Source organism: Gopherus evgoodei, chromosome 23, assembly GCF_007399415.2.
Source record: "Gopherus evgoodei ecotype Sinaloan lineage chromosome 23, rGopEvg1_v1.p, whole genome shotgun sequence".
Classification (NCBI taxonomy): domain Eukaryota; kingdom Metazoa; phylum Chordata; order Testudines; family Testudinidae; genus Gopherus; species Gopherus evgoodei.
The window spans coordinates 7,363,760-7,432,872 of record NC_044344.1 but is presented as its reverse complement, the minus strand read 5'-3'; the positions used below and the strand labels follow the sequence as shown (position 1 = coordinate 7,432,872).

The following is a 69,113-nucleotide window of genomic DNA, read 5'->3' as shown; positions in this document are numbered from 1 at the left end:
GATGGAGGGAGAGAGAGGGGGATGGAGTGGGGATGAAGAAGAAGCCTGGAGTTTGGCTGGCCAAAGAGGAAGGGTAGCAGGTGTCCCACCGCCCTGTGTACCTCCTGGGCATGCCAGCCCTGGCCTGGGGGTGTCTCCCCCCACTGCCTTGCCCCAATCTCCAGGGCATGAGTCTCTGAGAAGCCTGGCCACCCCTCCCCCGGCTTGCAGACGTGGAGCTGCAGAGAGGTGCTGGGCTCGAGCCCCGGCTACGTGTCAGCTCCCGGCTGGAAACTTCAGAAGCCTCTTGCGTTTTTGGGGTGGGCGCCAGCTGGGCCTTGGCACGAGTGAGGCTGGAGCGGGAGAGGCTGAGGCTGGAGGAGAGAGGGAGACATCTCAGCAATGGGAGGAAGGAGGAGACAGAAGGAATGAAACAGCCCAGAAAAAGTGCCGGGTACAGAAGCTGACGGCAAATTCCTTGCTGCTACCTCAGCGACTGGGGGGTGGAGATGATCTTCTTTCAATTACTGCACCCAGCAGGCCTAGATCCCTCTCAATAGTCAACACCGGCTGGGGGTCTGCTGCTTGGGGAGGGAACCCCATCGTGCACACATCCCCGCCACCCGCCTCAGGCAGCCTCCACAATTGAAAGACCCCTTCAAGAACTTCCGAGTCCCCCAAGAGTTTGGATTCACCTTCCTCGGCCCGATCACCCTTTCCAAAGCCCCGAAGACACGATTCCCCATCTCTCATGCAGAGCCGCCCTCCCTGGCGCTGGAAGCCATGTGCTCCAGCAGAGACGGGGGATGGCTCTGCCCAGAGAGGTGCTCTGGATCGAAAATGATTCAAAATTTACGCTGCGGTAAGAACGCTGAAGCCCCTGATCGGAGATCAGGGTCCTCTTATGCTCTGTGCTGTATATGCACATCGCGAGGGATAGGCCCGGCCTGGAAGATCTTATCACCTAATAGACCAGACGATGTGGGAGGAGAAGAAACTGGCCCAAGGTCAGGCAACAGGGAAGAGACCCCAGTTCTCCGGAGTCCCAATCCAGTGCCTTACCCCTTGGGCAACGCTGGCCGTTGCGTCTGAGGCAGTGCCAACCTCTAGTGGGCTGATCTCAGAAGGAGGCGCCAGGAACTCCCGGGTTGGGTCCCCGGCTCCCTGTGTGTCCTAAGGCCGGGCCCTGCCTCTGCTTCTCCTTCCACAAAGCTGGCCGTTTCTCTACCTCCCCTATGTGTGGCGCAGTTCGGTGTGTTGATATGCTGCAGTGTGCTGAGAATGCACGGCCGTGGCATGCGACTCTGGGTAAATGCACAACAGGGTGACTCGTTTCTCGTCTCCTTAAGGCCTTGCGAGGTTGACATCCTCACGCGCCCGGAGCATCACGTGCTAGGCAAGCAGCTCCCCGTGCTAATGCGAGGGCAGGGGCAGGGGTGAGGAGTGAGCCGCGAGCGAATGAGAGACGTGAGAGGATCATTGCTTGGCAGCAGGCCCCATGCCATGGCTTATGGTTAATTAGATTGTTCTGGGGAGGCAGAGCTGGCCAGGCGTCCTTAGCCCCAGCCTGACACATGGCAACCCCCTCGATCTGGACCCTGGGCCGGACGCTTACGGCCTTTGGTTGGTCCTGACACCCATGGCTTTGCTGACCCATAATAACACAAGTTTAAAATAAAGGCGTGTTCTTCACATGAAGTGAAGCCCTAGTGAAGCCAAGGCAGGGGGGTAGCCATCCCAGGGGTTAGCAGGGGAGAATTAGACCCTAGCCTTTCACTCGGCAACGGACTTGTCCGAAACCCGCCCGCTGCTTTGGCTCCACTAGGATTTACCCCAAGTCAAGAACACACCTTCGTACTCGTCATGACACCAGGACTTCCCTGTGCAGGGCTGGTGGGAGGATCCGGCCGGCTGATGCCAGCACCAAGTTGGTAGATCTGACGGCAGCAGCTTTGGCCAGAGCGCTGGACCAGGTGAGGGAGCAGGGTCCTCGGCTCTGCTGTTTGACCTGGCACCAGTCTCATCCCCCTTACGGAGCCTGTTTCCCCTCCTGCTTGTTCTCGGTCTTGTCCATTCAGCCTGGACGCTCTTGGGGCCTGGACTGTCTCTCACATCGGGCGTCTGTACCAGCGCCTGGCACAGCAGGGCTCTGATCTCCGTTGGAAACCTCTGCACTGAGCCCGTTGCTAACACAGGCTTTTTGATTGGGGACATCCTTGCCCGACAGCTCCACCCAATTCCCAGCTAACCCGGCCCCGCTTGTCATCCCGAGGGGGCCCCCACTCCTTTCCACAGGACCGCCCCACCCCCAGCAGACCCGACGCCCTGTGCTGGGTGGCACTGAAGATGCCCGGAGTGATGCTGGCAGGACAGGGCCACTTAGCTCTGCCCTGCCTTGGGCCCATACAGAAAATAGGCCAAATACTTCTCTGTATGACTCAGACTCTGTGAAAGCTGAGCATGGAGGGCAGATTTTGGCAGATCAGGCTGCAGCTCATTCTGTGGCAGCGACTCCTGCCAGTCCACAGTGGCGAGAGAAAGGCTGGAGGCAGGATCAGAGAGGGGATGGGGGATGATCCGAGTTTGGGAGGTGCGGGGCGGGGGGGGAGTGAGATGCTGATGTGGGCCTGGGAGATGTGAAAAGACCCAAGAGAGAAGGCGGGGTTGGCACATGGCTGGGCTCTGATTTCGGCTGCCCAGGTGTGAATCCGTCCTCTCCTCCATGGACCTCACTCCGGAGTCACCCTGGCTGAGATCAGCACCTGGAGCTAGGGTGACCAGACAGCAAATGTGAAAAATCAGGAGAAGGGTGTGGGGTCATAGGAGTCTATAGAAGAAAAAGATCCAAAAATCAGGACTGTCCCTATAAAATCAGGACATCTGGTCACTAGACCGAGCGAAGAGATGCCGAGGGCGGAGAGCTCCGATTACACCCGGTATTAAAATAAGCGAGGGGGCAGGGCACAGCTCTCCCCAGCTTCACCTGGTTCTTCCCGTTCACCGCTGCAGTCCTCTCTCCACAGCAGAACCAGACCCAGGACCCCAGTTCCGTGGCCCCACCCCCTGTGCCGGGAGTCACTGACTGTGGGGCAAGAGGGACAAATGTTCCCCCCACGAACTTTTCATAGGTCTCTATGCACCATTATGTTCCACTTCTTCCCTGAGCCTGGGCAGGAGATAATCCAATCCCACATCATGTCCCATGTCTTGACACAACTCTGCCCTCCCCCCCCAAATGTTTTTAAGATGATGCCCCTCCCCCAAGCTTGAGGCCACGTGGATCCTCACCCAGATCGAAAATGCTTGGCCCTTGGAGCCTGTCTCTCCGGCATGACTGCAGGCACTGTGTGAACGGGACAGGCTGAGCACTCCGGTCTGGAAACAAACAGCTCACACTTGCAGGGTGGTGGTGGGGGTCTGCAGAGGGGGGCAGCATGCTGGGTGTGAAATGAAGGCCTGTCTATCACACATACCCCAATAAATCGGGCCAGATCCCCAGCCGGCCTAAATCAGCACAGGTCTCCACTGATTTCCTAAACTGACACCACTTCACGCCAGCGAGGTCTGGCCCCCAGCTGATTCACCCCTCACCATTTGGGCTGTCTGCAATGTTCGGTTCCCCCCAAGGGGCTATGTCTTTTCCACCAGTTGCTGTTGCGATGGAACTAGTTCAGCAAAATCTTTCTATTCTCCAAACTTGTTTGGTTTTTTTAAAAGGAATCCTAATGAATCTGACAGTCTCCTTTAAATGACTATTCAGCCAGCCCCTGGAACACAGCCAGAGACCTAGGAAAACCGATTCTCCCTTCCCTTACGGTGGGTAAATCAGTGAAGGAGGCACTCCGGGGTTGAAGCTGGGTCTAGAGTCAAGCCCAGGGAAATCAATGGGAGGATTTTTTGTGGTGGGTGGGGGCATGGGATCAGGGCCCTGGAAGTGGAGGATCAGGCTCTATTCGCACAAGCCTCATACTTCATTGGAAGCTATCGGTGACTAACGGCCAAGGATGAATACTGCAGCGCACCCAAGTCGTTTGCTCTGCAACAGTGGAATGTAAAATGTTAGAATCATTCCCAGCTTTGCGGTGGCAATAGCTCAAATTCATCTGTGGTTTAACCACCTGCCTGCGTCTTCACTAGAGTTACCCTGGAGATACTTTTGGGGCCCCCAGTGTCAGAAATCCAAACGGAATCTATTAAAAAAAAGAGAGGGGGATCGAGAAAGTCCTGGAGGCGCACCCCATAAGGAATGTGGGTTAAATCCATCGAATTGCAGCCACGAGGTTCCTCTGAACTTATATCGGTTTCGATGGGATGTTTAAAGAGGGTACCTTTAAAAAACAGTCACGTGGCATTAAGAAAGTGGATCTTTTTGAAATTCTCAGTGTGGAGTCAGTGTTGTGTTGACAGCCCCAGCGAGAAAATTTAGCCACAGAACAGGGACGCAAAGCGAAGGCAGCGTTATCTTTCTCCCTTTCATGGTGCTGAAGTGCCTCTGCTCCATGCTGGAAGGCAAAGGCTGGGTGCTCCTTAGCTAGGGCCCTGTTTTTGCAAGAGCTCGGGCAAGATTCCCAAGCCCTTCACATGCCCAGTGCTGAGTTTTGGTGAAATCTGCCCACTTCTTTTGGTGCCTAAATGGGCATTGAGCTCTTTGAAAAAATTATTTCACTAGCAATTTTCCGGCCTGTGGAACATCTGTGCATTAGCACCTGGCCTGAGATTCCTCAAACTCGTTTCAGATCACGCCCACAGGCCAAAAGCCATCAAAACACTAACTTCTAAATTAGCACTGACCTGGACCCAGCGATCCAGATGCGAGAGGCCCCAAACTCATTATTGGTACCCTGAATCAAGCTACCGCTGAATGACCTCTTATCCTTTGGAGAGGCAATTTGGATTAAGGAACTGGGTAACTAATTTTTTTTTGGCCTCTTAAGAGCAGGCCACCTCTTACATAGCCAGCTGACAGAAAAGATTTGTAAAGGCAGAGAGAAGATTTAGACACCCAGCCCCCCAAAAAGTTAATTAACCAGGGGTATGGTCCAAGTGATAACGGCACTCGCCTCAGTAGTGCCCGTGCTGACCTGCCATAAGGGGACAAGCCGAGAAGTGGGAGGCTCGGGCTGAAAGGGAGACGCTGCTCCCATTTAAGCCAGCGACGAAGGTGGGGGACGGGGAAGGCAAGTGTGATTTTGGAGACTCCAGCGCCTCCCACGCTCCACAGCAGCCCTCACACGTGGCACTGGCCACTTGATTCCGCCGGGAACCGGGGGAAGACAGCAGCCGTTTGAAATGAGGTCACTTGGAAGGGCCAGGCCTGCTGCATAAATTCACGCGCCGCCTTTGATGCATTTTGGAAGAGGAGCTTCTTCCCTGCCCCCCCTCTCCTCCCCCAGCCCTGCCCCTCCAGCCTGCTGCAAGATCTCTGCGTTTTCCATCCGCTAGCTGGACGGACGGGCTCCTTCCAGCCCAGCCCAGCTGCAATGAATCAAAGAGGCGCTCGGTGCCAAAGCGTTTTTCTGATGTGGCTGTTTCTCCTCCCCGCAGCTACTCCTCTTCCCCACCCTGCCCGCCCCCCTTCTGAAACCAGGCCCCATCCATCCTCCCCCCCCGCCCCATGGCTCTCCAATGTGGTAGTGATTAAAACAATGGGAAGGATCTGACAGGCTCCCTGGGCGCTGCCAGTCACCCCCGGGGAGGGCAAAGCTCAGCAGCCTCAGCTGCTCACCTCAGCAGAGGCAAACAAGGCTCAGTATGAAGCTGGAAGAGAGCGGTGCTGATCTGGCCGATCCACCTGGAAGGATGGCGAGCCTCCGTGGCCCCATCAGGCTGTGGGTGGTTTCAGAGGGTGAGCCAGCTGTGATACAGATCCCTGCCTTCTAAGGCCGTCTGACCTCCCTCCCCTGCCCCCCACTTGCTCCTTGTGGCTCCCCCCACCACCAAATCTGTGCATAGCCATGGAGCTGCTCAGATAGCAGGCTGGCAATTTACCAGTCTTTAGTTCCGTTACATCCAGGCCTCACAAAGCTGCCGAGTTCTGGGGTCCCGATCCGAAGCCTGTAATCCCAAGGAAGAGTCCCACTGGCTTTGGATCAGGCCTGGTCGGTCAGCCTCACCCCGACTCCCCAGCTCCCTTCCACTCTCGTTAGTGAGGGAAGCTGGCTTGAATAGGTCCCAAGACTTTGCTCCCACACCCCAAAAGAGGGAGGGGCAAAAGGTGTTAGATCCAGGGGCCAGTTCTCTTACCTCTTCCGCAAGATCTTTGACACCCCTGGGGTGCCATGAGCATAGGCTCGTGGCAGGATCTCTGTGGCTGGTTATGTGGGTCCCAGCAAGAAGGAACCACCGTTCGTTGGGCTGGACACAGAACTCTCTGGGGTGGGGGTCTCTGGCCTGGGCTAGGCAGGAGAGCAGAGTAGATGATCCAAATGCCCCCCACCCTGGCCTCAGAGACCTGGTGGCTTGTTCCTCTCTGACAATAACTGAGAGGGTCCCTTTAGCCCATCTCCTCCTCCAGACCTTTTAGTGCCTGTTAAGTTGTTGGCAGCAGCTTTGTACTTTGGAGAAAGAAAGAAAGACAGATGCCGATATGGAAAATGTTCCCCGTGCATGTGTCTGCCCTTCGCATTTCCCAGTTGAGTGAGCAGGGGTGCAGCTGATGATCAAACAGCCCCTTGGGGAGCAAGAGCATGGGAGTTGCACCCTGCCACTGAAAGTATCTCCCTTGATCTCCAAGTGAGTCAGGCCCACCCCAAACCCTCCCCCGCCTTCCCCAGGGGTTGGATGCCCTGGACTTGATATTGCACCTGGCCTGTACCTCCATCGTGGCTGATGTGGAATCCTGGAGTCCAACGCTGCAGCTTGCGTCCTGGAGAGCAGTTGTCCCCTCTGGTGGCCTTTCTTGGGCAAGGGAGAACACGCTCTGGAGCTCAGAAGAACCCTTCCTGTCTCAGTGATCTGAGTGCCCCATGGAGCTCTCCGGACCCCCAGCAGCAGCTCCTCTCGGTCCTTGCTGGTTTGGGAGGTCAAGGGAATCCAACTCAGACCTCTCGCGAGACCACGGTTTTCTGGAGGCCCAAGAAACAGGACCACCGGATGTCTCTGAGCCCAGCGGCAGTGTGTACTGGTCAGATTTCTCAGGACGGCTACCCCTCCGAAAAGGGACAATCCTGGGGAAAGCCTGGACAGGTGGCAACGAGACCTATGAAAAGCTAGCCTGAGAGGCCACCAGCTGCCCTGCGGGCCGTTCCTGCTAACCTAAGAACTACGGCTGTCTCCTCGGGGCACCATTGAATGGAAGGCCCGTCACATGAACTCTGTTGTGTTCCCCAATAGGGGAAGGAGAAGACAGCAGATATGTATTAGCCTAGTCTCCGTCCACCATCTGACCAAAGCCTACTTACGGAACTAAGCCTAAACACCTGCTATACCTCACCTGACTCCATCCACTGTGCAGTTTCTTAAGCCCACCTGCTGCGTCTGTTCCCCCATAAGCACCAGACCACATCCCTCCCTGCCAGAACAGCTCTTCACCTCACCTGCTGTATCGGCTTCTCAGCCATTCACCTACCTCCACCTCATCTACTTTAGCAGTGCCTAACCGCACGGGGCACACCTGCCCCCAGCCGCATCTCCTCCACCAGCCGCTAACTTCAGCTGCATCAGGAACAAATGAAATCCTGGCAATGGAAAAGGTCCGACACTAGGTAAGGATGGAGGAATTGTCAACCGTGACCTAGCAAAGGCAGGTGCTCAAGACATATTCTACTCTTGTATTTGGACGGAAGGGATGTATTGGGATCTTACAGAGATAATGAAATGCGCTGTATTCCATCAGTAAAAGCAGCAACCTATCAACATTTTAAAATCTTCCAGCCTGGATAGCTTGCACTCGGAGCGTTAAAAGAATGGCCGAGGAGTTCTTTGAACCCTTAATGTTGATTTTTAACAAATCTTGGGTCATCAGGGAAGTCCCAGAGGACTAGAGAAAAGCAAATGTCTGTCTGATGTTTAAATGGCAAAGGGGATGACCTGGGTACCTATAGGTCAATACCAGGCAAAATCATGCAAAGGCTGATATGGGATATAGAGAGGCCAGAAATAAAGGATGGTAGCAGCATGGTTAGTATGGAAATAGTTACACAGACTTGTGATTGTCTTTCAATGAGATCTCAAATTTGGTGGAGCTGATTGTGACGAACTGGGAATATTCTTGATGTTTCCTCTGAATACTGTGTTGGTGCCTCAGTGCCCCCTATGCAGTTCTTAAGTATCTAGGTGGTGGGATAAGGGCATGTGATTGCTGAAGAGCAAAGGGACAGTGCACCTAAATGCCTGGCACTCTGTCTCCTGGAAACTGATGGCCTGGGCCCCTTCTCTGCAAAGATGCCAGCTGAAGGTGTTGGAGACAAAGAGATCAGGTGACCTCCTGGGCCGGGAAAGGAGCTGAGCAGAGAGGAGGGGGGGGGGGTTGTCTGGAGCTGGGGGGGGTAGTGGAGCTGGCTGGGTCGAGGGTGGAGGGCAGATGTGGGGGGTCTGGCTCACTGCCCCCCAGAATGGACCCGGCTGAGGGGTCCGGTTAGCTGTATCTACAAGCTCTGTTTTAGACCCTGTTCCTGTCATCGAATAAACCTCTGTTTTACTGGCTGGCTGAGTCACGTCTGACTGCAAAGTGGGTGCAGGACCCTGTGGCTTCCCCAGGACCCCGCTGGGGGTGGACTCGCTGTGGGAAGTGCACGGAGGGGCAGAGGATGCTGAATGCTCCAAGGAGAGACCCAGGAGGTGAAGACATGTGAGCTTCTGCCCTGAACAAGTGCTCCAAGGGAGAGGAGGCTCCCCAAGTCCTGCCTGGCTTGGTGGGGAGCAGTTCCAGAGCATCACCCGGTGACTCCGTGACACTGATATAATGACTTCAACTTCTCTAAGATATTTGACTTAGTCCTACATGACATTCTGAGGGAAAAAATTAGCATATACAAAATCCATATTAAATTGATTCAAACTGGTTAACTGATAGATCTTCAAAAGTACTTCTAAATGGAGAATCATCATCCAAGGGAGGTTTTCTAGTGGGGTCTCTTCTTGGCCCAATGTTACTCAACATCTTTAGCAGTGGTCTGGAGGATCATTGCTGGTAACATTTGCAGATGACTCCAGAACTGGTGGAGTGGTAAGTAATGATGGGACAGGTCAGTTATTCAGGCTAATTTGGATCGCTTGGAACAGGGGACACATTTGATCATATGTTTTGTGACAAAGTTCCTCCTCTACTTTGGTGGGTCCTGCACTTGACAGATTTGCTCGCCTCACAGATTCACCCTGTGGGTTGGGAAACAGCTCAGAGACCTTCCCCTCTGGTAGAAGCCACAGTCCAGGTCAATTCCTCCTGTGTCTGATCAGGAGTTGGGAAGTTTGGGGGGAACCCAAGCCCACCCTCTACTCCGGGTTCCAGCCCAGGGCCCTGTGGACTGCAGCTGTCTAGAGTGCTTCTGGTACAGCTGTGCAACAGCGACAACTCCCTGGGCTACTTCCTCATGGCCTCCTCCTAACACCTCCTTTATCCTCACCACAGGACCTTTCTCCTGGTGCCTGATAATGCTTGTACACCTCAGTCTTCCAGCAATAGTTCTCTCGCATCTCATACCTCTTGCTCCCAGCTCTTCACATGCATACCACAAACAGACGTGAGCTCCTTTTTAAACCCAGGTGCCCTGATTAGCCTGCCTTGATTGGCTGCAGGTGTTCTAATCACCTTAATTGGTTCAAGCAGGTTCCTGATTACTCTAGTGCAGCCCCTGCTCTGGTCACTCAGGGAACAGAAAACTACTCATCCAGTGACCAGATATTTGCCCTCTACAGACTCCTGTACCCCACTGCTCTGGGTCTGTCACAGGTTTCATCCAACTAGACACAAGGTGAGATCTCTAGGAACAAAGTTGTAGGTGATGCTCACAAGATGGAGGACTGCAGCCCAGACGCTCTGACTCTGAAACAGACTTAAGGATGATGGTAGAACGTGAGTGCCCAGTGCAATGTACTCTGATCCTGGGCTTTGACTCAGGTTTGAGTCCAAGTCTCCTTTCCGTCCACACACAAATCAGTTTGACTCGAGTCAACAAACACTCAGGATCTGGGTCCTAGGACCCTGGTGTGGGTGGCTCAGAGCCCGAGTCCTCTGGAGACTCAGGTCCAAGTCCTGCCATTTGCAGTGTGGACGCAGCTCAAGCTGCAGACACGAGTCAGAAGGTCTGCGTAGTGCAGCATGGACACATTGGCATGGCTATGAGATCCAGGTCCAGCAATGGCAAACCTGCCCTTAGCGTGCTGTGATCTTTGTATATATAAGCAGGAGAATCTCAGCTAAGACTAGGAAGTGGTACCACCTCTGTCTACAGCATTAGCTAGGCTGTTACTGGAATTCTGTGTTTAGTTCTAGTGTCTACACCACCAAAAGAACTAGCCAAAATTGGAAAGGGCTCAGAAAAGAGCTACAGTCCTAACACAGGATTCCCCAAATCTGCTTTTCCTCAGAATGTTTCACAGTCTCTGATGTATTTATCTTCCCAGCATCCTTGTGAGGTGGAGCAGGGCTGAGATCCTAACTTTACAGTGGGGAAACTGAGGCACAGAGACGCTGCCCCACACCGCACAGGATATCAGTGATGGGGCAAGGAAAACTTGGGTTTCTCAAGGCCTAAGCTACTGCAACAACTGGGCCATGAGACACTTCAGATGCTGAGGTAGTTTACCCAGGAGAAGGAGAAGGTTACGGGGTGACTTGATCACTGTCCGGAAGCAGGTCCGCGCTGAAGAGGTTTCAAAGAGCAGGTGGAAAACAGAAACGAGGCCAACTGGGATGAAAAGCGAGGCCCAGGTCATCAGCCGCCAGGGGAATTAAGCACCGCGACACCGTTCCTCAGGGCATGGCAGAGTCTCCAGCCCCCGAAGTCTCTGTCGCAGGACTGGACGTCTGTCCTGACTGTGATGTAGCCCAAAGAGAAATCCGGCTTTGAGCAGGGATTAGTGGCGGAGGCTCATGAGAACGGCCCCCATTTGGCCGTGGACTCCGAACTGATGCATTCCTGCTGATACACCTGCCCCACCCGTTGCTACTTTAGCAGGTCTGAACCTCCCTCCTTGCACCTCTCTCTAATTCCACCTGCCCTTGCCACTCCCACCCCTGACTCCTTCTGGGCAGCCCCCCGCTGACCACTGAGCGCGGCCCCACAGTAACCCCCAGAGACATCATCCCCAGACACCACCCCGCAGACCCCCCATTGCGGCTGCTTCAAATAGCCTTTGAAATTCAGGCGGGTGAAGCCAGAGAGCCTGGGAGTTTCCCAAACCCTTTTCGGGGCTCCCCGGGCTCCTTCCGGTGGCTGCTCCTCTTCCTGGGTTGATTTACAACCCCTCCGCCAGCGCCTCCTTCCTTACATTCGCCGTCAGGAATTCCAGCCCAGGGCGAGGGGCTGTATTCCCCATGAGCTGGGAGATACCACACCAGCATGAATTCGCCTCCGGCTCAGCGTTTGTTTTAACTTGCCAGCTTTTCCTCCTCATCCTCTTGCTCATCTGGTCCTTCCCCTGCTCTCACTTCTCTTGCAGAGGGTCCAGCTCCTACCCCCACCAGTTCAGGCCCACCGCTTGGGGGACCCTGGAGGGGACTGCTGAAGAAGAGAGGGGCGCAGTGCAGCCCATTGGAGTGGGGATGGTTTCTTTGGGCTCACGGAAGCACAGCTTTCCCATGCTTCCCAGGGAGACACCCGGAGAAGGGTTTGATAGTAGGATTTCCAGGATCCTGCCTCACCGTCCCAACCAGAACCTGCGGCCACAGCAGAGGAGCCCTGGCCACCCCTCCGGTCATCCTGCTCCTATCTTAGCACAAGGGCCGGCTCTGCGCCCCGGGAAGCAGAGGCAGGATCCTTATGCCCAGCCCCACCTCCACATCTGCACACAGACAGGCAGATTCTGCCACTCTGCTGAGGTCTCTGCATCCCTGGGAGGCAGCTTAGCCCTGCAAAGCCCTGTGCCAAAGGGGCCGTTGGTGCTGGGAGATGTGCTGTTACCCCCCCCCCCGAGAATAAATCCTGGTGCAGCTGTGCATGTCCTGGGTGCAGAGTACTAGCAAAGGGCTATGCCCATTCCATGGGGGACAAGATGATGAGACCAAGGAGATCTGCTCTTGGGCCTGTCTGCACCAGGGATATTTTTATCCCTGGGGTGGCGCGTCTCCAGCAGGGTTTGCACACCGTTATATTGGTACCAAGATCCCCAGTTTCGACAGCTCTTCACGAATCCCCCGGGGAGGAAACTTTGCAGCCTCCAAACTCAGGCAGCTCCACGAATGGCTGGCGATCTCCTCCACACCCTCACGACCTGTTTTCTTGCAGATTCTGTCAGTGAGGCTGGAGGTCCAAACTGTGTGGCTCAGCAGTGCCTGGTCAGGTGATGCCGCTCCTTGCCTCCCCCGGGATGGGCCTAACCCTTGGCCAGCGCGTCCCATCCTGTGATCTCAAAGCATGCTATAGAGGTGGGTCAGTATCATCACCCTCTTACGAGAAGGAAACTCAGGCACGATAAGGGAAGGGACTTCCCCAAGGTTACACCATGGATGGGAAAAGAACCCAGATCTCCTGAGTCTCAGCTCCATCCCTTAGCCTGGCCGGCGTGTGGTTGAACCCCGGCCCTTTGACTCACCCACTAGCCACTGGCCCACACTGCCTCCTTAGCAATGCAATCTCCTGTAGCGGGTAAGTTCTCTGGGACCTTTTGTACAGGACCTAGTCCAGTGGGGTCCTGGCCCTTGGCTGCCCCCAGAGAATTGATGGCCACGGGGACTTGGACTCATGGCCACGTGGTCACCCAAGGCAACATACTCCAACTAGAGCCTTTATTCTAAGAGGACTATCCATGGGCGAGAGCGTAACGGTCTCTCTCCAGGACACGGGTGCCAGGAAGATCTCAGATGCACGCTCCCCTGGGAAGCAAAGGCGAAGGCCTAAGTCCAGCTAACGGGAATCCATCTCCACTCCCAAATGGAAACTGCCTGCACTGGGCACTTTCACAGAGTCCCCGGGTGATGCTTTGGACCTGCTCCCCACAAAGCCAGTCAGGACTTTGGGAGCCTCCTCTCCCTCGGAGCAGACTGTCTTCAGGACAAGAAGCTCACACGGCTTCACCTTCCTGGGTCTGACCTTGGAACGTTCAGCATATGCCCCTCCGTGCGCTTCTGCCCAGGTGGGGTCCTGGGGAAGTCAGAGGGTCCTGCCTCCCCACTTCGCAGTCCGTGACTCTTAGCCAGCCAGTAAAACAGAGGTTTATTAGATGATGGGAACACGGTCTAAAACAGAGCTTGTAGGTACAGAGAACCAGACCTCTCAGCCGGGTCCATCCTGGGGGGCAGCGAGCCAGACAACCCCATCTGTACTCACTCCCCCTCCCCAGCCAGCTCCCAACTGAAACCCCCTCCAGCCCCCTCCTTTCTGGCTGTCCCAGGATGAGCGCAGGCTCTCCCACTGTTGTGCCTGCACCCTGTGTTTAGGCTGGTTTAACAAAGACTGTTTGCTCCCTCTTTGTTGGATGACCCCAGTGTCTTATTTACAGTGCTCGTGCAGTGCCCAGATCCCCAACAGCTAGTGCCCCACAGACCCTCCCCAGGGTCTCCTGGCCCTGAGGCTTCCTTCTTGGCACTGAGACAGAGATACTGCCCTCCTGGCTCCGTCCAGGCTAGCCTCCCCACTGAGGTTTGCCTAGGGCTTTTACAGCCCTCTCTGGCCCCAGCCCAGCTGTCACTACGTAGCCCAGCGTGTTCGTCTGAGCCAGCCCTCATTAGGGCTTGCAGATGGGCTCCTGCTGAGTACCAGCATCTCTACACCTGGCCTACTTGCCTACGGAGAGCAGGCTGTAGCTAGCATTCTGGCAGGGCTTTAAAGGGGTTTTACCCCTGCCCTGCCACACTGGCCTTTGTCTCTTCCCCAGGCCAGGAGGTCACCTGATCTCTTTTGTTGCTAGGAGACAGATTGTCAGCCATTTATGCGCACTGGAGCCTTTTAATGCATAGGGGAAACTGAGGCACCCACACAGTTTTCAGAGGAAACATTAAGAACAGCCCCACCTCGTCACAGGCACCTAGTCCCAAGGCCATTGACGTCAAACGAAAGGCCATCACTGGTATCTCCCATCACAGCTGGGTTGTGCTCTGGGAATCGGGCAGAACAGAGGACCAGGCCTTCCCCCCTATCAGGGAAGGAAGGGTTTCTGAGCTATTGAATTCATCCCCGCTCAGCTCCGGCGGGGAACAGGGGCTGGCTTGCCGTCCAGCTTTCCGAGCACAGAAGAGAAGCTTTCCACCAGCTGAACCAGCCACGGTCTAAAAGCAGAGCAAAGCTGGTGAAAAGCACCCCATGGGGAAGGTTCTCTACTGGAGCTCGAAGGATCAGCTCTAAACGCAGCTCGGAAGGGCCGTCGGACACGCGTGGGACCATCTGGGAGTGAACAGAAACACCGACGAGAGGGTAAAGATGGAGATACTCTTAAGGGATGGGAGGGGAATCTTCTCAAAGCTCCCTGGGACTGTTCGAACTTTCACCAGCCCCCAGACATCCAGGGTCAAAGGCGTAGAATACAGCTCCCACTTCTCCTGTCCTGTCGCAGAGACTCGGGCCATGAGGAGTCGTTTGAGCGTTCCCTTGAAGCTATGCTGGTAGGGGTGTCCTGAAATAGCTGATATCCTGCCCCCACGCCCCCGGAGATATCCCCACTGATAACAGCTTCCCCCTGGAGTGGCTGTCCCAGGGTGCCCCCTGGCTATCACCAGGGCCAGCTCCAGGCACCAGCGCAACAAGCAGGTGCTTGGGGTGGCACGTCCAGCTCTTCGGCGGCGAGTCCCTCTCGGAGGGAAGGACCCGCCGCTGAATTGCCACCGAAGAACGAAGCACTCGTGGTAGTAGCGCCGATCGTGGCTTCTTTTTTTTTCCTGCCGCTTGGGGTGGCAAAAATGCTGGAGCTGGCCCTGGCTACCACAAGGGCTTTGAGCCACCAGACACAGATCAGGGAGCTCCTGAAGGGCATAAGTCAACCCCCAGAAGCCTAGAATGGGCACCCCCTCTCTTCCCCCTGCACCAGCACACTGCCCACCTCCATGGGGAATCAAACCCAGGTCTGCTGGGCTCATAGGGGCATGCACTGACCCAATGAGCTAGAGGGGTAACTCCATTAGCGTGCTTAGGTAGCAGGCTGTTATCCTTTGGGGACCAGGCGCCAGGCTCTCAGACACTAACTAGCAGGTCACTAAGGGACCGATGCAGATTTTAAGGGCCTTGCAAAGAGCTTTATGGAAGCAGCCTGGGGACCCAAGAGGGCTTTGGCGTCTCTCTCCTCCTTCTCCTCCCTCTGAGGGAGTCTCCTCACCCCTACCCGCTGCAACGTGACTCGAGCAGAGCTACGATTTCCCAGCCCTCTGCAAGCGCATTCCCTCCCGGCTTGGCTTCCCAAGGCCCTGCTTACAGTCCCGTCTAATGGGCCTCGCGTCTTCTTGGCAAGCAAGAGTTCAATTACAAAATCGCCCCGGCCCTTTGAACAGCCCCTGGAAATAGCCCCCGAGCTCGCTGCGAGCGATGGCTGGGCGGCGCCCCGCCCACCACAATTGAGGGTGAAGAGGGAAAAGCTTCCCCAGCGCCCTGGCAGCCCGGCCCGAAATAGATGGGTGTTGGCTGGCCTGTGGCCTGTGGCTGAGCCTGCTGCGGAGGCAGAGGCTCAGGGGTGGACAAGGAAGGAGCTCCACTGCCTGGTTGTGGAGCATAGGCTAGGGGGTGCAAAGGAAGCCACCCCACAATGCAGAGATGAAACCCAAAGTCCCGAGCGAGGGAGCAGAGCTGTCAGGGCGGAGACGCAGCTGCTCCGGAAGGGCAGGTGGCAGCCATGTTCGTGCCCGGGCAGGAGATTAACGTGACCCTGCCCAGTTGTTAGTGTGGGTATTACAGCGAAGCTGTGGACCGATTGGGCGCATGGGTGAGGCCAGCACAGCTAGAAAGCAGCTCAAGAACCTTGAGCCAGTCAATCGCCTCTGAGTCAGCAGCGTTCAGCTGGACAAAGGCCCCAGGGAGCCCGCCATGAAAACAGCAACCATCTGGCATGCCTGCAGCACCCTCCCCAGCACTGTCGCTGCGGCGGGCTGGCCCGGCTGGCCCAGGCATGCGGGACCGGACCACCCTGACCTCCTGAAGCTGGCCACGTGGGAGCCTAAAGCCAGCTAGCTGGTCATCCGGCCGGATGCTGTCTCGGAAAGCCGGGGGGCGGCAAAGGATCTCTCCCCGTCAGCAAGCGGCTGATTATCTGCTAGGTAGAGGGCGCTGGCTGGACAGCTCTACGCTATGCAGGCAGTGGCGGGGTGCATCCCGCCTCTCTCTGAGCAGGGGCAAACGTGGCATTTGCTGGATCGGCTGCGTTCAGCCACCGGTGGGGAGGTGGACGAATATGGGCTAGGACTGATACCAGGACAATTCCCATTGGCTTCAGCCTGGCTGGCTAGTCCTTTCTTACAGCAGCACACTAACTGGGGTGAGGGTGGAGGTGGGGGAGGGGAAAGGGGGACACTGTGCAGATAAGACAGGGTCCCAAAGAGACTAAAATCCAAATGAAGGGCAGGAGGGGAAACTGAGGCACCAGGCAGGGAAGTACTTGCCCTAGTCCATGCTGCAGGCCTCCGTGGCCCTGGGCACTGAACAAACACTCAGTGAGGGACAGCTGCAGCCCCCAATTAACACAGAAGCGACAGAGAGGAAGCAGCGTCTGGGCCAGGCCAGGTCCCTCCCCCCTGCAGAGCAGCCTGGAGAAGCTGGGACAGGCCTTGGATTCTCCACCAACTTACAAACCAGAAGAGTGGCTTTGGGCCCCTTCCTAAGTCTGTTTTTACCGAACTCCTAGATTCTGCCAGTGACTCCTCTAGTGGCAACTGCCAGCCCTACTTGGTACCGGGTCGCTACCATGCTCATGCTAAATAACCGTGCTAGTGGGGTTCCCTATTAACCCCTTTCCCTCTGAATCACAGGCTCACCCTGTGCAAACACTGATGTTGCGCTGTAAGGGATTAAGGTACATTGGAGAATAAAGCAGGGTCTGGTGGTCTCTCTGGTACGACTGGCAGTCAGGACTCTGGGGTTCTATCCCTGACTCTGCCATGGGCTGTGACCCTGGGCAAGTCATTTCCCTGTCTGCCTCAGTTTCCTCTTCTGCAAAGCGGAATGGATGGTGTTAACAGAGAGGTTCTGGGGCTCATGAAATTACTCTCATGGGCCTGCAGGTGGAAGGTGACGCGGAAGGATAATGAACTGATACTTTGCTCCACTGGGCAGGCAACAAGAGCCTCTTGCTTTCTTGGGAAGCACCAGATAAAGTGGGGCCTCAAAAGGAGCTCCAACTCCCAGTCCCTGGTTCCAAACCCACTCCTAGACGCCACCGCCACACCTGACTTTATTATCACAGCCGTGTCTAGCGTCCCTCAGCGGAGCTCAAGGTGCTAGGTGCTGTACAGACGCTCAGAGAGAGACAGACCCTGTCCTTAGGGGCTGCCCCGGCTTCGGTTCTTCCAAAGAGCTGGTCAGGACTCTGGAGGGACTGTCTTCCGGACATTATACCTATTGATACCATGGCCTTACACCCCTGGAGTAGGGATACAGATAGAGCCTCTATCTAAGCCCATAGCCCTCCCGGCACTATGCACACCCCAACCACGCTCCCCTCCCAAACCTCAGCCCATTTGGACGGGATTGTTATTCCGCCTCTGGAGGTGAAGCCCAGAATGGTTCGGGTTCAGACCCCACCCCCTTGCTGGTCATTGATTTAGCTCAGCCAGTCCACTTTCTTGCTCTGCTTCTCAGCTCAGCAGAGCCCTGGCGTGGCAGGGCGTTCCAGCCATGCTGTTCCAGTGGAGAGGAGCGCTCTTGTATTTGTGTGGGAGTGTGGGAAGGGGTCGGTTCGTTCACTATCGAAGCCCGTGGCAAACCACTCGTCCACTTTGACCGGAGCAGATCGGGCCCTTGGGGCTGGCCTGGTGTAGGATGGAGGCTTGCAGCAGAGGCCATGTGGGGCTGCTCTCCTCCAGCGCCTCTCGGGTGTGCCAGTCTGGCATCCTACCCGCTGGGGCCCGCATGCTGGGCACCAGAGGAAAGGTGCTGCAGCAGAGGGGGTGGGCAGCAACCAATGGGTGCAAGTGGGGCAGTCTTCCCTCAACCCCTCACGAGTAATCAACCCTGACCCTTTTCTAATGGGGGAAGCCTGGCTCAGTGGTTAGGTGCTGACTGGGTGCTCCCGAGCTCAGCTCCCTGCTTTGCTGGGTGAGTCACTCCAGCTTGCTGTGTTACCAATTCCCTGTCTGACAGGCAAGAATAGCCCTGTCCTGCTTGGGAGCGCAAAAATGCCACCTCTGACTGCTATGGCACCACCCCCTGCCACGCCGCACATGGCAACTGTTGGCCAAGCCTCTCCTCTTTCCGTAGCCCAGCGGAGTGCTGCTGGTGGGACCTGCTGAAGACAGTGGCAGTGGAAGGACGGCAGGAGCAGGGCCGTGACTACCATCTGACGAATGATGGTTGAAGCGGCTGAGATTTCCCAAGTAGCCTAAGGGGATGAGGTACCTACTCCCTGAGCCCGCCAGCCTTAGTATCTTAACGGCACTTGGTTGGCAACACAGGATGCTCCAGTCCTGCTGATGGTCTCCAAATGTGTGATGATATCAGGGAGCACATGTAGGGTGACCCGATGTCCTGATTTTAGAGAGTCCTGATTTTGGGTCTTCTTCTTATAAGGCTCCTATTACCCTTCTCCACCATCTTGATTTTTCACATTTGCTGTCTGGTCACCTTAAGCATGTGTGTGTGTGGGGGGGGGGGGTTTAAATGTCCAGGTGGGACCCAAGAGGTGAAGGAACAGTGGGCTAGTGGCAGAACTGGGAATAGGACCCAGGAGTCCTGACTCCCTGCCCACGATCTAGTCCTTAGATTACACTTTCACCCAGACACCCACCCCAAGGCAGCGTCCTCTCTGCCTGGCTTCCCAGTCTTCCTCCAGCTCCTCAGAAATCCCCATTCCTCCCTAACTTTTCCTCCAAGTGGAGGGTACATTCAACCCTGCAGCTCGGGAGCCCGGGTGAGTCTGGCTGAGTGCACACAGACACACACGCCAAGGCAGGGATAGGACTCGACCTGCAGACGTCAGCTGTCTGCACCTGGTTGCAGGCCGGAGCACACACGTGAAAGGAAACCCAAAAGAATATGCCTATCTGAATTCACAGGAGGGGAAATGGCGGGAGGGGGGAGAAAGAAAGAAAGAAAGAAAGAAAGAAGAAAGAAAGAAAGAAAGAAAGAAAGAGAAAGAAAGAAAATGTGCACAGTGCAATCTTGCAAAGATAGCAGGCCTGGGCAAATAGAGTTCTTGCTGGCAGGATCACTTAAAGGAAAGCAGAAGAAAATTTGCACATACATGGAGGCTTCCCAGTGCCAGCAGCATGAGCACTGGAGACATTCAGCGTTCAGATTAACTGGAGGGAAAAAAAGAGAATTTAATGCAACCCATGTGTCTGTTCTGTTGATGCAAGTTACTTATCCCAGATGCCTTGTGTCTGCTCCAGTTATCCCAGCAGAGAGCAAACAAAACCCAGGTTCTCCTTCCCCAAGATCAATTCCTGTTCAGCTTTGTTTTTTCTGTAGGTCCTACTTTTAGTTCACCTGGTGGGAGTCAGCTCTTGGGCTATGTTGTAAAACACCAGGTGTATGAGGGGGAGGTTGGAGTTGAAATCTTGCAGTGGGTCTCCTGGGATTCCAGCCAGTGTGGAGAGACTGGATCCTTGAGTCTCACTTTCCTTCCCCTAAAAACATCTCAGCCCAAGCTCACAGTGTCCCGTACACTTGTCAATTCCATTCGAAAGCCATGAGTCACCCTTGGAATTCCATACAGGTGATGAATCTCACCCATCTTCCATGGTGTTTCTTCCTGCACGTAGCTTTTAGCAGGAGCCTGAAACTTTTTCATGCATTGCAGGACTCAGAGTGGATTTGCAACCCTTCTGCCCTGCACCAGCATGAGTCAGGAGATATCGCTCCTGGAATCAGTGGTCAGACCGGCATGAGGACCAGGGTTATTTCACAGCTGCAGGGAAAGGAGCTGGGCATCTTTAAGCTAAGCCACCTCTTGAGCACTGTAATTTCTCAGCTGTCAGGGCATCATGGGGCCAGATCCCCAGCTGGTGTAAGTTGACTTCAGTGGAGGGACACCAGTTGACACGAGCTGGGGACTGGGTCCTGTTGCCCTTTTACCTTGTGTTTTCCTGGTTCCTAGAAGCCAGCAGAGAGAAAGGGCTTCTCTGGGATGGGAATCCACCAGGCTATTTCACCTCGCTGTGTTTCCATCCTCTCAGCCCCCTGGGGAATCCCTGAAAGGGGGCGCGTTCCTTGTCCTCAGGAGAATTCGGGACTGCAGCAGCCCATGACCTGCTTACACTCCATGAGGAAATATGGGGAGTGGGAGGAGGGTGCCGGGAAGTGGACTCCTGCAGCTACCAGCCACAAGGCATCTCTTCGGCTGTGTCCAACGCTGTGCCCCAGGCAGGTCCCACGTCTCTGCTTTGCTCCATGGGGCTCGGTTGTGGCACGTGTGTGGAGGTGGGTTGGGGAGGGCAGCGCATTTCAAGGGGGGGTCTGTCTAATGAGATACCCCAACTGGCGATGTTGCAGGGCTCCACGATCTACCCCCTCCCCCGACAGGATCCCTTCTAGATTTGGTGGAGCTCCAAGGGGCCGAAAAGGGCCAAGCACCCGGGCTAACTCCTGGATATGGACAACAGTGATGGATTTGGCACCAGCGGAGACATTTTGCAAAGAGCTGGGAGCCAGATCTCCCAGCGCTCAGCACCCACCATGGGGGCCAGGTCTCCCAGTACTACAGTTAGGGTTGTTTGTCCAATGAACCTGGCTTCCTTTAGGCACCTAAGTAAGGGCCAGATTCTCAAGAGACTCAGCACTGGCAGCTCCCATAGGGTGGCAGATTTTCCAAGGGCTCAGCTCTCCCCGTGCAGACCCCGTTGGAAAATCTGGACCCTGAGTTTCCTTATTAAAAGGAATGGCATCAATGTAAGGATTCCACCGGGCTTGGGTTCAGAGCTTTGGACATGGTGGGGTGACACCACGAAAAAGTCGGCTTCCCATCAGAGCCCCTCGCACAGAGAGCTCCACATGCAGAAATCAGCATATAGTTCCTGCTTCGCCTCTGTTTATTCTTTCTGCGTATTCTTTTCCTAAGCTCCTGATGGCTTTACCAGTTTTGGGGGGGTATTTTTCTTTCCTCGCTCGTGTCGATTCCCTCCCAGCTCTCTCTTTGCAAAACCATTGCATTCCTGAAACAGCCACGATCGTTGATTCCAAATGATGAGGTGGCGTCTTTCTTCCCCACCCCCTGTTCTCTCCCTCTCTCTTACATACATATCTATATAAAAAAGATGACATTCTTTTCTTTTCTGTCATGCTGCAAAAATAAAGACACATCTTCACCCTGGCAGGCCGCCAGGTTTTCCAAGTTCCGAAAGGCACGATTGGAGGAGATTTCGCCTGCAACGTGTCTTGGGTGCATAGATACAGGGTTGAAAGCTGGCCAGAGAGTGTGTGTGTGTGTATGTCTTTGAAACCACCCCTTCCACAGATCTGCTTTTGGTGGAGCTCTGTTTGCATTTAATGGCAGCCTATAAAAAAACTGTAGCATTCACCATATGATCCCCTCTCTGTCCCAATTTCCACGTGTCTTTTTTATTGTTGTTTGCACAGAGAGAACACACACAGGCATTAAAAAATACTTAACAAAAAAAATAGAAATGCAAAATTTCTTAAGCCACCTGGGCAGTGAGTGTGCGAGTCCTCACCCCAGACTCGCTGGAAGGCTCATGAAGAACGGGGGATTAGGATGCTGCAAATGTTCTTATCTTATTTAGCATTGCCTAGCCTAGGGCTTGGTTCTCTGCTGGGAGGCATCAGGGGCAGTTGTTTGCAACAGTGTGAATGTGTTTAAAGCCTACAGCCCCCTCACCGTGCCCTGGGAGCAATCCAACCCCCCTTTGCACCAGCGTCAAGGGTTGTGTCAGATTGGAGCCCCACAACAAAATGGAGCTGATGTGTGTTGGGTGACATGGCAGTCATGGGCTAGATCCTCAGAAGGTGGGAAGGGTTGTAGCTTCAATGGAGTCATGCTGCTTTACTCCCGCTGGGGGTCAGGCCCATTGATGCCAATGGAGCCATGCTGATTTACCCCTGCTGGAGGTGGGCCCATTGACGCCAATGGGCCACGCTGCTTTACTCCCGCTGGGGGTCAGGCCCATTGACGCCAATGGAGCCATGATTTACCCTGCTGGAGGTCTGGCCCATTGACGCCAATGGAGCCACGCTGCTTTACTCCCGCTGGGGGTCAGGCCCATTGACGCCAATGGAGCCATGCTGATTTACCCCCGCTGGTAGGTCTGGCCCATGACGCCAATGGAGCCATGCTGATTTACCCCCCCAGGGGTGGGCCCATTAACTCCAATGGAGCAATGCTGATTTACCCCCCGGGGTCAGGCCCATTGACTCCAATGGGCGATGCTGACGCTGGGGATCTGGCCCATTGACTCCATGGAGCGATGCTGAGTTACACCAGCTGGGGGTCTGGCCCATTGGCTCCAATGGAGCGATGCTGATTTACCCCCCGCTGGGGGCGGGCCCATTGACGCCAATGGAGCAATGATTTACCCCGGGTCGGGCCCATTGACTCCAATGGAGCGATGCGTTTACCCCCGCTGGGGGTCGGGCCCATTGACTCCAATGGAGCGATGATGATTACCCCCGCTGGGGGTCGGGCCCATTGACGCCAAAGGAGCAATGCTGATTTACCCCCTGGGCTCGGGCCCATTGACTCCAATGGAGCGATGCTGATTTACCCCCCGCTGGGGGTCGGGCCCATTGACGCCAATGGAGCGATGCTGACGCTGGGGGTCAGGCCCATTGGCTCCAATGGAGCAATGCTGGTTTACCCCGCTGGGGGTCGGGCCCACTGACACCAATGGAGCGATGCTGACCCTGGGGGTCAGGCCCATTGCCAAAGGAGCAATGCTGATTTACCCCGCTCGGGGCCCATTGACTCCAAGGAGCAATGTGCTTTACCCCCGCTGGGGTCGGGCCCATTGGCTCCAATGGAGCGATGCTGATTTACCCCCACTGGGGGTCTGGCCCATTGACTCCAATGGAGCGATGCTGCTTTAGCCCTGCTGGAGGTCAGGCCCATTGACTCCAATGGAGTGATGCTGAGTTACACCAGCTGGGGGTCTGGCCCACTGACTCCAATGGAGCGATGCTGATTACACCAGCTGGATCTGGCTCTCAGATGCCTATCTGCTCTAGAAGGAATTTTGAGCCATGCCAAATAACGCACACATTGGGGTGGGGGCTGTGCTTAATATGATCATCTAGGGGCCAGATTCCGGCCCCATTGCTATCTTTGGGCCTGATTCTCAGGCCCTGACGTCAGCAGGGCTTTTATCATCGACTTGGGCAGACGCAGGATGAGATTCTTACTGCCCGTGAGTTCAACAAAGCCAACAGGACTAAGGATTCATGGAGAGGGGCCGGAAGGATCTGGCTCTGGAGCACAGAGAATATTTACAGGGCCAGCTCATCGGGTGGCAATTGGCACCGCTCCGCCAGCAATCCCATCAGCTATACCCAAAGATGACCCCTAGGTGCACTTATGTTATGGCTAAAGGCAAACTTAGCCTTATCCTTACCAAAAAAAAAAAAAAAAAAGTGCCACATTGTCTAGATAACCTACAAAGAATTCTCTGCACTCTGTGTTTTCCTCTGCCCCTTTTTCACTAAAGATCCGGCAGTCTGCTATTGCCTGGTAAACATATATTTTTTGTGGGTAATTATAGCCTCTAAAAATTGTCCAGTATAGTACGTATTATTGTCAGGGTGCGTTTTCTTTTTCCAACCAACGTGGCTCTTCAAATGTGGAAACAGCTGTGGAGCCCTGCCAGAAAAAGAAAGAAGAAAGAAAGAAAAAAAGAAAGAAAAGAAAGAAAGAAAAAAAGAAAGAAAAAAAAAGAAAGAAAGAAAGAAAGAAAGAAAGAAAGAAAGAGCAAGCTCCTTTGCTGTAGTTTAGCCCGTGGATTAGAAAATCCACCTTCAGTATTTCAGAGATGAAACCGAAGTCCGAACCCTCTATCATTAGGTGCCGTTGCATTCTCACCGAGATGGCACCATGTTTTCTTTTTGAAGTGCAGGGTCCCACTTTCTGGCAGCTGGGTGACTTTTTCCTTTACTTTGCTTTGCGGCTGAGAATGAAAAGTTACAAATCAGGGACTTTACCAGCCCATTGAACTCTCCATTAGAGACAAACAACGGGGGCTTTTAATTTATTTAGGGTTTCACATTATTTCTGCTTTTAGGAAAATGCCCACAAGCAATTGTGTATTGCATTACTGCTCTGTGCAACGCCTGTATGCAAGGTGTATATTGCAATATATACATGGGTATAGATCTACATCGATAGCGTTTAGCTCTATATATACACACACAGAATTAGGGTTAATGAACAACTATATTAATGTCCCATGTGCATATTGTTCGATGTTAAAGACATTATTTTGCAGCTTAATTCTGTGAAATTACAGCATTTTTCCAGTGGTTCTGTCTCTCTCTTCTCTTTTTTCTCCTCTTCCTAGATCCTTTCAAACCCAGTCCTTTTCTGTCATTTCCAGCATGATTTAACAAGCGAAGGGTCCCATCAGACAATTTTAATACAGTTTTTGAGCCTTTACTCGCAATTAACAAAGGATAACGGTTATTTCAAAAACCAAAACAAGGCAGGTTTCCTGCTAGAGAAAGCCACAGCGAGGCAGGGATTCAGCTCACTCCCCCGCCTTATCTGGAAGTTGTTTGCAATTCCCACCCGGAAAAACCATTGTAAATGCTTTGAGAAATGCAAAAGAAAAGGTGAAAATCTCTGCCCCCAAACCCCTTTACTGGAGCATCCCTAGGACACCTAGAACCCATCGCATTCCATCTGGTGGTGCCACGCAATGGGTTTCCACTCTGGTCAGAATTGTTCCTAACAAACCACTCATCCAACCTTTTAACCTGTCGAAAGCAAAGGGAGCTACTGCCCCAAAAGAATTTTCCCCTGGTTTCCTCCGAGTCTTTTTCCGTGTCACTAGAACCCAGCACATCCCTTCTGTCCATACAACCTGCCCTGCCAATGTAGAGGATCCAGTGATTTTTGGAAGTCTACATAGATGAGTCCGTACCCTTGTGATTGGGCTGAAAGGGGGTTGGCTATTGCCTCCCAACTTGGTGTGTGTGTGTGTGTGTGCATGTATGTGTGTCCCCGCCTGGGACTATGTTAGCTGAGCTCCTCTGATTGGCTGAGGGGTTGGTCCAGGCTCCCCTCTGCACTGAGAGGCAAGCTAGGTTGGGACCCACCTCTCTGGGATGCTGGATCATATAAAAAGGGAACCTAGGCTCTTGGAAAGTCAGTAGGAGGTTTCTGCTGGGGTCTGGATTGGAACTACATAGTCAGATCATCCCTGTATGACTGGACTCTAAAACAGACCAAAGGGGCCCAAAGAGTCTACATGTCTAATATTTAGACATGTTCAGCTTTGTGGATTCTCGGTTACTGCTGTTGATAGCAGCGACTGTACTCACCAAAGGCCAAGGAGAAGACAGTAAGTCAAAAACTTTCTCGCTAACTTTCTGTACGAGAAGCAGAGATGCATTGTCTGTTTAAGCCGTTTTCCCTATGCACAGGGGGGAGCACTTCAGAGCAAAGAGGGATGCAAAGTTGGACTGGTCTGCAAAGAAAAAGTCTCGAGTGGGATTGCAAAACTTTATGCTTTTGCATGAGTTGAATGGGTTTAGGGGGGGAATTTTGCATGCTTTTCTAGTTAGGAAACTGCATTTGCAAGATCAGGTTAGGGAGATGGGGAGAAATGGTTGTTTTTTTAAAGGATTGTGTGTCTTAAAATGGGATGGGGCATGCTGGCAAGAATTTCTCAACCTTTACAGAGCCTTTGGAATTGTGTGTTGGGGGTGAGGTCAGAAGGGGATTGAATGTGCGGCTCAAAAAGTGGGAGTGGACAAATGAAGTATTTGTTGATGTCCGTTCTTCCCCCACTGAAGCTGCTCGGTGGGGGGAAAAATCCCCTTCCACAAGCAAAGTTAACCAGCTGCAGAAGGGAACTGGGTGTGTTCACTATGTTCTGTGCAGACAAGTTGTATCAGTTAGAAGCTGTGAGATGCCTTGCCAAGTTGGTGGGGAGGGGGAGCAGCACAATCAGCCTCTAGGAGGGGTTGTCATGGGAGGGAGACTAAGGCTGGCTGGGGAGGGGGGGAAGCCAGTTATGGAAAAGCCATTGTGTGCCTTGGAAAGCGAAGGGAGCGGGGAGCGTGCCCGGGGGCTGGAGTTTTCTGATCTGCAAAAGCCATCAGGAAAGAATTAGAAAAGTCTCAGATGATTCATCAGGAAAATGTTTTAGAAGCGCAGGAGTCTAGACATCACTTCACAGACAAAACCTCCTGGATGCTAAGGAACTGGATGCATGTTACTGCTGTGAAGTTTCATGGTGTGTGTGTGGGGGGGGGGGAGTGGGGGGGTGTGTGTCCCATGGCGACCTCTGGTGGCCATCACTGGCCTTGCTCCTGCAAAGCCCTCTCTGGACTGCATCGCCACCCCTGGGGCCCATTGGGAGCCCTGGGACTGGACAGTGCTCACCAAAGGGGCGATATTTCCGGGATCAACTGTGGAACAGGTTTGCTGAGCAAACTTTCCCCCATCCCCATGCTAGGAGTAACATCCCTAATTAGAGCCTGCTGCAGGCATTTATCAAGCCTTGGCCTGCCACCTACAGGCGGAGTGACTGGCTGCACCCCCACTGCATACCCCGCGGGTGTCAACACAGCAGTTTCCTGTTGCAAAACCGCTGGCTCCCAGGGACTCGGCCAGCAATAGCATTTTTTTAAAATTTAAATTAGACATGAGAAGTTGGGAATGACAGAGTAGAAACATCTGGCCTCTCCGCCGTGATCCCGCCCTATGGGATTTCACACGCGAGGAGGGTTCATCCCGTTTGTCTCCCTGCGGTGGGGGAACGACGCCGAGATTTTACCAAACCCGAAACCGGCGTGGAAGCAATTCCATGCTAAGAAAAACAGCTGGCCTGCTTTTCTTCCCCATCACGGGCTTTCTTTATTGAGGCCACCTCCTGCTTTACTGGGTCTGATCCATCGCTGCCACCTCCCAGACCTTGCCTGCCTGAATGTGTCATATCCTGAATCTGATTACAACCCGGCCCATATCCCACCCTGGTCTCATTTGCCTTCCCACTCAAACCATTTTCACTTGATCCCATTTCCCAAGCAACAGACAGAATAGATTTCACTCCCCCGCCTTGCCCCTCCACAGAACAGCTTGTCTCTGGATCCCTGCCTCCCTTCTCCCCCCCCCCTCCTAGTCCAGCCCTCTTCCCTCTAGGAGACTTTGATTTGGCTTGGCCTAGGCTCCAGCAAGCTGAGGTTATAGTTGGATGTAACAATTGGCTGCGGGTTTTGTTTAAATTCCAAAGACACTGGAAATAGTTATTGTCGTGTTGGCATGTTTCCTATGTCATGGAGCTGCGCTGATGAGAAGCAGATGAGTTTATAAAGGTTCCAGAAGAAGAGGGGCGGGCAGGAAAGGCCTACGTTGGGGGAACTGGACAGAAAAGAAAAACGCCTTTGGATAAAAAAGGAACTGAGTCTAATCAGCCTCTTTGTCCCTGGATTGGGGGTTCCTCGCCTGCAGCTTCTGGGCCAGGTCCTGATTCAAGTTCTTTCGCTCCTGACGCCCCCCCTCCCTCCCGTTTCTCATTGTCTCTCTAGTTCCATCTGGAAGCTGCATATAAACGGAGAAACGTACAGCGAAGGAGAAGTGTGGAAAACTGAACCCTGCCAGATCTGTTTGTGCGACAATGGGAACGTCCTGTGCGATGAGGTGACCTGCGACGACGTCTCAGACTGCCCCAATGCCAAGATCGAGAAGGGAGAATGCTGTCCTACCTGCCCTGCCGCCGATGGTACTGACTGACACTCGTGTGCATGCTCTGTCTGTCTAGCCTGATATAAGGTGCTAAGCACCAGAATATGTTGGCACCAGATACAATCAGCTCCTACTACACATGCAGAGACAGGGAGGGGGTTGGAGACCAGGACATCAGCAGAGCCTAGCTTGGAGACCTGCTAGCTTCATCATCCCTGGTGAAGCTACAGCCCCTAGCTATGGCATCGCAGATAAGGCATAGCAAGCCTGTTCCTCGCCTTTGAGCTTCTAGGGCATTTCTTTCTAAAGAGACATTTCAAATGGGACTGATTATTTCTTGGCGGAGGTGCCCAGGGACCAGCATAAGCTGTGGTGGACACAATTATGAGCTCTCCTTAGCATGCATCACGGTCAGGGTGACAGTGAGTGAGACATGCAGGTCTTTTGCAGATAGAACATTTGTGCATCTTTCTGCCAGTCATGTTACTTAAGGAGGTGTTACTTAAGCAACAGGGGTGCATTTTGCTGTCATTTATACCAGGGCAGGGTGCAGCATGGGGATGGGTTTTAGAGAAGCATACTACTTGACTCTTTTAAATGATCTCTTGTCCTTCTCTCTGCAGCCTCTCCAAAAGCCACTGGAATAGAGGTAATGACACTCCGCAGCCTTCCTCCACAAACCTTTTCCCTGTTGTTTTCTGAAGGGTCTTTCTCTCCATGCTAATTCTCTAAACACCTCTCTTTCTTCTCCCCACCAGGGCCCCAGAGGAGAACGCGGCCCCAAAGGAGACAGGGTAGGTCTCTCCAACCATGCTTTGGCCATTGGTCGCTGAAGTTTGGTCAGGAAATGGGGATGAGGGAGGGGGAAAGATTTCCATGGCCGTGTTAAAGAATTTGAAAATTGTCCAGAAAACTTTTGAACTGTGGACAATGGCGACCGAGTCCAGTTACCCTGCCTTGTCTCATGCCCGGATGACGCTACCGCAGTACTAACCTCTGGGTTCTCTCCTCTTCTTTTGCAGGGACCCCCAGGCCTACCTGGTAGAGATGGCATTCCCGGTCAGCCTGGTCTTCCTGGCCCCCCAGGCCCCCCAGGACCTCCAGGCCTTGGCGGAGTGAGTTGGGTTCCAATCATTCGCTCAGTTCTTCCCCGGCACGGGATGAATGCAGCACAGTATTTTCACACCGGCTTTCCCTTCTTTCTTTCTCCTGCAGAACTTCGCACCTCAACTGTATGGCTATGACGAGAAATCCATTGGCGGCCTGTCCGTGCCTGGCCCTATGGTGAGCGTCCAGCGTCTCCCTCGAGGGGCTGGAGCAGGGGCTGGCCTGAGGGCCAGGACTGAGACAGGAGAAGACGTTAGGGAGAAAGGATGGGAGGAAGTGGAGTCGGAGTTACGTAGCAGGAGAGACAGGAGCTAGCTTGGTCTAGCTTGGCTTTAGAACACACAAGGCCAGCTGCATCAGTCAGGCAGAGCGGAGGGGGGCGGGAGATCTCTTCCTGGGGGCTGGCACAGGACCACCAGCTGGTTGGGGCTGATGTTTTCCTGGACACTGTTATGCAGGATCGGCAAGGGATATATGAATTTGCCTTAATCCTAGGCCAACTTGAGATCTGGGGTCTGCTCTCTTCCCCAAGTAGAGCATCTTGGCAGGTGGCTCCATGGATTGGGACCTCCGGGGGTCACCAGGGACTCCGTCCATGAGAGGAGGGGTGGTAAAAGATCAGCAAGAGGCGAAATGGTCTGTGCCAGGGAGAGTCCGCCATGAGCCAGGCGGCTGTGGGTGGCCTGTTGGAAAAGAGGAGGTCACTGAAAACCGAGATGGAGGGGAGGCCGGGCCTGGGCAACATGGCGGCTTCTCCAGCTCATCTCCACATCTGACTTATTCTTTTCTCTCTCTTCTTCATTTCCAGGGCCCAGCTGGTCCCCGCGGTCTCCCCGGCCCTCCCGGTTCTCCTGTAAGTACCTCGCATCTTCCCTGTCAAGAAAACATAGCCCATTTGAGCCCTCAGCCAGCGCCTTGTAACTTCCCTCTTTGGGAAAGAGCTACCCGCAGTGCATTTTCAGGCTCCTCAGCTCCCAGATACCTTCTCAGAGAAGCGACGGGAAGTTGCCTGTAGGGTGACCAGACAGCAAGGGTGAAAATCGGGAGGGAGGGGGGAGTAATAGGAGCTTATAGAAGAAAAAGACCCAAAAATCGGGACTGTCCCTATAAAATCGGGACATTTGGTCACCCTAGTTGCCTGGAGCAGGGGAGGAGTGTGGGTTTGGCTCCCTCCTGGTGGTTGGTGATACACACCTCACACCGCGATAGACACAGATGCTCTGTGCGAGGCAGCCGCTGCCAGCAGCGGAGGGAAATCGAACTGATGCGTGAGCAACTGGGTGCGGTTAGGTTCATTTTCTAACCCGTCTTCTCCTACTCTTCTAGGGTCCTCAAGGTTTCCAAGGTCCTCCCGGTGAGCCTGGAGAGCCTGGAGCTTCTGTAAGTCATGGTCAATCGTCTTCTCGCTCTTCATTTTCATAACAGGACGGGCTGCACACTGAACCTCCTGGCCCCAGCCTGGGACTATTCCTTGCACCTTCCCTCTTCTGCCACTTGGGGGCAGCTGGTGCAAATCCTGGCCTACTTTTGCGGAAAAGACTTCATCGGGGAATGGGATTTCTCTAGCCAAGCCAAGAACCCGTCCCAGGCCTGTCGGGTGAATGGCTAGTGGAGGGGCGGTAATGGGAAAGTCTTGCCTGGTCTCAGAATATTAACACATGTTTCTTCTGCCTCTTCTAGGGTCCCATAGGTCCCCGTGGTCCACCTGGTCCACCTGGCAAGAACGGAGATGATGTAAGTGTCCTTCAAAATCAAAGTCCTCCTAGAGAAGATCCCCCACTCCACCCCCAAATGTAGGGGATAGGCTTGCTTGCTAGCCAGATATTGATGGCTGTGCTTAGCCTGTTGGGTACATGGCCTTCCTTGCAGGAGCCAGGTGAGCCTTTGGCTTCCATGATGCCATGAAACACCGAGAGAAAAGAAAATAGGACTCTCCCCAGACAGGGTTTTGCGAAGAGTTGGGTCACTTTCCTGGTGCATTTAGCATCTGATTAGTTGTCACTGCAAACGAGCTGGGTGGGCTACTGACCTGACTCCATCTCTTCTTCCTTCTCCAAGGGTGAAGCTGGAAAGCCTGGACGTCCTGGCGAACGTGGTGCTCCCGGCCCCCAGGTGAGATGCCCCTTTTGTCTGGTTCCCCCCTTGGCATTCGGGTTCAGGTGGGTTTTTACCTTTGACCAGCATCACCATTGTGACACAGCTGGAAAAGCACTGGCTGGGCAAACCTGCCTGAAACCTCTTGGTCTCATTGTCTGGTTTAGCTTACTTCACGTGACTGCCATTCACTGGGGAAGACGGTTGGCTCTAGCAAGCTGGTCCTGGCTAAAGCTGACCACTGTCAATGGCTAGGAGTCATGGTCACAGCAAGAGATGCTCATGACCAGGGATGCTCCAATTATCCAACCTTGCCTGGGGCGCTGGGTTCCCCTCGGCAGTAACTGGCTTGATGTGGGGAGACCCTGGTGTCCTTGTCTCTAAATCGTCTTTTCCTCTGCCCAGGGTGCCCGTGGTCTTCCCGGAACTGCTGGCCTGCCAGGCATGAAGGGTCACAGAGTAAGTTGATTCTCTAGTTCTTTACACTTGGAAAAGGAAAAGGAAAGGTGGACCCGTACAACCCCAAAGATAGAACCATAGAATATCAGGGTTGGAAGGGACCTCAGGAGGTCATCTCGTCCAACCCCCTGCTCAAAGCAGGACTAATCCCCAGACAGATTTTTGCTCCAGCTCCCTAAATGGCCCCCTCAAGGATTGAACTCACAGCCCTGGGTTTAGCAGGCCAATGCTTGGCCCCGGCAGAAACATAAGCAGTAGCTGAGCTCGCATCACAGTGCCCTCAGCTGGCCTTATTGCAAGGCAATTCTGCAAGTTCCTTTCTACCAGGAGTGGTCTGATGGAGCCCCTTGTCCTCACCACCATTTGGAGGAATTCCCCCCTTCTCATGCCACACAGCTGGCAAACAGATGGGGCTTTACCCTTCCACCCCACCCCACCCCACCATGCACATTGTGAGGGACCATTGCAAAGCCAGATGATTTTCAGTCATGCCTCCGCCTAGGAGGACAGTGTCTTCTCCTGACCCTCATCGCTGGACACATGTGTTTCTGTTTCCCTTTCCCTCCAGGGTTTCAGTGGTCTTGATGGTGCTAAGGGTGATACTGGTCCAGCTGGCCCCAAGGTAAGGTTCCTCTGCCACAAGGCACGTTGGCCCTCTCCGTTCCCTTGAAAAGTTTCCTTGTCCCCTTTGGGAACCAACCGTTGACTCCAGCTTTGTCTTCCTTCTAGGGTGAGCCTGGTAGCCCTGGTGAGAATGGAGCTCCTGGACAAATAGTGAGTAGCTCGTCATGCCTTCCTGTTACCCATTGATAGCAGGAGTCTGGATAGGAGGTGGTGAGGGGGGCAGGTGTTGAGCTTATGAGAACAGCAGGGACCTGCAAGAAGAGGGGTCGTGGGGAGGGTTGAGCTGGCTCTCCGGAGCGCTTGGTTTTCCAAGGGACTAGAGAACAAAGTGGGGCAGATTTTCCAGCATGAAGCCCCACAGGGGGTGAGGAGTAGGCCAGGGTAGGGAGATCTGGGGGAGAGGGCAGGGTGCAGATGATGACGACGGCATCTCTAGATGAACTCACATCTCTCCTCCTTTCTAGGGGCCCCGTGGTCTTCCCGGCGAGAGAGGCCGCCCTGGTCCATCTGGCCCTGCTGTGAGTATCAGTGCTGCACTGCTGGCCTGCGGGCACCTTGAAGCATCCCCCCGGTGGCTCCCCTCTGGGCCATGCCGGCTGGGATAGCTCCAATGTGCAGCATGCTCCTCCTCTTGCGGCTTCTGGGTCTTGGGCTAGCCTGTCTGTAACCAGTGCGACTCTCCTCTCTTCCCGGCAGGGTGCTCGTGGTAACGACGGTGCTCCCGGTGGTGCTGGCCCCCCAGTGAGTATTGCTCTGAGATGAGATGGTTCAGCCGCGGGGCCCTGGCTGTTGGGTGGTGCGGCCACACGGACACTGGCCACAACGACCTCCGTGTCGCTCCCCTCCTGGAGCTCTGCTGGCTTGAGCCCCACGGGTGGCAACAGCACAACCCCGCTCAGGAACTGGCCAGTGCCTGGATGGGAAGGTTTCCTCTCTCCGGCCTCTGTTCCCACCCACGTCAAAGCACAGCCCAGAACTCTGGCCAAGGCCAAGATGGCTGCAGTGATGAGAACCCGCCAGCCCCGGAGGTTCCTTGCTATCACTCTCTAACCCGCTTCCTTCTCACCTAGGGTCCAACTGGCCCAGCTGGCCCCCCTGGCTTCCCTGGCGCTGCTGGTGCTAAGGTAAGGACATGAGCCCCTCTTCGCCGGGGGGCATTTCCCCATGGCTGCGGTGGGATCTTTCCCCGCAGCCAGCTTGGGTAGAAGGTGATCCCAGCCTTCAACTAGGGGTTTCATCATAGTTCAAATATACTGTCCAGATGGCCTGGCCCCATAACCGTCGCCAAACTGTGGGTCAGGAGCCTTGTGGGTCCATCTCTGCCTTATGCCGACCCTACCCCCTGCTAAGCTGATACCAGCATGATTGTTGCATCCAGTCATTTCCAAAGGCCTTGCAGCTGCCCCTGAGCAAACATGGCGAGCCCCAGTCAGTCCCCCTCCGCAAGTGGGTTGGAGGGATGGAGCACCAGGGCTTGGTGCAGCAAGACATTCAGTTCCAGTCAGAGCCCGGTCAGGCCTGAGAGCAAATGGCTTCAGCGAAGCGCGGGGTGTGCGGGGGTCTCCCCAGTCACTGTGCTCACCGGTCTTTCTCTCCTCTCTTGTCCTCTAGGGTGAAACTGGTCCCCAAGGCGGTCGTGGTGGTGAAGGCCCACAGGGCGCCCGTGGTGAGCCCGGTGCCCCCGGCCCTGCTGGCGCTGCCGGCCCTGCTGTGAGTGGAACTGCACGACCCCTCCTGCCTCTTGCCCGTTGCCCTGTCATCTCCGGTGATAACGCTCCCTCTCTTCTCTCTCCTAGGGCAACCCTGGTAGCGATGGTCAGCCTGGTGCCAAAGGTGCAACTGTAAGTAGCCATCTCCCCCTCCTTCCGTCCTCTGTAGCAGATCGGTTCTCGGGAGCCAGGTTTTCCCAGCTGCCTCACCATCTGTTCTGCCTCCCGTAGGGTGCTCCTGGCATCGCTGGCGCTCCCGGCTTCCCCGGTGCTCGTGGCCCCTCCGGACCCCAGGGTCCCAGCGGTGCTCCTGGTCCCAAGGGTAACAGCGTAAGTGTCCTTCCTCCTTCCCTGTCTCCGCTGAATTAGATTGGCCTTCTTCACCTCCAGGGAGGCGCCAGGCTTTGTGAACTGATCTCTGCCCCTGGCACCCCAGTGCCCAATGCATCCCCTCCCTCGGCTCCTTCTCTGAGCATTCACCTCTGCAGCTCTGCATCTACCAGCATCTCCCTCCTTATCAGCCACCTGCCTCTGCTGGAGATGTCTCTGCTCCACCCTCTGCCCTGGGATGGGGATCCTCTGACCTGGGTTACAGCCAGCACAGTTCCCCTCCCCCTACAGAATATTGAAGGTCGCTGTCCCTTCATGGGGCTGAGCCCTTTGTGTCTGTCATTCCCTCTGGCGCTGAAAAGGTGTTGAGGGCGCAACATAGATGGCAGGCAGCATTAAGCCCTTGTTCACCCAGGGAGACATTTGATATGAATTCGTTTCTCTTTCCTTCTACCTTCAGGGTGAACCCGGTGCTCCAGGCAACAAGGGAGATACTGGTGCCAAGGGAGAACCTGTAAGTACCAGCCCCGCGGGGGCCTGCTAGAAGCTTTGCCCACAGTCTGGTTTGCTAGCCACAGGGAGACACTCACCGCTTTGACTTGCTTGTGCTTTCTAGGGTCCTGCTGGTGTCCAAGGCCCCCCTGGTCCATCTGGTGAAGAAGGCAAGAGAGGATCCCGTGGTGAGCCCGGCCCTGCTGGTCTGCCCGGCCCTGCTGGTGAACGTGTAAGTAGCAGCTGTGTTTCCCTGGAGATCATGCCCATTGGCATGGGGCTGGGTCCTCTGGTCAGACCCGGAGCTCCATCTCTCAGACACAGAGGGCTCCCGACCTACCTTCCCAGTGATCCAAGCACCTCCTGAATCTTGGGATGAGAAATTCAGATCTGGACCCAGAACCAAATCCAAATCCAGATCCCATAAGGGGCCTGACCTGAAATCCCAGCCTGGCACACGCCTTGGTTCTGGGAGGAGGTCAGACCCAGATCAGCTGAACATGAAATCCAGCCCCATCACCATCCCAAACCCAACCAAGCCTGGAGTCGCCACCCCACTGAAATTTTCACCCCCAAGTTTGGCAGGTAGGGCCCGTTCCTCCCCACTGCAATCCCAGGAAGGGACGGGAATTGGGATGGGGGGTTCTGTGAAGCTCCCTTTCCGTTCCCATCTTCTCCCTGTTTCACTTGCCGGCTGAGTGGGCATTTACCTCACTGGTTTCTCTTGTGTCCCATTGCAGGGTGCTCCTGGAAGCCGTGGTTTCCCTGGCTCTGATGGCATTTCTGGTCCTAAGGTAGGTGCTAGTCTCCCGCCGTTTGCTCCCTCCTAATGTGAGAGAGACAGAAGCAGCTCAGATGTCCATCACACTGAAATACACAAGGGCCTCGGAGGCAGGCTCCCACCTGGGCCTCCTTTACAAGGGGCTTGGGAGCAGCTAAAGCCTGTGGAAGGGGGAGTTAGTGGGACTTTCTGGGAGTGGTGCATTCTGCCCTGTGGGATCAGCCACTCCCTAGCCCCATCCCCTTTCTTTACTCCCTATGTTCTGGATTTGGGGGTGGGAATTGGCTTGTCTCCACATGGTACATATGCTAGGATGGCCCTTTCGCTAGGGTTATTCATCCCATGGCATAGCCCAGTGATTTCTTTGTGGCCAGCCCTGGCAAAGCTCTTTCAGTGCCCATCCAGTGCCCACTCGGCTCCGTTTAGTCACCCTCCTCTGTCAGGTGACACGGTGGGTCCCTGCTGACTCGTTATGCCGTGCCAGCGAGAAGAAGCGATCCAGGTCTCTACCTCAGCGTATAACCTCTCTCCTGCTTCCCTCCCCACCCTAGGGTCCCGCTGGTGAACGCGGCTCCCCTGGCCCTGCTGGTCCCAAAGGATCCCCCGGTGAAGCTGGACGTCCTGGTGAGCCTGGTCTGCCCGGCGCCAAGGTAAGAAGGTGGAAGAGCCGGGCAATGGTTCTGAGCAGGATGGAGGGGCTGCCCGCGGAGTCTCACCCAACTTGCTGCTATTTCTGCCAAGCGCCATCTCAAGGTGAACTCTCTGCCCACATCCTTCCCCCGGCCTCTTCTGGCGCCAGCGCTCTGCGGGTGCAGCTGGCTTCGAGCAACCGGGCGTTTTAGGCCATCCCACATCCACTCCCTGCAGCGACCCATCGCCTGCGCTGCTCGCCCTCACCCACCACATCCTACCCTGTTCTGACCCCTCGCGCACAGCAAAGGAGGCCGGACGCCCGGTGGCTTAACCCAGCTCTTCTTTCTTTTCAGGGTCTGACTGGAAGCCCAGGTAGCCCAGGTCCCGATGGCAAGACCGGCCCCACTGTAAGTTGTGGTTTATCAAGGCCCTTCCTCCTCCTCCTCTCCCTTTGCTTGCAATGGCCTCCTCTGAACAGTGCCTTTGCTTCGTCCATGCTAGGGTCCCGCTGGTCAAGATGGTCGCCCCGGACCCGCAGGCCCACCCGGTGCCAGAGGTCAGGCTGGTGTCATGGGTTTCCCTGGACCTAAAGGTGCTGCTGTGAGTATCAACGTGCTCCCTTCCTGTACTGTCGCCTCGGGGTGAGTCGCCCAGCTCAGTGATAGGGACGTGACAAAATGGCCACCTTCAGGACTTCCTGTCACCCTGGCTGCCGCCCGGGAGTGGTTGCAAACAGAACACAATGGATAAGTGGTCAATTTGGGTACCGTTTTGTAAAGACGGGCATTATGTGAGGGGAGGCACTCTGGGAACCTCTCCCTCAGGGGTTAGCTGCTGGCAGAGACAGGTGGCCCAGAAGACATCCCACCATGGGGCGGGGAGATGACCAGGCCCTGAGGAAAGACAAAGCTGGGGTGGTCATGGGAGGCAACCTAGAGCGTCAATAGAACTGCCACAGGGCCAGCCCCGCCTGCTTCCTGTCATGGCGCCTTTCATACCCTCCTGTGGCTGCATCCTAGGGCCATACAAGAGCCAATTGTCCCCGATATCCCCTCGCTGCTTGTTCCCGGGGCGTACTGCGTTCCTTCACTGAAGCCATTTTATTCCCTTTCTCAGGGCGAGCCCGGAAAACCCGGTGAAAGAGGCATTCCCGGACCCGCTGGCGCTGTTGTACGTATTTTTCTTGGTACTGATGGCCTCTAACAATCTGTCTCTCACAGCCAGAGCTGGGTCCAGCCGAGAGTTTGCTAGCCCGAGGCCTCTTTTCTTCAAGATGAGAAAGAGAGAATTTACCGTAACAGTAAAACAGACCTATATAGTATAGGGCTTTCCACAGCAGAGCAGACCAGGGTCCGTCTAGCTAATATCTGGGCTCTGGCCTACCATCACAGGATTCAGTGGAAGATATAAAAACTTCTGCATTGGGATGACATGCCTATGGTGGCTGGTTCTTCCTAAGCCACAGAATTGCTTATTCCCTGGACTTTGGGGGGAGGGTTTCTATCCCTTATGGCCTTTTCTCCCCGTTACTAATACCTTGTGGCAATGAGTTCCACAGGTTAATGGTGTAACCCATGAGGCCAACTTTTGAAGCCCCCTGAGATTTTCTGCTTCTGAACCTTGTAGGCTCACCACACCTTCCCTGACGCTCATACCCTGCTCCCATCTGACACTCATTCAGGGTCTGAGCTGAGCTCTTTTTAACCTCTTCCTCCTCTCTCCACAGGGTGCTCCTGGCAAAGATGGTGAAGCTGGTGCCCAGGGACCTCCTGGTGCAGCTGTGAGTATGAATCCTTTCTCGCCCCTGCCCTCTGTGTTGGCTTGTTGGGGAGCGTGCTGCTCTGAACCCCACTGGATTCCTCCTGACTTTCTCCTCTCCTCTTTCAGGGTCCCGCTGGAGAGAGAGGTGAACAAGGACCTTCAGGTGCTCCTGGATTCCAGGTGAGGAGTGTTCAATTAAAGGCTCCATCACAGAGGGGAAATCCCTCCTGATCAATCATATTTTGTTCCATTTTTTCACCCCCCCCTTCCCCAGGAAATCTCAACTCTTGGGTTTTTTTCTTCCCCTCCCAGGGTCTGCCTGGTCCCGCTGGTCCAGCTGGTGAATCTGGCAAGCCCGGTGAGCAGGTAAGTGCCAAGAAACCACGGCGGTGGGTGGGATTTACAGAAAGAAGGAGGAGAGTTCCACTTAGCGCCAGAAGCCAAGGAGAGGTGTCTCCATGACAGATCCTGCCCCCTGACTACCAGTCCCTCGCTTGCCTGCCCCTTATCAGTACCTTTCATGGCCATTCTCACTTCCTTGGGGCTCCTGCCCCATTCCCACCCCCAGCTGGAGATGTTACTCCAACACTGGACGTACGTCCAGAGTTATGAAACTTATCAGATTCCTCATTAGCGAATGAATGGGGAGAGCTGCCTCCAGACAGGGCCTTGGCCGCTGTCAGACTTTCTCCCCCCAAGCCCCAGAACTCATCTCAGATGCTACAGCAACTATGAAACTCCTTCATTCCAGGCCTCCAACCTCTTCTCCGAAAGCCTTTTGGGTGGACATGGGCCCAGGCCCTGGATCTGAGCACCTGTAAACTGGGGCTGGTGGGGGGTGGCATTGAACTCTGGATCCAGATCTCAGTTTGACCACTTGGGATTCTCTCTGTATTCAGCCCAGATATCCAGGCTGGGGGCCCAAGACCAGCCTTTCGGCTAAGAGCAAATGTAGTTTCAATGTAACAACTGACGCATCCTCTGTTGGGTGAGACCAGGCCCTGGCTTTGCTTGGGAGGAGACTCGGTGCTCTGGGACCATAGAGCGCTCCTGTCTCTAACTGGTACGAGTCATGCAAAATTCCAGTGGTGGAAAGACAGAGGCAGAGACAGAGTCTGGCCCTCATGAGGATGGAGCTTGGTGATTAGTGATGGAGGGGTTGGAGCAGATGTCCCCCTTCCTGGCCGCTCACTGCTTCCCCCCAGCCAGTTCAGGGGCAACATCTGGGCTTCTCCAGCAGGTAGCATGCTCCTTTCCAAGCCCTCAGCTCTAATTCTGCCTTCTCTGTCTCTCCCGTGACAGGGTGCCCCCGGAGACATCGGTGCCCCGGTCCAGCTGGTGCAAGAGTAGTCGCGACCCATTCTCTGCTAACAATCTCTCACTCTTCCGTCTCTCTCGCCGGCTGCCCCTCAGGATGGCGCAGTAACCCATTTCGGTTCTCTCTCCTCCCTCCTCTAGGGTGAGAGAGGTTTCCCCGGAGAGCGTGGTGTCCAAGGCGCGCCCGGGCCACAGGGCCCACGTGGTGGTAACGGTGCTCCTGGTAACGATGGTGCTAAGGTATGTACCTATCTCCCTCCTCCTCCTCCATGATGGGTGAAGGAGACTCCGCTAGAAATGGGAGGGGAAACTAGGGGAAAATCAGTGCCTCTGACATGTCCAGGGGAAGCAGGCACTGGAATAGGATTGGCAATGGGCTACACTCCTCCTGCTTTGGAAGGGACTGAGGCTTGGTGTCCAGCCAGCCAGCAGCTGCCTCGAACCAGGTACAAAGCGGGAAGGGGGGACTCCATCTTCCCCCGTTGAGTTAGCCCCAGTCCTGCAACCACTGCAGGATCTTCTCTCTGCCCAAGGCGCAGAAGGCCCCGTTTGGCCTGGGCAGCACTCATGGCCTAGCCTTGCTTGGCTCCAGAGGCAGCCTGCCCTGGCACTGGAGAATGGAGGACGGGTCGCGGGTCTCTGGAAGGCGGGCGGCTTTTGCTGGGAATGAGGACGTAGCTCCGTTTCTAATCCCGACTCTCTTCCCCCCCCACCCTGCTCTGCCTTGTGGGGTGTTAGGGTGATGCTGGCGCTCCTGGCGCTCCCGGAAACCAAGGTCCTCCCGGTCTGCAGGGAATGCCCGGCGAACGTGGTGCTGCTGGTCTGCCTGGTGCCAGGGGTGACAGAGTACGTATGAGCCCCCTGAAGGCCTACCAGTGAAGTGACCCTCAGTTTTCACCATGGAGAGCATGCCTCAGATCTCCCTGCTCATGCTCAGCTTATTATGCCTCTTTTCCCCCCTCCACTCTTCCCGGCTTCTCTCTTCTCCACCTCCATGTGTCCCTCTTCTTCCCCAGCTCTCTCTGTGCCCCCTCCTTCCTTGCCTTTCTGTCCCCTTTTCCCTTCCATTTCGCCCCCCTCCGCTCCTCTTCCATCTCTCTGCTCCAGCTCCAGCTCCAGCCCTGACCTCCTCTGCCTCTCCTCTCTGCTCTTGGAGAATCTAGGCCAGGTGCCTGGGCCACTTCAGGGTCTAGATGCCCTCGTCCGACAGTCGCTTTAGGCCAAAGCCAGCCCCCCGCCCAAACCAAGGAACTCCTGGGCCTTGCCCTGTGTGTCTTTCCAGGAGTCCAGCGAAGTACCCTGGTTCTTGCCCGGTGCGCTGCTGGGGTCTCTGCTCCACGAGGCCTAGTTACGCCCTTGGAAGAGGTCTTCTCCACCAACTTGAATGGCTTGGACATGGCCAGCACTGCGCTGTCTTTTTCCATTGGCCAAGCTGACTGGCTAATGGTCCGGATGCTTGGTGTGAACGGCTTCCAGTGCAGGGCAGATAAACACACACACACCAGAGCTGGCACAAGCCCCCACCCTGGTCTGTGCTCTGTAACCAGAAGGTAACCTTGCTTTGCCCTCTCTCCCCAGGGTGATGCAGGTCCCAAGGGTGCTGATGGATCTCCCGGCAAAGATGGCCCAAGAGGTCTGACTGGCCCCATTGGTCCTTCCGGCCCAGCTGGTGCTCCTGGTGAAAAGGTAAGGATCGCCCCACCCCCTTTCCCTGTCCCCTTGGAAGGTGCAGGGAAGTGACTCTCCTAGCCTTTCGGGCACCTCAGCTGGTGCCATGGGCCCCTGGCACTGGTGCAAAGGCCAGTCCCATTTGTGCCCAGCAGCTCTCGACTCGGCTTCTGTTTCCTGGGAGACAGAGAGGAAGGCCCCAGCTCATTATTCGATGCAGAGGTGCCTCTGGATCCTCCCAGTGAGAGCATGGGGCTTCATCAGCTTCCCCTGGGAATGCTTCCTACAGACCCGGCCTGCCCAATCAGGGCAGTGCCCAGGAGGGTCCTGCATCCCTATCCCCCATTTCCAGAGAGGAGGCAACTTCTTGCTCTCCCCGTGTATCACGAGTGACCCTCGAGCTAGCCAGCCTCGCCCCAGAGGCACTTCCAAAGAGCCCTGGTCTGCTAGGCCCGAGCCTTGACCTCATCCCTCTTCTCTCCTTGTGCAGGGTGAAGCTGGTCCCTCTGGCCCCGCTGGTCCCACTGGTGCTCGTGGTGCTCCTGTAAGTATCGTTCCTCTCTGATTGGCTTCGGAGGCAAAGATCGACCCCTCCCTCTCCTCGCTCACCCCGTCTCTCTCGTTTCCTTCTCTTCCAGGGAGATCGTGGTGAGCCCGGCCCACCTGGTCCCGCTGGATTCGCTGGTCCTCCTGTAAGTATGATGGTTAAGAGATGGCCCTCACTGGCCCCAGTGACTCCTCCCCTCACCCAGACCTCCCTCAGGAGGATGGTATTCAGTGGGGTGGGCTGTGGGGGTAATCCCATGCAGCCCAGGGCTATGGGGCAGAAGCAATCCTACCTACCATTGCAATACTGGGAACGCTGTTCCTGTGTACGAGGTGTCCTACACCAGGCCTCCAGTGGGGAACAGGACCAGTCCTATGGCCTGTGATCCTCTGGCTCCCATGTGAGCTTGATGGAGCTTTCCCCATTGAAACAGCCTAGTCTCATCAGCCCATGTTTGTTCAGTGAAGGACCATTCCCCCATCACCCTCCACTCCCATCTCCGTGAGCTCCCTGCACGGACGCTGCCCCTGACCCTCCGCTCTGCTCTCCTCCACAGGGTGCTGACGGCCAGCCTGGTGCTAAAGGTGAAACTGGCGATGCTGGTGCTAAGGGTGATGCTGGTCCCCCAGGCCCTGCTGGCCCCACTGGTGCTCCTGGCCCTGCTGTAAGTGACTCTCCACTGCTCTGATCCCTCCCCGTTCGGCCAGTGTTCCGTTCCCGCCTCTGACCTCCTGCTCTTTCCTCTTCCGCAGGGTGCTGTTGGTGCTCCCGGACCCAAAGGTGCTCGCGGTAGCGCTGGACCCCCAGTGAGTATTTCCTCCACCTTTGTGCTCAGCCTCTGGGCTGCCAGGGATGGGAGCCACCTTGCAAAATATCCCTCTCTTAGCAACAGTGGAAATGCCCGAGTTCCTGGCAGGTTACGGACTAGCTGGGACTAATAAACAGCTGGTGTTTCCTTCATGGAATCTCTCTCTGTTTTGCATGGGGCAGTTTTCACTCCCCTTTTGATTCGGCTTCTTCCACCAAAATTGGTTGAAGGTTGATTCCCCCTTGCCCGCAGCGTGTGAGAATCCACCATTCCAGCATGGCCTTTGCCCTGGGCCTGCTTTTTGCCCCCATCACTGGGAAAGAGGCAGATTGGGAAAGGGGGTTGCTTTCTGAGTTTGTTGCAAAATGCCAAAAAAACCCAAACCCACCCTCCTCCTGTCCCTCTGGGAGTTGGAGCAGCTTCTTCCCTGGGTCGAGAAATATTTCTCTTCCCTCTGGCTGCAGCATTAAAATCAGACCCTAGGTGCAATAGAAGGCATGCCCCTCCTGCATGGATCAGATTATTTGAACATGGCTATCTTTGTGCAGCTCAAAGAGCGTGTCCCCGCCATACACCTGCCCGAGTGTCCTGTGCCTTCATGGACCTCTGCATGGAGGGAAACTGCTCCCTGAACTAGCAACCCTTTAGCCATGAACGCTATATGCCCGGGGCCTTAAAATTCCACCCGAACTTCAGAGAACGTCTCTTTGTCTGGAGCTGGCTGGGTCTCACCCTGAGGGGCAAGAATGACCTGGCAGATCAGGCAGCATCTTGACCTTCCACCTTGCCATGATGACTCTCACTCTCAGCCTTAGCTGCAGGCCTCTCTCAGCCCACGGGCATGGCCGCGTTTTGGGCAGTGCTCGTAGTACAGATCCGTGGCTAACGGAGCCGTGGGACTTAACGCCTTCTCTCCCCACCTTGTGCAGGGCGCTACTGGTTTCCCTGGTGCTGCTGGAAGAGTTGGTCCCCCTGGCCCCTCTGTGAGTATCTCCTTTTTGATCCCCTTACTGGTAGCACTAGGGGAGGGCCGATGGCACTGGGCACCGAGTTCTGCTGCCAGGGGTGGGGATGGAGAGGCTGGTGGGGGGGACCTGCCATGGGACTGGCAGCCTCCAGCCGCTGAGGACGATAGGTGATGGTTGGAATCAAGAGCAGGCAGCCTGGAAGCCAAATGGGCAGGAGATGGGACCCGTGAGGGGCGTGAGGAGTGGTGGAGCTGGCAGGAAGAATGCCAAGGCCCTGCTGCAGAGCTTCCAAGGTAGCCTGATACCACTTGCAGCCCAGCAGTGGCTCTGTCTGCCCCATGGTGGCACTGGAGCATGGAGCCAGGCCTTCTCCCCGCTCCGCTTGAGGGGCCTGACCGTCAGAAATTAGCGCCCCTTGGAGAGGGCTTGCCTCTCGAAGTCTTGGGCTTCTCTGCCTGACCTCACCTCTCTGCTCTCTCCCAGGGAAACATCGGTCTCCCTGGCCCACCAGGCCCCAGCGGAAAGGAAGGTGCCAAGGGACCCCGTGGTGAGACTGGCCCCGCTGGCCGCACTGGCGAACCTGGCCCCGCTGGCCCACCCGGACCGTCTGGTGAGAAGGGCTCCCCTGGTGCCGATGGTGCCCCAGTAAGTACCCGTTCAGTCCTACCTCAGGCCCCTTGGCAGGTGTCATTGGAGCATGTGCCCCAGTGCAGGATGGATGGATGGGTTTGTAACCAGGTTCTCCCTCTCCCCTCCAGGGTGCACCTGGTACTCCAGGCCCACAGGGTATTGCTGGACAGCGTGGTGTCGTCGGCCTTCCCGGACAGAGAGGCGAGAGAGGTTTCCCTGGTCTCCCTGGCCCATCTGTGAGTATGAAGTCGAACCCCTACGCCCTCAAGCCGGACCTCAAAGGAGGCTTGTGGCTTCAACCCATTGCCCCTGCCCAAAAAGGATCCAAGCAGGAGTGGATCTTACGGCCCAGCCGCTGAGGCTCAGACTTTCGCCTGGCATTCGCAGGGCAGGGAAGGGGTTGGAGAGACAGGAGCTGAGCACGCTTCGCTGCTGGCGTGATTGGGAGCTCTCCATGCAAGGAATGGAGTCCTTGACTCTTCCCCCTTGTCCAGGGAGCTGCTCTGGCCAGGAGATAAGAGAGGAGGAATAGTGGGGAGGGACCTGTGATCTTATCATTATTATACAAGAGGATGGTGGAGCCAAACCTCCCAGGCTGAGGGGTGCTCAGAAGTTCACCACCCCCGGATCTGACCTTCTTGCTTGGCCCCCAACTCTCTCTGAGCCTGGAGCCAGAACTCCAGCCCCAAACTCTGAGGCCCTAGGGTTTGGGATCCAGTTTAGGACAGGGGTGTGTCGTCATTTGGTGGTGGTGGGAGGGGATTCAAGCCCTCTCCCGTCACGAGTGGGTTCTTCGGTCTCAGCCACACCACTCCCTCTTCTCTAACCCGGGCTGGTCTCTCTCTCGCTCCTCCCCAGGGCGAACCTGGCAAACAAGGTCCATCTGGCTCCCCCGGCGAACGTGGTCCTCCTGGCCCAGTAGGACCTCCTGGCTTGGCTGGACCCCCTGGTGAAGCTGGACGTGAGGTGAGCTGCCAGCATGCTTGGCTTGTTAGGACTCTCCTTTGCCCAAACACCAACAAAGCCAAGAAATGCTGAAAGCCAGTGTGGATTAATGTCCTGGTTGCTCCAGAACCCACCACCATCACCAGGAGCAGCACCAAAGACAAGGAGAGAAAACCCTTTCCATGCCTCTGGGCCAACACTCAGAATGCTCTGCTGCATTGAAGGGTAGGACAGACCTTACCCCCAGCCTCCTGCAGGGGCTGGTGTCAGTGAGCAACGGCACGATGGCTGGAGCACAGTGCCCGAGAGATGGGAGAACAGCCGGGATCCCGGGACGGGATGGGTTCCAAAGGAGCTGAGTATGGGAGGGATCAGGGAATGGGCCAGTTCCAGAGAGAAACGGAAGCCGTGTGGGTGCCTTTCTCTTTTGATCTCTAGACGTCACCCATCTCTTCCTGCTCTCCCATGCCTCAGCGCAGCTAGTCCCCTGGTTAATTCGTCACTCATTGGTTGTCTCCTACCCAAGGCTTCTCTGTCTTGCTCATGCCTAATGCTGGGTCTCTTTGCTTGTCCTCAGGGCTCTCCCGGTTCTGAAGGTGCTCCCGGTCGTGATGGAGCTGCTGGTCCCAAGGTGAGTTCGACCCCGAAGGATCATGGCAAGAGGCTTTGACTGGGGGTTGAACTTCAGGCAAATGTTAACTGGGTGCTTTGCTTCCCTCCCTCCTCGTCCTCTCTGGAAATAGGGTGACCGTGGTGAGACTGGCCCAGCTGGTCCTCCTGGTGCTCCCGGTGCCCCTGGTGCTCCCGGCCCTGTTGGTCCCGCTGGCAAGAATGGAGATCGTGGTGAGGCTGTAAGTGATGCTTCTTTACATTCCCCCAAATACAAAACCCGCTCCCTGCCTGAGCTGGGAATAGACCCGGGAGTCCTGCTCCCAGTCCCCTGCCCCAACCCTCAGCTAATGCTCATCTCCTGTGCTGGGAACAGATCTCAGGAGTCCTGCTCCCAGTCCCCTGCCCCAACCCCCAGCCAATGCTCATCCCCTGCACTGGAAACAGATCCCTGGAGTCCTGCTCCCAGTCCCCTGTTCCAACCCCGAGCCAATGCTCATCCCCTGCGCTAGGAACAGACCCCAGGCGTCCTGCTCCCAGTCCCCTGCCCAAACCCTCAGCCAGTGCTCATCCCCAGAGCTGGGAACAGACCCCAGGAGTCCTGTTCCCAGTCCCCTGCCCCAACCCCCAGCCAATGCTCATCCCTAGAGCTGGGAATAGAACCCAGGAGTCCTGCTCCCAGTCCTCTGCCCCAACCCCCAGCTAATGCTTATCCCAAGAGCTGGGAATAGAACCCAGGAGTCCTGCTCCCAGTCCCCTGCCCTAACCCCCAGCCAATGCTCATCCCCAGAACTGGGAACAGACCCCAGGAGTCCTGCTCACAGTCCCCTGCCCCAACCCCCCAGCCAATGCTCATCCCCAGAGCTGGGAACAGACCCTAGGAATCCTGCTCCCAGTCCCCTGCCCCAACCCCCAGCCAATGCTCATCCCCAGAGCTGGGAATAGACCCCAGGAACAGAATTGGGGAGATATGAAATAATCAACCTAGTTATCAAGACAGGATCAAGCAGAGCAGTTGCCTGCTCTAATCACTGGACACTTCTCCTTTTCAGAGTCAGGCCTTGGACCCAGGAGTCCTGATTCCCAGTCGCCCCAGCTCTCTCCATTAGACTACGCTCTCCTCTCAGAGCTGAAAACGAAACCCAGGAGTCCTGACTCCCAGTCTGCCCTGCTCTAACCAATAGGACTCACTCCCCGCAATAGTGCAGACAAACGAACACAAGGGGATGCTAATGAACCCAGTGAATGTCCTAATCTTTTCCTCTCTCTCTCTCTTTTCTTTCCTAGGGCCCTGCTGGTCCCGCTGGCCCCGCTGGCCCTGCTGGTGCTCGTGGTCCTTCTGTAAGTTATGGGTTCAGATTCCACTTTTTATTGCTATGAAAAAGCAACTTCCTTGGCAGTAACATTGCTGAGCAATGGGCAGGGTGGTATCCTTCCCAGCCACTCAGCGAGGTGACTTTGCTTCCTCTTCTAGGGCCCACAAGGTCCCCGCGGTGACAAAGGTGAAACTGGTGAACACGGTGACAGAGGCTTGAAGGGTCACAGAGGATTCTCTGGTCTCCAGGGTCCACCTGGTCCTCCCGTGAGTATGGCTGCCTCCCGCTCCCCCGATACAGCCGGCTCCTGGAGATAAGCCCATAGCAGGTCTCTGGAGAGAAGACTATGGACCCTCTTCCTCACTGCCCCAGAGAATCATGGGAGAATCCCAGTGAAGGCCATCACCTGATGAGGAGATGGGCAAGCCTTGGCCTGCCCCAGTTTCAGGCTGCCCTTAGACCTTCAGCTCATGACTGCCCTCGCACACACAGCGGCTGGGAAGGGCAGGCGTCCGGCCTGCTGCTGTTGCCTCAGCCCCTTGATCTTAGGCCACAGGCCAACAGCTGCCCCCTAGAACCTCCAAAGCTGCCATGTTGTTGGCCCTCTCTCATGAGCTTCACCACTGGAGCAGCCTAGCTGATCGGATCCCAGTGGGAGTTTCTCATAGACGTTTCGGTTTTATTAGCACCTCTGCACTGGCCTCACGGGCCTCCAGTGTTGTTGCAGAACTGACATTTGCTTTCCTGTTTGGGGCAGGGTTCTCCTGGTGAACAAGGTCCTTCTGGAGCTTCCGGTCCCGCTGGTCCAAGAGTAAGTACCTCCCCAGTGAAGCCAACAGCCGCTTTCATGAGCCCATCCGGTGCAGACACCTGGTGCCTTGGGAAATTCTGGGCTGGGGGCACAGGGCTCATGAATGATATAATCAGCACTGTTTTCAAGTTGGCGTCCAACACAACAGGTGGCATCACCTTTTAGAGGTCAGATCCTGCCTGATCCCCGAGCTGGGGTGGCACAGATATCGGCCAAAGGCAGAATATGGACCATAGTGTGGCCAGTAGCTTAAAAAACCATCCGTGTAGCCTCTGAGCATGCAGCAGAGACTCTTGTAAGACTCTTCTATCAAGGAGACACGGAACCCAGGATAGATGCCTGCTGCTTTCTACTGACCCTTTACTCTTCCACCTTAGCAGGGAGGTGCCTTAATGAGAGAGGCCCTGCGCAGTGTGGGTCAGCCTTAGAAAATCCTTTCCCGGGCAGAGGCGGTGCTGGGAAGGGAACAAAAATGATCCAGGGGATAAGGAGACTCCTAAAATCGAAGTCCTCCTGCAGGTATCACAGCACCCATAAGGAGATGTCATTGTAAGGTTCTCAGCACTCCCTGTGTGCCGAGGGCTTCCCAGACAATTGGCGAGGACAGGGTCTGGTTCTGTTCTCAGCTGGACCTGGGCAAACCCAGAGTATTCCAGTGACGTTAGTGGATCTGAGTGCATCTCCAGTGGAGCTTTGTCCTTGGTCCTGTGGTCACTGGTGCTCTGTTAATTCGTGAGACAGATAAGAATAGCGGGAGGTAAGCTAGATGAGAGAGCTGGGTGGATGGAACAGATAAGAGGGGTGGAAGGATGGGCGATGGGATGGGTCTTGATTGAAAGGATGGGAGTTGGCATGTTCTCCCTTGGTCTGTCTTTCAAGATGGACACACCTTCACCCCACTTTCCTCTTTCTAAAACCTGCCAATCTCATTTTGTGTTTGCCTTTTCCACACAGGGTCCCCCTGGCTCTGCTGGTTCCCCTGGCAAAGATGGTCTGAATGGTCTCCCTGGCCCCATTGGCCCACCAGGTCCACGTGGTCGCACTGGAGATGTCGGTCCTGCTGTACGTACCCCTCCCTGGGGCTTGGGCGGTTGGGATCTGCTGGCATCTGGGTGAAAGGGCTTCCTGCCTTCAACTCGCTGCTCTCCTTCTCCAACAGGGTCCCCCCGGACCTCCGGACCCCCAGGTCCCCCAGGCCCACCTAGCGGCGGTTTCGACTTCAGCTTCCTGCCCCAGCCTCCTCAGGAGAAGGCCCACACCGACAGCCGCTACCCGGCTGATGACGCCAACGTGATGCGTGACCGGACCTGGAGGTGGACACCACCCTTAGAGCCTGAGCCTGCAGATCGAGAACATCCGCAGCCCCGAGGGCACCAGGAAGAACCCAGCCCGCACCTGCCGCGACTGAAGATGTGCCACAACGACTGGAAGAGCGGTGAGCTTCCCAGCCTCATCCTGGGCACATCGTCACTGAGCTCCTCTCTTAGCGGCCTGTCTTGCTCCTCTTGTCCTGCCTTTAGCCACCCTCACTAACTCACGCCTCCTCCATTATTACTGAATTCCTTCCTTCCTTCTTTTCTTCCTCCATCACTTTCTTTCTTTCTTTCTTCACCCATTCACTCGTCCTTCTCCTCTCCCCGCCAGGCGAGTACTGGATTGACCCCAACCAAGGCTGCAACTTGGATGCCATCAAGGTCTACTGTAACATGGAGACTGGCGAGACTTGCGTCTACCCAACCCAGGCTAACACTGCCCAGAAGAACTGGTACGTCAGCAAGAACCCCAAGGAGAAGAAGCACGTCTGGTTCGGCGAGACAATGAGCGATGGCTTCCAGGTCAGCTTAGGGGACTGGTGAGGCGGGATGGGTGGGAAGCGAAAGGGCTGGATCTGGAGACTCGGAATGGGGAAAAAGACCTGAGGACTAACATTGCTTTCCTGTCGGGGGTCTCTGTCTCCTCTGCAGTTCGAATATGGTGGCGAGGGATCCAACCCAGCTGACGTTGCCATCCAACTGACCTTCCTGCGCCTGATGTCCACTGAGGCCTCCCAGAACATCACCTACCACTGCAAGAACAGCGTGGCCTACATGGACCAGGAGACTGGCAACCTGAAGAAGGCTCTGCTCCTCCAGGGCTCCAACGAGATCGAGATCAGAGCAGAGGGCAACAGCCGCTTCACCTATGGAGTCACCGAGGATGGATGCACAGTGAGTGTCCCACTGCCTTTGGCTCTGCAAGCGGGAGCTGGTGCACCCATGCCTTCCCCAGGCCCTTGTGATGAGAGGGCAGAGAGGGTGAGGCAGAGCGTCAGAATCAGTCTCTCCAGCCCTGGACATGACTGGCAGAGTTCTCTGCAACCTGCGTAAGTCCCCGGGGCTGGTACAGGCTCGTATATGGTGGCTCAGGAAGGTGACTTGCCCTTGTGAGTCAGTATCAGAGCCAGCAACAGAACCCAGGAGTCCTGATTCCCAGGGTCCCCTGCAACCCTCTGAGAGCTGGGAAAAGAACCCAGGAGTTCTGATTCCCAGGGCCCTCTCTAACCTGAAAGCTGGGAAGAGAACCCAGGAGTCATAGAATCACAGATTATTAGGGTTGGAAGGGACCTCAGGAGATCATCTAGTCCAACCCCCTGCTCAAAGCAGGACCAATCCCCAAATCGCCCCCTCAAGGATTGAACCCACAGCCTTGGGTTTAGCAGGCCAGTGCTCAAACCACTGAGCTATCCTCCCCCGTGATTCCCAGGCCCCGCCTGCTCTAATCACTAGACACCCATTGTGCAACGCTGTTTCTGATGCTCAGGCAACATTTCCTTGCAGCCAGCTTTGCTGCCTGGAGGAGTGGCTCTATCAGCGACCCTAACGTCTCCTTTTCCCCGTCCCTTCCCCACAGAGTCACACCGGCACCTGGGGCAAGACAGTCATCGAATACAAGACACGAAAACCTCTCGCCTGCCCGTCATTGACGTGGCCCTCATGGACGTTGGCGCGCCAGATCGGAATTCGGAATTGACATCGGACCCGTCTGCTTCTTGTAAACCGGAGCTCCCCCCGGGAACAGTCAAAAAGGAGACAATTTCACATGGACTTGAATTCGTGTTTTTTCTATCCATCATCTCTAAAACTATTTTGTTTCCATTAAAAAAAAAAGCATTAAACCAAAAAAATAAAAATAAATGACTTTTCAAAAATTAAGGAAGTGGGTCCACTTGCTTGACATGGTTCTTTTTTTTTTTAATCCCTGAAGACAGATTGGGGTTGGTTTGGTTATATTTTTTTTAAAGTAATATCTTGGGACCACTACTTGCACAATCAAAACAAAAATACCATCCAAAATCGACCCTACCAAAACACCCAAAGCACAACAACCTGCTCTGAAAATTCTGCAGCAACAAAAGCGATGCTAAGCTAGTCCAAGTGGTTTAGAACCTGCTCCCCTGCTCCTATTCTCCTGCCAATGCAAAATCTTTTTATAACCTGGAGTTGGAAAAAATACCAAAATTAATCTACAGCTGACCTCTCCCTGCTGGGTCTTTACTATATATATATTTTATACCACTGAAAGGAAGGCACTTAAAATCGTGTGTAATGTACCATTTTTTTCCCTTTCATTTGTTCAGTTGGCAAAAGAAATAAATATGAGAAAAACTTCAAATCCAGGTGTCGTAATTGTTTTCCTCAGCAAAACCCAGTCGTGTGGAAAACAGCCAAGATCTGGCATTTGGTGTGTTGACTTTTAAGCAGAAAGCTCTTTTAGCAGGACAGCTGGGAGATAAAATCCGCTTAGAGAAAAATCAAATGTTTTGTCAGTGAACAATGAAGGGAAAAATGATTAATAATAATAATAATAATACCCAAAGCAGAGAAATGTAATGTTCAAACTGTATATATTGTTGTATGGAAGGTTACCTCTCAACTGTGTTTTCCGAGTAGTTTTAAGTTGCTTTGGGATGTTTTTTTTTAACTGACACCAGGTTGTGGAGAAGGGGGCTCGGCTTTCAGGTTTCAATCAAAGGTGCTAACTTTGTCTTTTCTTTTTTCTTTTCTTTTTTTTTTTTCGTTCGCTGTGTTAATGTTTTTCAGTTCTAGGTCCCTTTTCGGTTTGTTGGTGGTTTAAAACTGCACAGTCCAACATGTGGAGAGGCTGCGATAGGGACCGATTGGTGCTATAGAGATAGGACTGTTGTTTTCAGGAAAGAAACTCAGTTCTTTTGCTGCCCAGGGTCAACTTGTGAATTTTCTGAAGGTGCTATTTAAAAAAAAAAAAAAAACCCTAAAAAGAAGGACGGGAACTAATGCAAACTAGATCCAAGTAGCCTTGGAAGGGAACGAAGGTGTGTGCAATCCTATCTTTCCAGTTAAGCAGGTGGATTCCATTTCTGCTTTCCTCTCCTCCGTTCAGTCTCTTTTCCCATCCCTCTGTCCCCCTCCTTTATCCTGCTGCCTCTTCTCCTCTGTGCACACTCCTGTCCCCTCTCGCTCTCCCGCCATCCTCCGCCGCTGCTGCTTTCTCCTCTCTTTCCCTTTCTCCTCCCGTCCTCCTCTTCTGTGCTTCTCTCCATGGGTTTCAAAGCAACCCCGCAGCAAAGCCCCATTCTTAGCCAGAAGCAGATGTTCTAGGGAGGGAGAGCAACCGAGGATTCTGTACCTATTTTGTATATGTAATAATTTGAGATGTTTTTAATTATTTGACTGCTGAAATAAAGCATGTGAAATGATCCAAACAAACCTGTGGTGCTCTGGACTCTTCTCTTGCGCATGGCGCATCGGCAGACAGGTCCTGGGAGGTGGGATGGGGGGGAGGTGTTGGGCAGCGCCCCATAGTTAGGGTCAAAGGGGACGAGGAAGATGAGCCCTGTCCCCAGCTCTGTCTGTCTCTGCTCCACTTCCTTTCTCTCTGTCCTTTCCTCTTTCACCTCCGAGCCAGCCTCTTGCTCTGCCACTTAGGAACACAGGGGTTGCCAAATTGGATCAGGTAGTCCAGTGGCCAGTGGCTAGTATCGGCTGTTTCAGAGGCAGATGCCCGGAGCCCCACAGTCGCAGAGGTGGGACTTCCAAGCCTCCCCCTTTGTCACACCTTCTCCCGCTTTCCTTCTCTTTTTCATCTCCTATGCTCCCTCTCTTCCTCTGCCGCCTTCCGTCCCTTTCTTTCCTCGTCTCATCCCCGCTCTCACACCTCTCTCGCTCTCTCTGCCACGTTCTCTGTTTCGCTCCCTTCCCCAACATATTCCTTCTCTCCCCACCCACTCCTTCCCCACGTCCTTTGCACTTTGGCCCACGGACTGCCTGGGCCTGGATCTCTTTCTCCGCCTCAATGCCTGTCTCCTTCTTTCGCTCCTCCGTCTTCTCTCTCTAGCCCCTCTGCCAGCTCTGTGCGGCCGGCTCTCTCTTCCCTTCTCCCCCGTGTCTGGCGTCCTCCAGCTGCTCCCAGCACTCCTTTCCACTCCCCTTGCCAGGAGCTGGGGAAAGCAAGTCCCTTTACGTTTTGTTTTCTTTCCCTAATGCTTGGAAGGAAGGAGCCACACGGGTCCTCTCCATCCACAGCAAGGCCAGCTTCCTCTGCAGGAAGGGCAGAGGGGGATGGGGAAACTGGGGAACAGCATGGGGCTGAGCTTGGGGGACAGCTGGGCCATGGAATCCAAAGGACACAGAAGCGGTACAAAGTTGCCTTTGCCCTGCCCGTCCCCCCAAGCTGAGACGCCCAGGGGGGCTTCACAGAAATGGGCCTCCCTTTGTCGGGATCAACGCCCCGCTTGGCCATGTGCCAGAGCTCCTGCTCCCTGTGAGGCCAGGGCGGGCACTAGCCACTGGCATGGGGACGTTGGCACCGTGGCCCTGACCCCTGCTGAGGTGAGTAATGCTGAGCAGTGGCTTGTGTCTCTCCAGGGCCCAGTTCCCCAGAGCTACTGGTGGGGAAACCCAGCCTGGTCCCACAGGTTCCTCTCAGATACCAGCAGCCCCCAAACTGCAAACTGGAGGCACGCCAGGGCAGATGCTTATGAACTAGCCAACGTCAATCAAAGCCAGTCCCTGCACCCCGCCTCCCTTCCATGGACCAGACTGAAGGCTCGGGCCCCCTTCTTTGGGGCCTGGGCCCACCTCAGCCAATGGCTAGAGAGATGGAAGCCTCAAAAACACAAGCCAGCAAGTGCTGACTGCGTCTCTGCCTGGGGAACCGGCCATGGCCCGGTTGCGCTCATCCCCCAGCCGCCGAGCGGGAGTTGGGTTCATGGGAGACACGGTGCAAGTCTAACAGAACCGGCTCCAGCTGAGCGGTGCCGAGACCGACTGACACACACCCCGGGTCCGACCCCGCTTCAGCGACTGCCCTCTCGGGGACGTGGGGGGCCCGGCTGGCATGCGCGGAACTCATCGGGAAATCAGCGCCCACCTGACTTGCTCCTGAGGGGCAGGCTGGGAGCTGGGGCCTGGCGGGCGAGCTGCACTGTCTCTTTGTAGCTGATGGCCTGGGAGTGAACTGGCTGGATCTCGAGAGCCTAGGAGAGGCAGGACTTCTGGATTCTGCTGCTGGGGAGATGGGTGCAGAGACTGGGCCTGATTCCTGGCAGCTTTGACTTTCATTGCTGTGTGGATCTCACTGTCTGTTTCATTCTGCTTCAAAGGGCCCCTGGCGCCTCGGGAAAATTTGTTTCGAAATGGCCCTTCTCGAACCTCCTGGGCTTTTCTCTCTCCCAGGCTTGCTAAGGGATGGTTGCCTGGAAACAGGCTTTTCCATGCATTGCTACTGTGTCTTTGGTGTATACCCCCCCCCCCCAGTATTAAAAGCAGCTACTGTGCCAACGGGCCAGACCCATGCGCTGGGCCCCACAGGGCATCCCCACGCGCACACAGGCCAGATGCACAGAATTACACACACACCCCGGGTCCTTCCACTGCCTGCACCACTCACCCCTGCCTGCAGCACCGAAAGGCTGAGCGCACACTTGTGCCCACGCACCATGCACAAGAACACACGAATGGGCGCAGAGGCACTGGCGCTTGCACGAAGACCTTCACACACACACACACGCCGAGGCTTGCACACCTGCCCGCGATGCCGGTTCACAGATCCCCCCCAACAACTGAGCTCTGCTGAGGCCCCAAGTCACCCCAGCCTTACAATGAGACCATTGTACCCAGCTGGCCCTGTGCCCTCCTCCAAAATGAGATCATAGGCTGTTCGCCAAACGCTCCCCCAGCCCTAGGTCCACTGCATCGCCGCGTTCTCCGCAGTGCTTCCCAGTGAGGGATGGAGAAGACAGTCGCCGGCTTTTCCTGAAGTCTCTCCCTGCCCAGTTTGTGATCTGAACTGATCCCTCTTCGCAGATGTTGTCTGTTTCCCTTGCAGAGCCTGGAGAAGCCGGGGGAGGCTGGCGTCCTTTTCTGCTGCTGCTGCTGCTGCTGTTCCTTAGAGCAAAAGCAGGAGTGAAAGGAGGTGGAATCTTGCAGCCGAAGGTTTTGTGGCCAGCAAGGAAGACCCTGTGAGGATTTGTGGATTTGGACCATTGGGATCAGCACCGGGACTGCCAGGGAGTAAACCCCTTTGTCAGGAGCCTGTGCCATGAGCATCGATTGGACCATGTTGTGCCGATTAACCTCCGGTTCAGAGTCAGTTCCCCTAGGTGGGTTCCCACTCCCCACACTGCATTGCATGTGTGTGTGTGTGTGTGTATTTCTCCTCCTTCCACCCTCTCATTTATGACTACTTTTTAAACCACTAATTCTTGCCTTCCCACCCAGAATGCAATAGGGATGGGGCCACCCGGCTTCTGCAGCCGTGAAACGGGGCTAGAGGAATGACCCTGCAGATGTTGAGTGACTCAACCCCTGCCCTGCTTTTCACAGGGGCTGAGCTCTTTTGGAAACTGGCCCAACCAGAGCATGACCCTTTCTAACGGCCCGTAGGAAGGCTGAGAGTGACGGGGCGGTGCAGCTGTATCTCAACAAGCTAGTGGATTTTATTGGCGGACGGGAGCCCTGGTAGCGGATGGTCAAGAGCTGCTCCAGAACCGGGCAGAGGACCCAGCGCTGCTCTTGAATTGGAAAGGTTGGAGGATCCTAATGCAATTGGACTCTGTCATCAAATTCTCCCTGCACTCAGGGCCAGCTCTAGGCACCAGCAAACCAAGCACGTGCTTGTGGCAGCATGTTTTCAGGGGCGGCATTCCGGCCGTTTTTTTTTTTTCTTTGCTCGGACGGCAAAAGCCTAGAGCCGGCCCTGACAGCAGCAGCACGTCGTGTGTGTGGGGTGCCCTGGGGCTGGTGCGGTTCATGCTGCAGGGAGCAGTGCCCACACCTTGTGCCTAGGCCGGGCAGGCTCCGAGCGGGGGACACTTGGGCTGGGGGCCGCTCCGTGGGGCACACGGAGCCGCCAGCAGGTACCGCAGGGCAGCCATCCCCCCAGCGCTGCAGCTGGGGCTGAGCGAAGCGGTCTGAGCTGCCCAGGGACTGCGGCAGCGTGGCCAGAAGCAGTAGCAGCAGCGGGGCTATAGAGAGCGGGGCGCTGCAATGCGGACCCGTGGCCCCACTCTCCGGGGCTCCGCTCCCTCTGGGACTACCCTGCCCCAGCTCCCAGCCCCCTGCCAGGGCGGTCCCCCGACTCTGCCCTCCTGGGTCCCTGCCAGTCGGAGGCAAAAGCCCTGGCTGGAGGGGGCTCGGGACCCCCCACTGCTACCCAGGACCGTGCCAGTGCCGGACTGGCTGGAGGTGAGGGGGAGCAAGTGGAGTCCACACTGGAAGGGGGGAGCCCAGGGCTGAGGGGGCAGGGGGTGTGGGTGGAGTAGGGTGGAAGAGACAGCCCAGTGCTGGGGCAGCAGGGGATGTGGGTGTTGGGGGGAGAGAGAGGACAGGGCGGGGGCGGCAGGGGGTGTGGGTGGGGGGAAGGCACTGGTGGGGGGGTTGAGAGCCAGGGCTGGGGTAAGGGCAGCCAAATTTTTTTTTTGCTTGGGTGGCAAAAACCTAGAGCCGGCCCTGCCTGCACCCTTAGGAACTAGCCAGAGGTCTGAGTTTTTTCCACATAGTCGTATGTTCCTTCTTTGGCGCCTCTGTTTTCTTAACTTCCCTCCCCACTCCCGGCAGTTTTGGCTCGGTTTACGTCCGCCTCGAGCAAGGCGAGGAGAGAAAGATGCTCTTTCAGCGCTGACAGCAGCTGCTGGGGCCTGAGTGATGGCCCGGGGCCTGGAAGCGCGTTAGGAATTGACGAGGTCCGGCGAGTTGCCTCGGAGATGAGGGAGTCTTGCAGCAATTTGCTGGGTGTGAGAGGGTCTTTTTCAGAAGCAAGGAGGGAAAGCCGGCCCAGAGGGAAGGACGTGTGTTCGCTGCTGGGGGATCAGAGAAAAGCCTGGGGAGGCTGCATGCCTGAAGGAGTGAGAGCCTCTAAGCAGAGGGCTGGGAAAATGGAGATATCTGTACATACAATACCTGGCTGATAGCCGGCCACAGCTACACACCTGTATATGAACGCAGGGTGCGTGTGTGAGCAAGTCTGCATTGGGGAGGCAGTGTTGTCATGTGCGGATGCTTCTGAGTCCGTCTTCTTGTGGGGAGGGTTGCGAGTGCATGTCCTTGTTTGCATGTGCCTGTGGTTGTGTTGAGTCTGGGTTCCCGAAGATAGATTGGGGGAGATGCCTGTGGCGCGGGTGGGGGTGGTTGTGAGTCTGGTCTTGGGTACGTGTGTGTGTGAGATAGCCTAGTTTGGATAAGGGGTGGCTGTGAGTCTGTGCTGTGGTGTGGTGTGTGTTGGGGGGGGTGTAGGTTTGCAGCTGTCTGGGAATCTGAGTTCTTGTGTGGTGGGGAAATTGTGAGTCTGCATGTGTGTGTGTGTGGGGAGCTAGAGATCTGTGTTCATATATGGTTGGTCACCGGCCTTTAAGCAGGGAGATGCCAGTGCACCTGTGTCTGGTCAGTTGACCCATCTAATTAGGCTTAAGAGAGGGCACCTGGGCTGGAGATTGGGCAATTCAGAGCCAGGGAACTGGAGCTGCCAGGAAAAGAGCCCCAGAAGAGCCTAGACAGAGCTGAGCTCAGAGGAGACCTGGACCAGAACCACAGGTGAGAACTGACCAATGCTGGGTGGAAGGATGGGGCAATGGTCCTAGAACAAAGGGGGAAGCTAGCTCAGTGAGGGGAAGCCAAGCCTGGAAGCAAGAGAGAGGTGTCCTGGGCAGGGGTAGGACTCAAACCTGCAGGGGGACCTGGGGAGCGGAGCCCTGCAGGGAGCTGTCTTGTAGGAGACCTGATTTGGGGGCTGTGGCATGAGTCAGGAGACTGCAGGTCTCCTTGATGGCAGCCAGAGTGGGGCCCAGGGTCAGAGGAAGGGAACGGGGACCCCAGTGCTGCTCTTGACTCTCGGGTGGGGAGCTGGAGATGGTGTCCCTGGAGAGGGGCCTGGAAAATCCTGCTGTATCTTTCTCTGGTTAGTGTGGAAACTGGAGAAGGGTTTTGTTACAAGGGTTTAGGGGAATTACTGAACGGGTGCATGTGAATCAAGGCCGTATCGGACAGTGAGCGGCTGTGCTCATTTCCTGGGTGGAGTGAAAGGGAAACTGAGGCAAGGCACACTTGTTGTCGCAGATGGGTACCTGAATTGGGGGAGTTGCTTATTACATGGATATGTATCTGTGGTGGGCTATAAAATGACATTTATGTGGACCAGAGCTCAATAGAGAGAAGTGTGTTTGGCTGTTTGGGAGCCCGTGTTCTTGCGCATTCTGACGAAGTGGGTATTCACTCACGAAGCTCATGCTCCAAAACGTCTGTTAGTCTGTAAGGTGCCACAGGACTCTTAGTCTGGATCTGTAAAAGCAGCAAACACGGCTACCCTCTGATACGTGTTCTTGTGTGCAGTTGTCAGGTTGGTCAATGTGGTTGTGAATCTGTTTTTTGCACGTGTATGCTTGTGAGTCTGTGTCCGTAGCTGGTTGTGAGTCTGTGTTTCCACGTGTGCTTGTGAGTCTGTTTTCTTCTAGGAGTTGGGGGGAAGGAGGGTTAGTCATGTGTTGGGATCCTGTGAGTCTCTGTGGTGTGGCTCGTTGTAAGCTTTGTCAGGTGGGAGGCTGGTTGTGAGTCTGTGCTCCTGTGTGTGACTGAGCCCTGGGATCTTGCTAGCATGACTGTGTGTATGATTAACAGGGGGGGGCCAGCATCTGGGGGTCTGAAACCCCCTTTGCTCGGTGAAGACCTTCCTCGCTACGCAGAAGTGGGTCACCCCAATGCGGCACAAAGCCTCTGCTGAATGCTACGCTAAAGGGAAGGCTGGGAGAGGGTATACGATTCGGGTGGGTTCTGAAACACCTGTCTAGCTGGGTTTCCCTATTCCAGGCTCTCTGATCTTCGGAGTCTAAGGGAAGGATGGAGCTGATGTAGGACTACAAGCTGGGAAAGGAGGGCAAGGAGCGTGAGCGAGAGACTTCCCTAAAAGCAAATGTACCCTGGGCTTTTCCAGAAATCCCACCCATCTAGCAAACAACCTGACACACGTCTGGCTGACTAATTTGGCCTGCTATTGAACAGAGCTGGTTAGAAATCTTCCCATGGAATATTTTTCCACTGGGAAATGCCATTTCATCAAAATCAAAACATCCTGTCACTTTTTAACAATTTTGTTTGGGGGCGGGGGGGATAGACACAGAGCATTTGGATAAGAGCATTTAAAATGTTTTAGCATTTTATGAGTGATTTGATGGGACATGGTTTTGTAAAATGCTTTAAAAAATGTGATCAAAGCAGAAGGAAGCCAACCCCTACAACTGACACGAAGCAAAAGGGTTTTGAGAAATTTTCTTTTGCTGGAAATTTAGAAATTTGGTGTTTTGTTCCAATTTGGAACTAATTTTTTCCCAAACTCATGGAAATTCTGTTTCTCCACCAGCTCTCGGGCTGAACATGCCACACAACTAAGATTTTTTTTTCATGGTTATTTTTAGTAAAAGTCCAGGACAGGTGATGGGCAAGAAACAAAAATTCCCGGAAGCCGTGACCTGTCTGACTCTTGCTGCTGCGGCTCCCTGGTTTTCCCCCCCCTACTGTGGTGGCTCGGAGCTGTGGGATTCTCCCTCTGCCTGCGGCAGGGTGACCATATTTCCCAAAGAGAAAAGGGGACACCCCTGCCATGGCTCGCCGAGCATCACCCGTCACTGGAACCCTGAGGGGAACCTCCTCAGGGTCTATCACCTGTCGCCGGACCTCCCTGACATAAACACAGCCTTAACTATGGCTTATTACAACAATCTGTAACCCACTAGCCCTCTTTTGGCCTCGGACTACAAGATATTAACTGCCCACTTCACCATGAAGGGTGTTTGCAACATGTGTTAACTCTTATGCTAAACAATCTGTTCCAGCTGGTATTTAGTTGTGCCACTCTGGTACCTTTCCCAGACCTGAAGAGCTCTGTGGAGCTTGAAATCTTATATCTCTCACCACCAGAAGTTGGTTCAATAAAAGCTATTGCCTCACCCACCTTGTGTCTCTCATATCCTGGGACCAACATGGCTAGAACAACACTGCAAACGGGCTGCTAGCTATACAGAGAGAGTCCACTTCCCCATTGGAGGCCCAGTTTCTCTCTTCCATTCAGCCCTCTGCTTTGGCTAATGAGGTTCCAGAAATCTTGGCTCATGTCTATATAGCTTAGATACTCCCTCTGTGATCTTCAATACCTTACCCAGCTCCATGCTACAGAGAAGAAGAGCTAGTTTTCCCAAGCCAGGTCACCATGGCGTGGTCCCCACGTACCCAGCTGCATGAGCGTGTTTCTATCCTTGTGCCATTTGGGGGGTGGGAAGGCACTGTTGTGCAAAGGTGGGTGCCTGTGATTGCACAAAAAGACCCAAAATCAGGACTGTCTGTATAAAATTGGGACATCTGGTGACCCTAGCTGAGGTCCTTATGGCGGCAGGCAATATTAACCCCTTAACTGCTGTTCTGGCAAGCGCCCTAAAAGGTCTGCCAGCTTACACCCATCTCCTGGGGAACAGCATCTGGGAGCAGCTGCCTGGAGCAGAAAGACAGAGTTTCATATTAAAACGTGCGTTAATGAATCAGTGCTTGGTGTTTTAATCAATCACTGCTGTTTTATTACTTCCCCGCCTCTCTCCTGCTTGGGACGGGGACACACTGATCTCTTTAGTTCCCACCTGTTCCTCTATTTCTCACAGGGGAAAAACAAGATTTTCCCCATCTTCCCCAGTCAACAAAAGATTCCTTGGCTGGTTGCAGCGCATCCTCTGGAGTCAAGAGACAGGAGTGCCCCGTGTTGGTCTTACCTGGGGGGAAGGGGAGAAAAGCCCTGTTAATATAGTACTGCTTTAACCACGGGATAGATCTTCCCCCCCCCCCCCCCCCCGGAAGAGCTCAGCCTGGGTAACATATTGGAAGCCAGGCCAGGAAATGACCAGGCGGTGGCTCAGGGACTACAGCTTGGGACCCCTACTGCACAGCCCTGTGTGCTAATCATTAGGCCACCCTGCCTTCCGTTAAAGGGCCAGCTCTCAAATAGCCTTCACAGCCACACTTTTCATCCAGCGTTTTAGTCCAAAGGAAGCAGGAGCAGGGCCAGTGCTTCCATTTAGGCGACCTAGGCGATTGCCTAGGGCACCAGGATTTGGAAGGGCAGCATTTTGTGGCCCTCAGCGGCAATTCGGCAGCAGGTCCTTCACTCGCTCCGGGACCCACCGCTGAAGTGCCCTGAGGACTGGGAGCCGTAGAAGGACCCTAGCCTAGGGTGCCAAATAGCCTGGCGCTGCTCCTGAGCAAGAGACCTGACTACAGCAGCTTCCCACCCCCTTGCTGGCTGCCCCAGCAGAGAGGCCAAGGTCTCTATGGACCCCAGAGGCTGAACTGCCCGCCTGGCCCTAGAAGGAGTCGGTCCCTACATCCTATCAACCCCACATGTGCTGACAAGGCAGCGTAGCTACAGCCCTGGAGTCCATCAGTCAGTAGGGGCCACCCATGAGGCCTATACACCCCTATTTGAAAGACAGGGCCTGTGCTGGGGGGTGTTCCCCAAGCAGCCCTTCCACCTGCCCTGCAGCCTCATTGCTGGGGGGAAGAGGCCACAGAGCAATGACAAACTAAGCCCGGGAGGCCTGATTCTCCCCTGGCTCCCCCTATTTCCAGCCCACTGACTGCCCAGGGGGAGCAATTTAACCCTTAAAGAGGAGGAGCCACCTGCCTCAGGCCACAGCTTTGCCCCCAACCCAACCAATCAATTCTCAAACCCACTCGGTGGGCCTGACCCAGGCAGGCGGGGAACACTCACTGCTGGGGCCAGGATGAGCGGGACGTGGGCGCTGTCCTGACGGCCCTGCAGTGGGGAGATCCTCTCGCCTGTGCGCACGTTGAACATGGGCAGGGTGGAGAGAGGGCGGGGTACGTCCCGGCTGCTGGCCATGTGCCTCAGCTCCTCCGTATTGCTGTGGATTGTGTTGTGATGCACCATCTGGACACTGACGACCAAGAGATGGGAGAGAGCAGAGAGGACACAATTAGCCAGGCGACAGGGGATGTCAGTGGTGGGAGAGGAGGGGGAATAATAATTGCTTTTGTATTTGGTAGCACATTGGATACCTAGTCCTGGGCCCTCCTGTAAGAGCACTGTACGTTATGTATTAGGTGTATTACGGTAGCCCCTAGGAACCCATCATGGGCCCAGACCCCAGTGTGCACGGTGCTGTACAAATCCAGGACAAAGATATGGCCCTCGTCCCAAAGAGCTTCTCTCTCTCTCTCCTCTCTCTCTCTCTCTCTCTCTCGCACACACACACATGCGCATGTCTGAGGTGAGCTCTGCAGGAACAGCACAGATGGGATTTGAACTCCAATTCGCTTTGCTTCTTTAAAATCTCTGACTATTCCTTAGCTGCACGGACAGACCAGCAGAGAAACCAGTCATGTGGGGCCACGCTCATGCATCAGAGCCCCCATCTGACCTCACAATGCACCGGGCTGTGCTACCACGGTTACCAGTCGGGGCCAGGGGTGGGCTCTGCCTTGGAGCTCACCACTGCCTGCCCAGCCTCCTCTGTGCAAGGAACCAGAGGGCCTGATTCTGGGGAGCAGAGGAACAAGGCAAGGGTACCTCCAGCATTAAAGAGAGGCAATCGAGTACAGGCCCCGTTGAGCCAAGCCGTGAGGAGCTAAAGCCCTCGCGTGTGACGGGCATCACCCAGCGCTTCCATAAAGGGGTTGTTAACAGACGCTTTCCCTGGGTCCTCTGCGTCTTTTGAGCTGCGGGTCCCCGGGAACAGGACTCCGCGTGAACGTTCAGAGCCTGATCAGAGGAGGAGAACCCAGAGAGCCACGCCAGGGCCAGCTGCCCCACATTGTGTCATTCCAGCATTTGGGGCTGCACCTCCAGCGGGAAACAGGACAAGGCAGCCGGGAGTGGCTCCAATCTGAAGGCAAAATGACCGATCTGTGTGAACCTTGCGAGGGGTCCTCGTTGGGCTCAGAGCCCCAAGAGTCAACCACAAGCCCAGGAGCCCCCACGACCTCGAAGCATGCCAGCCCCAGCGTCTCGGAGCTCATCCTTTGGGCTGTGGCAACCTCCCCGAAATGCCAAGGTCTCTCCCTGGAGGCCCTGAAGAAGATAATCACCAAGGCCGGCTACGACGTGGTGAGAAACAAAACCCATTTCCTGCGGGTGCTCAAGGGGCTGATCTCCAAAGGGCTGCTGAAGCAGATGACTGGGATGGGTGCCACAGGCTCCTTTCGCGCTGGCAAGAAGAAGAAAGATATGAAGAAGGATCAAAGAGCTGGCAAAAAAAGGAAGACGCCCAGGAGGAGGAGGGCACCCAAACACGTGTCCTCCAAAGCCAGCCGGCCAGCCCGCCAGGGCAGGAAACGGCAAGCCGCCGAGTGAGGGACTGCATCCCCTGCCGGGGCTCCGCTGTGAAATGAGACTTAATAAAGGGATCTGGGTATTTAAAAGCTCTCCCGTGTCTGGGCGAATCCTTTCAAAGTGAGATGCAAAGAGGAAAGTCAGGAGGGGAGGAAGCTGGGAGCTGAATGCCTTCCCAGCCCTCTGCAGCAGTCTGGCCCCTTGTGTGGGTGGGGAGAACTCTGCAGGATTACAGAACTGGTGCTTGGGAACTTGGCTGATCCTTCCCCGTTTCATCTTGAACTGGAGTCCCTCCCTGTGCTTTGAGGGCAGGCTGCTCCTCTTTCAGAGAAGAAGGGAAATCCGGCTTCAGGCCACTCAAGGTCTCGTAGCATAATTTGCACAAGTCAAGCTGGCTGTGCTCTCCTGAGCCCAAATTAGGGAGGCAGAATGAATTTATAAATTCCTCTTGCACGTTCAGTGGGTACAGTGTTTTCCTCCCCTGCCGTTACTATCATGTAGCTTTGCTGAGTGCCATTAAACAGCTGTCATGTGCCACCCCAGAGGTGGCAGCTAGGTGGAGTGACCTGTCAGGACTCAGGAGGTGCCTGGGACAGGGGGATGTTTTCTGTTAATGGGTTAATAGGCCTCCGTCCAACATGGGGAAATCTGACCTAAGGCTACACATATACACACGGTTCTTATGACATCACAGCGCCCATGGTTACCAGCCACATCTGGCCTTCAAGAGTGCCCTCAATGAGCAAAATGACAGATACAAGTGAGTCTTCCTGGGTTCCCTCCTCTGATTCAGTCACCCTGGATCCTTGGTTAATCCAGGTTCAGAGATACCTGAGAATGCTGGTAATTCCAATCCCCCATCATTTTCCAGCTTCTCCAATCCGCACAAGGATCAGGTTCTAGGCTCCACAACCAGCCCAGGCCATGAGGTTCTAGGCTCTCCGGCCAGCCAGCTGCTGCTAACCTTTCCAAGCTACCAAGTCAAGGTGTCTCCGAGCTCATTCTGGAGGCTGTAGCCACCCGCCAGGAAGCACTCTAACCTTTCTCTGCAGGCTTATCGTAGCCACTGGCTACCACGTGGGGAGGAACAAGCACCGTTTACAGAAGGTGCTTGAGAACCTGTCTCCAAAGCGCTCCTGTGGCAGCTGAAAGGCACTGGAGCTTTGGATTCCTTCACAATCAGCAAGGGGGTGGGAAAGGAAGAAAGAGAAAGCAGTGCCCAAGAAAAAAGGGAGACCCCCCCCAAGGCTGGGAGCAGAGCAGTAGCCAGAAGCTTGGCAGAAAGAGGAAGGCTAGTGCTGAGGGATCTTCCCAGGGAGCCAGCCAGGCTGAGCAGCAGCCAGTCAAAGTGGGAGGGAAAACCTCCAAGCCAGGGGTGTAGCACTGCCATGAATATAAGATTGCATGTCAACTCTCCTGCGGCCAGGTTCGGCCTCTGGCACCAAGAAGGGATGAAGGGTGGGAAAGCACCTGAAACCTCGGAGAAAGGAAGGGGTGGTGGTGGAATGGAACCTGTGTTCCTGGGACTGGGGCCTTTATAAGGCTCTGAACTAAGTAGCATCTAGTCACACCTACGAGGGGATGGGAGACCAACCTGGGGTACATGATGCTGTAGACTCAGGCCCAAAGAGCTGATCACAGAAACCAGGTGGACTGGAGTCCGTAGATGTGCTCGGGCACTTCTCTTCTATGAACACCCAGGGGAGGAGGGGGTCAGATCAACCCAGAGGGGCAGATGGTGTTTGAGAGGGCCTGGTCCCAGCCTGTGGAGCGAACTCCCCCAGGAGGTAAGGCCCATCCCAAGCGACCTGGCATTTGGAGTGGAAGGTGCAGATCGCTGCTCCCATCTGCCTTCCCACGCATTTCAAAGACCCAACCCTACAAAAACAGAACCCTCCGCTCCCCACACACTCCTTCCCCGGGGGGGGACATGATCCGCACGTAACAGATGCTGGCTACGTTGCTGAATGCCCAACTGGAAGGTGCTCATATACTGCAGGGATGAGGGCAGCATGGAAACCTTTAGAGACCGGAATAGCTCCAACTCCTTGGATGGGGCTGAAGAGAAAGATCCGATTTCTCACCCCTCTGAGTACAGCTGCTGGGGGACACTTGGAGCAATTGTGTCCCAAGGTGGAGACCCTGCCCTGAGACCAGATCACTTTGGGAGAGTGAGTGGAACTGAAGTAGGGGATGAGGAGTCCTCAGGTCTCCAAGGATCCACCTCCCACCCCCCCCAAGGGCAGAGAGGGCCCCCCAGCACAGAGCTGAACGTGGACGGACACTCCTGTGCTCAGGCATGCTGAGGAGGATCAGGGCGGAGGTGACTGAAATCAACAAGTGGGAGGGTGAAATCAACAGGTCCCTCCCTAAAGCACCCCATGGGGAACCCGTCCAGTGGGGCCGGGCTATGAGGGTACTTAGTCTGACATCACCAGGTGGGCTGCCGTGGTTACCGGGGTTCATAGGCTGGGGTGGCAACGGCTGTGCAGCTCCCTGCTAGCCACACCCTGCCCATCGCCTGCCTGCTCAGAGCAGCCCGGACCGAGGGCTCCCCTGGGGAACCAGGCCCGGAGAGACGGCAGCAGCCGAGCCGGGGGCCAGACCCAGCCAGGAGGCACAGGACCAAACGGTGAGAGCGAGAAACCAACCAGCAAAGTCAACGAGCTGCAGTGATCGCGAACAGGGCCAACACCCAGAACAACATTTCAAGGCTAGCAATCGTCCCTCAAGCCCAGACAGACCCTGAGAACAGGCAGAACGGGCAGCTCTGCCCCTGAGGGGCAAAGGACACTCGGTCAAGGAGCAAAATGACCAGCCACAGTGCCTCTGGCAAGGAGCCTTGCTCCGTTTCCTCTGCTGGAGCTGGGGCTTGCAGGCCAAAGCTCCCCAGGCAGCACAAACCAAGGTGTCCCAGCCTCTCCCAGGCCATCCTGACGGTCGTGGCAAACTCCAAGCCGCCCGTTCCACTGGCTACCATCCAGGAGGCCCTTGAGGCTGGAGGCTATGCCATGGCAACAGGCAGAAACAAACGCCGCTTCAAGAAGGTGCTGGCGAGGCTGGTGGCCCGGCAGCTCCTGAGGAAGGTGACAGGCACTCAGGCCTTGAGTGCTGCAAAAGCCACCAAGGGGAAGGGCAAAGGCCACCAAGAAGATGAGGGGGCATCCAGGAAGGGGGAGAAGGCCACCAAGGAGACTCTTTCCATGGTCTGCTTTGGGAAGAGGAAGAAGGTGGCCAAGGTCTGGTCATCTCCAGTAGGCAGCCATGGGAGGGGTGAAGCCCCCTCAAGCCCAGCTGAAAGCAGAGCTCAGTAAAGTGGCTGTTTGCATTTCACCTCTTCTGGGTGCGGGACGGTCTGGCTGACTTGGAGGGGGGCGGCTGAGTTTCCCGAGGCAGCCCTGGGTCAAGCCAATTCCCCGGTGGAGTTGCGCAGCAGGGATGGCTCTGGCCTGTGAGCGGTCCGCCAGGAAATCCCAGGGCTGCTGTGGCTAGGGGCAGTGGATCTGTGGGGTGTAAGCCAGGCTCACTCAGGACGTGCTCTGGCTAACACTGCTGTTGAGCAGTGCAAGGGGTCGCTTCCTTCCCTGAGCACTGGCCCTGCTGCATTCAGCACCCTGGCACCCAACTGCTGGTAGCTCAAGCTGAGGTGGCTCATGCTTTTAAGCTTGAGAAGTCCCAGGTTCGATCCCTGCTACCCATGACTTGCCCAAGCGCGTGGCCCTTTAGTCTGAGAGTTATGGCCGAACGCAGGCCTGTGCCTACAAGCCCAGGATGCTGGGATTGAAGGGTTGGGGTCTTGCGAGGATCATTAACATCCATTGCTGGAATCTTCCTTTCCAAGTTCTGCTGGGTGTTGGTGCATTCCCCTGATCCCACCCCACCCCCAGCCCAGGTGCTGCTGTGGTTGGAGAAAGCTGAGAACCGAGATCCTGCACCCCCAGCTGGAGCCCTCACCCCTGTGCTCCAGCCCTGAGCCCTTCATCCCTGGCCCCACCCCAAAGCCCTCTCACACACACCCCTGCACCCCAATCCTCTACCCCAACCCTGAGTCCCCACACTCTGAACCCCTTGGCCCTACCTCCACCACGTGAATGTTATGTGCACCAATATGGAGGTGATGTGTCACACTATATTGGTGCACATAACAAAATTCATTCTGCCCATGTTTGGGGAAAAATTAGAGGAAACACTGCGACAGACCCCACGAATGGCAGGCTGGCTTGGGCAGGGCCAATCATTCTGCAATGTTCTACCTGGCTGCTTCTAACAACCAGAACACAAGTATCAGAGGAGTAGCCGTGTTAGTCTGGATCTGTAAAAGCAGCAAAGAGTCCTGTGGCACCTTATAGACTAACAGACATATTGGAGCATGAGCTTTCCTGGGTGAATACCCACTTCATCAGATGCATGTAGTGGAAATTTCCAGAGGCAGGTATAAATATACAAGCAAGAATCAGGCTAGAGATAATGAGGTTAGTTCAATCAGGGAAGGTGAGGCCCTCTTCTAGTAGTTGAGGTGTGAACATGAAGGGAGGAGAAACTGGTTTTGTGTTTGGCAAGCCATTCACAGTCTTTGTTTAATCCTGAGCTGATGGTGTCAAATTTGGAGATGAACTGAAGCTCAGCAGTTTCTCTTTGAAGTCTGGTCCTGAAGGTTTTTTGCTGCAGGATGGCCACTTTAAGGTCTGCTATAGTGTGGCCAGGGAGGTTGAAGTGTTCTCCTACAGGTTTTTGTATATTGCCATTCCTAATATCTGATTTGTGTCCATTTATCCTTTTACGTAACCAGAACACAGTGCGCACCGCTAGCGGGCTTGCAAACTATTTAAAGGGATACTACCCCGCTCTTATACAAGGGTGCCCATGCACAGACACACCCATATGCAGACATCACAGGGTGCGCCCGATCTCACAATGTACCAAGCTCCGTTCTCACGGCAACCACTATGTTCTAGCAGCCCAAGAGCTGTGGCCAAGTGGGCTGGGCCTTATAGCTCATTGCTTGCCCTGTACCTTCGCTCACACTGACCACACCCCAGAATCCAGCACGGTGCGTCAGATAAGGTGGGTACCTGGTGGGAAAAGGTGTGAGGCAGCCAGGACAAGACAGGTGAAGACTGTAAGGCCAGAGCTAAGAATCAGTGCATCCTCAAACGCAACCATTGGGTGCAGCTTTTCCTGGGTCCTCTCTGGAAGCCAATCCTTTTGTACCAAGTGCTGTTAAAAGCTGAACACGCAACTCAAGCCAGAGGCTGGGCTGAGTGAGCAGGGCCAACACACGGCGAGCCGGTCCAGGGAGAGCAGGACGACAGGGTTTTAGCCACCTGGTGAGTCCCACATCTCAACCCGGAACACACAGACAATACAGACATTTAGTTGGTCTGAAGGGGCAGACCATAGACTGGGACACGAGGGGGGTACAGGATACCAAGCAAAATGGATGATGCAAAAGACCCTTCTGAAGTTCTTCCCCTGGATTCAGCCACCCCAGCTTCAGGGAACCCTGATCCAGAAGCCCCAGGTTCTGCTGACATAGGCTCAGCTAACCCAATGGCAGAGACCCATGAGAACCCCCAACAGCCTGAGGCGTCTGGTTCCAGCCTCCCCA

The 69,113-nt window shown here is 55.2% G+C and overlaps 2 protein-coding genes across 2 annotated transcripts in view; one reads left to right on the top strand and one right to left on the bottom strand.

Moving 5' to 3' along the window:
* The first annotated feature begins 25,528 nt into the window (after positions 1-25,528).
* On the top strand, positions 25,529-50,774 carry COL1A1 (collagen type I alpha 1 chain). The gene is given in 59 exon segments (XM_030541542.1): positions 25,529-25,711; positions 27,903-27,920; positions 27,923-28,096; positions 28,683-28,708; positions 28,818-28,853; positions 29,082-29,174; positions 29,275-29,343; positions 29,975-30,019; positions 30,493-30,546; positions 30,847-30,900; positions 31,225-31,278; positions 31,666-31,719; positions 32,288-32,341; positions 32,449-32,493; positions 32,808-32,861; positions 33,040-33,084; positions 33,414-33,467; positions 33,955-34,053; positions 34,140-34,184; positions 34,284-34,382; positions 34,843-34,896; positions 34,999-35,106; positions 35,615-35,668; positions 36,207-36,305; positions 36,642-36,695; positions 36,790-36,888; positions 37,405-37,458; positions 38,015-38,068; positions 38,176-38,229; positions 38,362-38,415; positions 39,352-39,370; positions 39,373-39,395; positions 39,508-39,606; positions 40,105-40,212; positions 40,945-41,052; positions 41,525-41,578; positions 41,673-41,726; positions 42,138-42,245; positions 42,334-42,387; positions 43,319-43,372; positions 43,841-44,002; positions 44,116-44,223; positions 44,846-44,953; positions 45,510-45,563; positions 45,676-45,783; positions 46,829-46,882; positions 47,016-47,123; positions 47,615-47,668; positions 48,623-48,730; positions 48,828-48,843; positions 48,846-48,968; positions 48,971-48,994; positions 48,997-49,071; positions 49,074-49,103; positions 49,313-49,503; positions 49,633-49,875; positions 50,558-50,597; positions 50,600-50,659; positions 50,662-50,774. Coding segments are annotated over 59 exon segments (4,320 nt in total). The 5' UTR covers positions 25,529-25,635; the 3' UTR covers positions 50,703-50,774.
* A 9,944-nt stretch (positions 50,775-60,718) lies between these two features.
* The window catches only part of SGCA (sarcoglycan alpha), a 20,277-nt gene continuing 11,882 nt past the window's right edge, over positions 60,719-69,113 (bottom strand). The window contains exons 9-10 of the mRNA XM_030541636.1: positions 61,925-62,111; positions 60,719-60,929 (exon numbers count right to left, since the gene is read on the bottom strand). Coding sequence (XP_030397496.1) covers positions 60,897-60,929; positions 61,925-62,111 — 220 coding nt within the window. The 3' untranslated portion in view covers positions 60,719-60,896. The remainder of the gene's footprint in view (positions 60,930-61,924; positions 62,112-69,113) is intronic.